This window comes from Chionomys nivalis, chromosome X (assembly GCF_950005125.1).
Source record: "Chionomys nivalis chromosome X, mChiNiv1.1, whole genome shotgun sequence".
Lineage (NCBI taxonomy): Eukaryota > Metazoa > Chordata > Mammalia > Rodentia > Cricetidae > Chionomys > Chionomys nivalis.
Genome location: NC_080112.1, coordinates 121,383,738 through 121,455,826, shown reverse-complemented (window position 1 = coordinate 121,455,826; position 72,089 = coordinate 121,383,738). Strand labels below are relative to the sequence as shown.

The 72,089-nt window shown below is 40.8% G+C and overlaps 1 protein-coding gene across 2 annotated transcripts; it reads right to left on the bottom strand.

The window, feature by feature from the left end:
- Positions 1-39,306: 39,306 nt before the first annotated feature.
- On the bottom strand, positions 39,307-64,119 carry Rbmx2 (RNA binding motif protein X-linked 2). Of its 2 annotated transcripts, XM_057759905.1 has the most exons (8): positions 64,043-64,119; positions 63,749-63,864; positions 61,737-61,788; positions 58,644-58,773; positions 55,123-55,306; positions 54,382-54,609; positions 50,150-50,299; positions 39,307-39,641 (listed from the first exon to the last, which is right to left on the bottom strand). In XM_057759905.1, exons 1-8 carry the CDS (start codon positions 64,045-64,047, stop codon positions 39,601-39,603), a joined length of 906 nt encoding a protein of 301 aa, XP_057615888.1. In that variant the 5' UTR covers positions 64,048-64,119; the 3' UTR covers positions 39,307-39,600. The 2 variants fall into 2 exon arrangements, with proteins under 2 accessions (XP_057615888.1, XP_057615887.1); XM_057759904.1 differs by lacking the exons at positions 39,307-39,641; positions 50,150-50,299 and having other exon boundaries at positions 53,460-54,609.
- Positions 64,120-72,089: the final 7,970 nt, after the last annotated feature.

The window sequence follows — 72,089 nt, the reverse complement described above, 5'->3', positions numbered from 1 at the left end:
CTAACACTATGACCCATTTAGAGGTCTTTTATGTCTGAATTTGTCCTATTGCATTGTCTTTAATTCTCTACTGTCTTGAAGAGCTTTTAAAATGCTAAGGGGGATGTTGCCAGCTAGGTCCTTGAGCAGCAGAGCAGAGGGTGCCTGAAGTGGCCTTGCTCCACTATCACACTGATGATTATCTCAAATATCACCATAGAATATTCATCTGGCAATGGATGGGAGATAGAGACAGAGACCCTCATCAGAGCAACGGACTGAGCCCCCAAGGTCCAGTTGAAGAGCAGAAGGAGGGAAAAGATGAGCAAGGAATACTGGACCGCATGGCCTCTGGTAGAGCAGGGACCTCTGCTAGAGGTGTGGGTATGATAGGGTATTAAGGAGGGAGGGGCTGTCGGGGTTTGACTGGGCAGTTTCTGGGGACCTGATGGTGGTCTACAAGCAGGGGGCTTTACCTGGGGATCTGGGTGCTGGCATGATCTCTGATGGAGCAGGGGGCATCTGCCCAGAGGAATGGGGCATGATAGGATGTCAAGGAGAAGCAAGGCTACTGGGGTTAGGCTGGGCAGGTTCTGAGGGAGTATTGGTGGTCCAGGAACAGAGGAGAGTAGGCTTACCTGGGGATTGGGTGCTGGAATGGCCTCTGGTGAAGCAGCGGGTATGGGTCATGGTATGATCAAAGAATCTATTTTCAAAAAAATGTTTTGAAGTACGAGGGGGGGGGAGACAATACATACACACAAATTCCTGCCCTTATGTTTGAATATATAGAAATTTCATAAGGGCAAATGATATTTTCTGTTTTGTTCCTATATCAACAATACCTAACAGAGCAGCTAACATACAGCCCTCAACAAATAGTTGTTGAATAGTTGTTGAATAAACTAATGCCTTGTCTTCAGATTAGCTCTAGATATCAAGAGTTCCCCAAACCTCCTGGGAATATGATGAACACATATTGGAGGGCTTCAACCCTGGCTGCACATCAGAACCATGCATCTTCTATCCCAGAAATGCCAGTTCAATTAGTTTTTAGGAGTTTTAAAATATCCCCAGGTAACTGCAATGTACAGTCATCACTGGAAGCCCCTGATTTGACCTAGTCAAGTCACGGATTTGGTGGCATCTTTCCTTGGACTTCTCAACCTAGATGCACATTAGAGTTACTTGCAGACTTTGAAAGAACATATCAACTCTTGCCCACCTCTCAGGGATTTCTATTTTGTTAGCAGGAGGCTAAATCCTGAGTGTTTCTAAGATTCCTCCAGAATGTTGAACAGTTGAAAATGGGTGTATTAAGTTATCTTAGGCTTAGTTTAGCACTGGAAATATCCTATTCTATGATTTCTTAACCCATAAACTGCCTCAGAGACTCTTGGAGAACTAGTTTTAAATGATTAAGATGATACTCTGCCCTGTACACTCACTCAGTAAAGGAAAGTCCCTCTCCCCTAGCATGTAAAGTATTCACCAATGTTCTATTCCAATTTGAATTGCCACTATCATGGAATGGCCTTATAGCCAAGGCACCTACTCCTGACTATTTTGTGGCTAAAACCACATTGCTTCTGAAACCAAGAGGTGGTATAGGCTCTATGGTAGTTTGAATGTAATTGGCCCCATAAGCTTATAGGTAGTAGCACTATTAGGAGGTGTGGCTTTGTTGGAGTAGGTGTTGTCTTGTTAGAGGAAGTGTGTCACTGTAGGGACAGGCTTTGAGATTTCCTATGTTCAGGATACCATCCAGTGTCGCAGTCAACTTCCTGTTGCCTGTAAGATGTAGCACTCTCAGCTACAGCACTATGTCTGAGTGCATGTCTCTATGTTCCCCACCATGATGATAATGGACTGAAACTCTAAAAATGTAAGAGAGCCACCCCAATTAAATATTTCCTTTATAAGAGTTCCCATGATCTTGGAGTCCCTTCACAACAACAACAACAACAAATTAATACAGGCCCATAGAGGAAATCCAGGGCCTAGGGACATCTCTGCGTCCTACCACTGCCATGCTCCTTACCACACCCATACTCCTTACCACTTCCATGTTCCTTACCACTGCCACACGCCTTATCATTTCCATGCTTGTCACCATGCCCACACCCTTTAACACTGCCATGCTCGTTACCACTACCACACCCCTTACCACTGTCACAATCCTTATCACTACCACACTCCTTACCACTGCCACAGTCCTTACCACTGCCACAGTCCTTATTACTGCCACACTCCTTACCACTACCACACTCCTTACCACTGCCACAATCTTTACCACTGCCACAGTCCTTACCACTGCCATGTTCCTTACCACTTCCATTCTCCTGACCACTGCCGTGTTCCTGACCACTGCCATATCAATCTGTCACTTCCTGGTTCCTGACCCTACAACTGCTAAGAAGTCCCTAAAGCAAACTAGGGTGACAAAATTAATACATTTTTACAACTCTCCTCTTAAGTGCTTCTCCAACTCTGTTACTATCTCACAGAAGAGCCACAATATTTATTTTATTCTTTATTTTTCAGAATAATTTATTTATTCCAAGCTAAATATGACTGATAGTTTCAGTTCAACCTGGGACACCTGAGTTCTTAAAATGGTTCTACAAGGGAGCTGGACAGTGGTGGTGCACACCTTTAATTCTAGCGCTTGGGAGGCAGAGACAAGTGAATCTCTGTGTTTGATGCCAGCTGATCTCCAGAAGAAGTTCCAGGACAACCTGAAACTGTCTTGAAAATGTACTACATTTTCTTTGTCTATTTTTCTGTTTTATGAGCATCTAAGTTGTTTCCAGGTTCTGGATATTATAAATAAAGTTGCTATGAACTTATTGATCAGTAATTTTAACAAAATTTACCAAAAGCAATCTACAAATTCAATGCATGATTAATAAAAGCCCAGAGACAGATATTGGGTCTCAACTTAAAGGTCAGTAAAGCAAAATAGCCAGCCACTGGCTCTTACCTCTACTTCAGTCTGAAATGGCGATCCTGCCTCCAGAAATCTCAGAATGAAACTGTGTCTGAGAGCTGTCTCCTCCTGTCTTATATTCCTCTCTAGAATTGGTATTAAAGCCGTGCACCACTACTATCAAGTTTCTAAGGCAACTGGTTGGCTACTGGAATTAAAGCTGTGTGTTACCACTGACTGGTATGAAAGACTGACCAACTGGGCTGTTTTATTCTCTGATCTTCAGCAAACCTTTATTTATTGAAATACAAATAAGATTTGCTACACAGTTTCCATCAAAATGCCAACACAATTCTTTATAGACCTTGAAAGAACAGTACTCAACTTCATATGGAAGAGCAAAAAAAAAAAAACCTAGGATAGTTAAAAACAAACTTGTATAATAAAAGAACTTCTGGAAGCATCATCATCCTTGATTTCAAGCTCTACTACAGAGCTATAGTAATAAAAACAGCATAGCATTGTCATAAAAACAGATGGGTGGATCAATGGAATCAAATTGAAGTCCCAGACATAAATTCACACACCTATGGACATCTGATTTTTGACAAAGAACCCAGTGGGTAAAAGAAAGCATCTTTAAACAATGGTGCTGGCTTAACTGGATGTCAGCATGTAGAAGAAGGCAAATAGATACATATCTATTACCTTGCACAAAACTCAAGTCTAACAAAGGCCTCTACATAAATCCAGTTACACTGATCCAGATAGAAGAGAAAATGGGAAATAGCACTGAACACATTGGCACAGGAGACAACTTGCTGAATCACCAGTAGCAGAGACACTAAACTCAACCATTAATATGTGGAACCTCATGAAATTGAAAAGATTCTGAAAGACAAAGGGTAATATCAATGAGACAAAATGGCAGCATTCAGAATGGGAAAAGATCTTCACCAACCCCATATCTGGCACAGGGTAGATCTCCAAAATATATAAAGAACTTAAGAGGGGCTGGAGAGATGGTTCAACAGTTAAGAGTAATGGTTGCTCTTCCAGAAGTCCCAAGTTCAATTCTCACCAACCAGATGGTGGCTCACAATCATCTATCATGAGATCTGGTGCCCTCTTCTGGCCTTCAGGCATACATGCAGGTAGAACACAGTATGCATAGTAAATGAATATTTTTTTAAAAAAAAAAAACAACTTAAGAAACTAGCCATCAAAAAATGAAATAATCCACTTTTAAAATGGGATACATATCTAAATAGAGAATTCTCAACATTAGAATCTCAAATGGCAGGGAAACAATTAAGTGTTCAATTTTCTTAGCCATCAGGGAAATGCAAATCCACCATATAAACAAACTGAAAAATAAAAACCACATGATCGGGGGGAGGGGGAGAGGGGCGGGAGGAGGGGGAGGGAAATGGGAGGCGGGAAGGAGGCGGAAAATTTTTTTTTCAATAAAAAAAAGAAAATAAAAAAAAAGAAAAAAAAACCACATGATCATCTAATTAGATGCCAAAGAATCTTTCAACAAAATACAACATCCCTTCATGAAAATGATCTTGGAGAGGGCAGGGATACAAGAAACATACCTAAATATAATAAAGGCAATATACATTAAGCCAAAAGCCAACATCAAAGTAAATGGAGGGAAACTCCCAGCTATTCCCCTTAAATCAATAACAAGACAAGGTTGTTCCCTCTCTCCATATCTATTTAATATAGTACTTGAGGCCCTAGCTAGAGCAATTAAGACACCAAAAGAAGATCAAGGGGATACAAATCAGAAAAGGAGAAGGCAAACTCTCACTGTTTGCTGATGATATGATAGTTTACATAAGCGACCCCAAAAATTCTACCAGGAACATCTACAACTCATAAACACATTCAGTAATGTAGCAGGATACAAGAGTAACTCAAAAAATCAGTAACCCTCCTGTACATGGATGATAAATGTGCCGAAAAAAATCAGAGAAACATCACCCTTCACAATAGGAACAAATAGCATAAAATATCTCTGAGTAACTCTAACCAAACAAGTGGAAGACGTGTTTGACAAGAACTTTAAATCTTTGAAGAAAGAGATTGAAGAAGACTCCAGAAAGTAGAAAGATCTCCCATGCTCTTGGTTAGGTAGAATTAACATAGTAAAAATGGCAATCTTACAAAAAAACCAATTTACAAATTTAATGCAATGCCCAGCAAATTTCACATACTTTGAAAGAACGGTACTCAACTTCATATGGGAAAGCAAAAATCCCAGGATAGCCAAAACAATCCTGTATAATAAAAGAACTTCTGGAGGCATCACAATCCCTGACTTCAAACTCTACTACAGAGCTACATACTGAAAACAGCCTGGTATTGGCATAAGAACAGACAGGAGAACCAATGGAACCAAATACAAGACTTGGATATTAATCCACACACCTTCGAACACCTGATTTTTGACAAAGAAGCAAAAATTATCAAAGGCGAAAAAAGAAAGCATAGAAGTCATGCTGGGATAACTGGATATCAACATGTAGAAGAATTAAATTAGATCCATTTCTATCACCATGAACAAACTCAAGTCCAAATAGTTCAAAGACCTCAACATAAAGCTTGCCACACCGAACCTTATAGAAGAGAAAGTGGCAAGTACACTTGAACACACATTGGCACAGGAAACCACTTCCTAAATATAACCCCAGTAGTACAGACACTGAGGAAAACAATAAATGAGACCTTCTGAAACTGAAAAGCTTCTGTAAAGCAAAGGACACAGTCAACAAGAGAAAATGACAGCCTACAGAATACGAAAAGATCTTCACCAACATTTCCTTAAGTGTCTTTCAGCCATTTTAGATTCCTCTGTTTGAGAGTTCTCTGTTTAGGTCTGTATTCCATTTTTTTTTTTTTTTGTAGTAATGAGGTGCGGACACATTGTTCCATCCCGTCTGGATAGCGTACACCTGAAATAATTACATGGAAACTGTATTCATTTAAACACTGCCTGGCCCATTTGTTCTAGCCTCTTCTTGGCTAACTCTCACATCTTGTTTTAACCCATATCTAGTAACCTGTGTATCACCACAGGTTCGTGGCTTACCAGAAAGATTCCAACCTATGTCCATCTAGGGCTGGAGCTTCATGGCATCTGCCTGTCTCTGCTTTCTTCCTCCCACAACCCTGTTTTGTCTTCCCTGCCTCCCTATGGATCTAATCTACATGGGAAGTAGAAAAGCCAAGATCTCATAAGTAAATTGGGTGCATGGGGACCTTGGGAGAGTGTTGAAGGGGAGGTGAGAGGCAGGGAGGAGAGCAGAGAAAAATGTAAAGCTCAATAAAATCAACTTTAGAAAGTAAACACTTATGTTAGAAGTAAAATTTTCATATCCAAGGCTGGAAAGATGGCTCACAACCAAAAATATAAAATTTTCATTTCCAAAATCATGAAATAAATTGAGTTTATGTCATCCTGAACATTATTTAATATAATATATTAAAACCATATTAATACACTTAGGTATTTTATTTATTTCAGTTACATCTATTGATAATGTAGCATATTTTATGGTCTAGCCCATACAGATAAGTATATTTTAAAGATAATATATATACTTAACAATATTCACATAAATTAAATTGAGTTACGTATTATAGCCTTTATCAATATCTATCATAATAGCATTATATGCTCAATATTTCTCTATTTGTAAGCTAAATGATGTTTGGAGTCAAGCACCCTGCCTTCAATTCTCAGGGATTTGGACTAGTAAAACTTACCTACTTAAATGTGCAACATGGCAATCTTGGGCCTAAGAACTACAGTGTATAGGTTCAGAGTATGAGGATTTTTCTGCTATCTGTGATTACACTGAAAGCATTTGAATAATATTAAAATTAGTTTAATTTTATATGCCATACTTTGTCTATCTTGAAAATATATCATCTTATGATTCATAATTTGTAGATTCACTTCGTTAAAATGATTTAATAATTGATAATGCACTATGTATTGTTAATTGAAAGGCATGAGCTTTTATTGTACTTGTTTTCCTTTTAATAAAACTTTTATTTCATAGTACATTGATTTCTCTTTTGTATTTTCATGATTTCCATAAATAAAACTAAAAAGAGAAAGTATGTGTTTTAATAATCTATCTTTTCATGTAGCACCATATCCAATCATGCTGCATCAGCAGTGTAGACTAATGCTCATTTCTGCCCTTAGAGATAAAATAATCATTCTGCTAATGCAAACCAGGATATGCTTTAAAAGCCCAATGTACCAAACAACTGATGCAGAAAAATGAGCCCAAATGGAGACTCTTATTGACCACATGTGTTATTTATAGCTCACACAACAAATCACTTGGGAGTCGATCAACTGAAAATTTGTCCAAAGTGATTGAGAAACAACTGTCACTGTTTAATGCACTACTGCTGCCACCTGAACATTCTGAAAGGGACACTTACACTGCAGGGTGGAAAGTTACCTGTTCAGCTAGGTTTGTGCCACAGCCAGTTTTTTTAGTTATCTGTTAGGATAAAGAAGTAACACTATATAAAGTTAGCTCAAGAAATATAAGGTAGGACCTGATAACTCATAAGAGCACTCACTACTCTTCCAGAGGACCCAAGTTTGGTCCCCAGGATCCACATTGCTGTTCACAACCATCTGGAACTCTAGTTCCATGGGGTCTGACACCCTCTTCTGGCTTCTGTGGGCATACATCATGCACAAACATACATGTTGCAGAAACACTCATACACATAATAAAATAAAATAATTAAAAGAAGCATAGGCAGAAATGAAGTCTCATGTTTGTTATCTCAGTACTCTGGGAATAGAAGCAAGATGACAAGTTTCAGGATGCATGGGTGATGGAATGAAACCATGTCTCCCTTTCTCAATAGGATGAGAGGGAAAAGGAGAAGAAAGGGCGGCAGGGATAAAAGAGTAAGGAAAGGAAATAAATAGAAAATGGAAGGAAAGGAGCATTAGGGTACAGAGCACACAGAAGTAGCCCTGTGCCAACTTGGCTACTGAAGTTTTACCCATGCGGTCTTATCTAAGTTATCTAACCTAACTGGCCTTTCCTGTTTCTTCATGGGCATATGAAGTGGAAATATACCATTTGTGGAAGCGCTTTTAAGACCACATATCATTCTTTAACTGCTGCTTTCAGAGTCTTAAGTTCTCAATCTCCTAGCATGACAGACTCACCAGGAAAACATAAATGCTTGCACATCTTTTAATATTTGTTCACAGAGTCTATTCCCAATACTTCCAAATGGGTGTCCGATGTGACAAAGAAGTCATCAGTTCCATCAAAGGTGCTCTCTGGATTCAATGTCAGTATTTTAAAACCTTTTTTACCCTTACCTCCACTCCCACCCCCTGAACACGGCAAAAGGAAAAGCTTCTATGTCTGACATTCCTTTAAAATTAAATATGGAGGGAGCTAAAAAGATGGTTCAGTGGTTAAGAGCATCGCCTGCTCTACCAGAAGACCCAGATTTGATTCGCAGAACTCACATGGATGTTCACAACCACATGTGACTTTAGTTCCAAGGGATCTGAGTCCCTTTTTTTGACCTCCGTGGGCACCAGAATGTAACTGGTGTATAGATGGCAAAATTGGAATCAGCCAGTCTTTAGCTCTGCCTGCAGCTTCCACTGACACCACCTGGTGGCCATCCGGACCACAAGTCACCAGCCTAAGAAGAGTGCTTTAAGAGCAACCAACTGCAAGACCAACAGCAGCGCAGTGAGAAGAAGAGGCATTTAGGTCTGGCCCTGAGCCCCCTCATATCGGGCCTGGCCCTGAGCCCCCTGGCATCATGCTGAGCCCCCTCATGCCGGCCTGGCCCTGAGCCCCCTCATGCCGGGCCCCAACGCCGGAACCACTAGACATACATGCAGGCGAAACGCTCAAACACATAAAAGAAAAAAAAAATAAATGTGTTTGGAAGATGATAAAGAGAGTTTTAGTGATGTTTTACTAAAGATTCTGACATGAGAAGAGAACTAGGCCCACATAGCGATACATCTTCTGTACTACATCTCCTATACTTGAGGGCCCTGTGGCCACAGAACCCAAGTTTAGTTCCTAGCACCCATGTCAGGTAGCTCACAGCTGCCTGTGATGCCAGCTTTGGCCTTTGAGGGCATCTGTACTGCCATGCTCACCTGCAGACACACACACACTCTAGACACAATTAAAAATAACAAACATAAATCATAAAAAAGACTGAAAATCAAAATGTTATGCCAAAGGCAGCATGTCATAAAGGATAGGGGCACTCTGAGGAGGATTCCAAAAATGAAGTCATTTTTGTAAAATAGAGTGGTCAACATTGAAGTTTTCAGGAAGAAATGAATCAAACTTTAAAGCATGGGTAGATTTAGGTGGGAGGGAAAAGCACCCAAGAGGTCTGTACTAGGAATCACAACCATATTCAATTCTACTGTGCCTGAAAAACTCAGTTCAGTGATATACAGAAAAGTGTTCTGTAATAGTGAGTGCCTTAGTTAGAATTTCTCTTGCTCTAAAAAGACACCATGACCACAGCAGCTGTTATAACGGAAACATTTAATTGGGGCTAGCTTACTCAGAGGATTCATCCATTATCAGCATGGCAGGAAACGTGGCACATGGCCCTGGAGAGGTAACTGAGAGAGTTCCACAACATTTTTCTTAAACAATTTCATTTTACATACCAATCCCAGTTCCCTCCCCTGTCTTTCCACTCCCCTCCTTCTTCACACCCCACCCTCCATCCACTACTCAGAGAGGGTGAGGCCTCCCATGGGGAGTCAACAAAGTCTGTCACTCACTTGAGGCAGAAGCAAAGCCCTCCCCCCTGTATCTAGGCTGAACAAGGTATCCCCCCATAGGGAATGGGCTCCAAAAAGCCAGTTCATGCACTAGGGACAAATGCTGGTCCCACTGCTAGTCGCCCCACAAACTGCCCATGCCACTCAATTGTCAGTCACATTCATTTGGTCTTAGGCTGGTTCCTCAGTGTCAGTCCAGGGTCAGTGAGCTCCCACTAGCTTGAGTCAGCTGTTTCTGTGGGTATCCCCATCATGATCTTGGCCCCTTTGCTCATAATATTGTTCCTCCCTCTCTTCAACTGGACTTCAGGAATTCAGCCCAGTGCTAAGCTGTGGATCTCTGCATCTGCTTCCATCAGTTGCTGGATGAAGGTTCTATGATGACAATTAAGGTAGTCATCAATATGATTACAGGGGAAGGACAGTTCAGGCACCCTCTCCACTATTGCTTAGATTCTTAGCTGGCATCATTCTTGGGGTTTCCTGGGAGTTTCCCTAGTGCCTGGTTTCTCACTAATCACACAATGGCTTCCTCTTTCAAGGTATCTCTTTCCTTGCTCTCCCTCTCTATCCTTTACCCAACTTGATCTTCCTGATCTCTCATGTTCTCCTCCCCACTCCCCTTCTCCCCTCCCCACTCCCTTACTACCCTTCCACTCTCCCACTACACTGTCCATTTACTAAGGAGATTTTGTCTACTTCCCCTTCTGGATAAAGAAAATGTGGTACACTTACATAATTGAATACACGGTGGTAACAAACAATGGAATCTTAAAATTCCTAGGCAAATGGATGGAACTAGAAGGAAAAATAATGAGAGTTCTACATCTTGATCCTCAGGCAACAGAAGGAGATTGCCACACTAGGCCTAGCTTCAGCTTATGAGACCTCAGAATCCACCCCTACAGTGACACACTTCCTCCAATAAGGCCATACCTACTCTAACAAGGCCATTAATGACACCCCCTGAGTCTATGGGAGATATTTTCTTCTTTTAATTGGAAATTATTTTTTTCTGTATTCCTTTGTTGTTATTTATTTATTTCCTCTATTCACTTTACATACCAATCACATTCCCCCCTCCCTCCTCTCCTCCTGTTCTCTCTCCCTTCCTCCCCCATCCCCATCTACTCCTCAGAGAGGGTAAGGCCTCCCATAGGGAGTCAACTAAACTGACATATTGAGTTGAGGTAGGACCAAGTTCCTCCCCACTGCATCAAGGCTGAGCAAAGTATCCCACCATAGGAATGGGCTCCAAAAATCCAGCTCATGTATCAGGGATAAATCCTGGCCTAAAGGAGCCATTTTCATTCAGACTACCACAGTGACCTTGTCCTACCTGTATCATCTAGTATGGTACTCATAAACCTCATGTAGCCATTGGCCCATTACTGTGAGGAAGAAACTGGAAATTACATTTTAGTTTATTTCACATGTAGGGGCTAGAGAGATATCTCCGCAGTCAAGAGTACCTATTGTGATTGCAGAAGACATTGCTGTGATTCCCAGCACCAACGTGGTGGCCACATCCATCTGTAACTCCAGTTCCAGAGGAACCAAGGCCCTCTTCTGACTCCCATGAGTACCCGGCATGCATGTGGTACATAGACATACACACAGGCAAAATATTCATACTTGTGAAAATAAAAAAATAGCTACATGTATTGAGTGACATTTATTTGGAAGTGCAGGTCTTATCAATGTATGGCCTTATGGAAATGAGCCAATTCATGTAAGGTGTGTTCTCTTGAAGTTCAGGTCCTAAATCTACCCAAGCAACTAAGGCAGTACAGAAATGTGATTCCTCAGAAGAATTTTGAAGCCTCTGGGTGCTGAGCTCTTTAAGACCTACGCACCACCAATGTGACCAGAAGCGAGCTCATACCTTTTAGTCACACAAGTCCCCGATATTTTTTAAAATCAGATTGATCAAATATAGGCCCATCTAGAATACTAACATCACACAATCACAAAAGACCATCTACAACCTGTGCTCCTCCCTCCCCCAACCCAGAGATTCAAGCACAACGCTTGCTTTGAAACTAGCTTTCACACCCAGAAACACTGCTTTGATACTAAAAACACCATTCTTATTCCCCCGCCCACACTAGCCACTCAGAAGACAAGAGAATGATCACTGTTTTCATACCCACACTTTATCCAAGAAGCTGCATCAGATAAAGGGGCCAGTTTTATGTACACCTCCCTGGGGAGTCAAGGCAAGGAAATTTCCTTTGTGTATTTGTGTTGCATAAATTTTAGTAAGTAGGATGGCAGGCAGGTATGCCCAGATATCACCTACATCCAAATTTAGCCGCTTTTGTCTCTTCAGTTATTACTGCCTGTGCTCAAATACCAAAGTTTATTGCATGCAGCACCATAAGTTTTAAAATCATTTCTTAAATGTCCACAATAATAACAAACACTGATCTCATATGTGGTTTTAAATCATCTTTATTGGTAACATACACCTGGAAAAGAATGCCAGCCTGGTCTACATGACCATATATCAAAAAAAAGATACAATAAAATTCTAAAGTACAAAATATCACATGGAAATTGAACTTTTCCCCTTCCTGTCCCCTCAGCCAACTAATTGGTTTTCCAGAAGCAATCTATACAGCTAATGAATTGAACATCCTTCCCAAACAGCCTGTGGAATAGAAAGTGTATTAACAGCTGTCTTTCTACTCTGAGCATCCTCCCTTCAAAAGAAGCAGAAAGCAGGGAGGGAGAGGAGAGGAGAGAAAGAGATAGAGAATATCAGTGTGCTTTTCTAGAGTCAATTTTCCCTCTTGGTGATATTTGGATCTTGTTTATATGTTCATAACTGTGGCTTCAAATAAAGTAAGCAGTCCCTCTAATACAAAAATGTTTTTGACCAATAAATGTCTAGTGCCAAAATATGAAAAAGATACTCAACATAGGTTTTTAAAGCCTGCTGGCAAAAATACATGAAAAAAACTATTAAGCCAATATCTGTAGCCTTTAGAGTTGGAGCGCCATTTACATATAAAGACTAATACTAAAGCACCATAGGAAATAATGCATATTAGTCCTCATCTGCAATTAAAAACATTCAAATTAGAGGACATAAAGGTGCCAAAATACACTTTCCAGAAAAGATAAAAAGAATCAAATGATAAAATCCAATGGAGTTCAGGATGTATGGAAGAATTACACTTGAAGTACTTGTGGGTGGTTCTACAAACTTTGGCCTTTCTGATTAAGTAACCTGAAAATAAGATGAGCTATGGTTTCATCTGCACTTTTGCAGCTGGCAGCTCCCCTTTGCAGAGTATGATCCAAGCAAAGACTTTGGATAATGTCAGCCCTGAAGACATACATAAAAGTAACTTTACACAGACTGAACAGATATAGCCATATATATATGCAGGAAATAACAGTAAGAAAAGAGGTCATGAATTGAATTTGAAGGAGAGCAGGAGAGAGGAGGTATATATGAGATAGTTGTGAAGTAGGAAAAGTGTTCTGGCTAGTTTTATATCAACCTGACACAAGCTAAAGTAATCTGAGAGGAGAGAGCCTCAATTAAGAAAATGCCTCCACAATATAGGGCTGTATGCAATCCTGTAGGGCATTTTCTTAATTAGTGCTTGATGGAGGAGGGCCCAGCCCACTGTGGGTGGTGCCATCCCTGGGCTTGTAGTCCTGGGTTCTATAAAAAAGCAGGCTGAGTAGGTCAAGAGGAGTAAGCCACTAAACACACCCCTCCATGGCCTCTGCATCAGCTTCTGCCTCCAGATTCCTGCACAGTTTGAGTTCCTGTCCTGACCTCCTTTGATGATAAACTGCTATGGAAGTTTAAGTCAAATAAACCCTTTCCTTTTTGGTCATGGTGTTTTATTACAACAATAGAAACCCTAACTAAGATAAAAAAGGGAAAGGATAAATGTTGTAATTAGATTATAATCTCAAAAACAAAACAAATAAATATTAATTTCAATTTTTTTAATGTTCATATACACTTTCTTCTTCAGAGTCTAGCCTGGTAAATGGATGGAACTAGGAAAGATGATATTGAGTAAGATAACCCAAATCCAGAAAGACAACTATCACATGTTTTCTCTCATTGGAGGCTCCTGAGATAAGAATCTTCAAAACTGAGTACATAGCCTAGACTAAGTACAGAAACCAGGAAAGTAAAAAGGGACCGTTGCCTGGGTCAGGAAGGTGTAGGAGCATTAGAGAGAGGGTTTCAGAGGACAATTGATCTGACTGGGAAAATAGGAATAAAGGAGCCTAACTATGGAGGGGAAGCAGATAAAGACAGAAGGAACTGGGTAAAATAAGAGTAAGGGTGTCTGGAAACATCATAAGGAATCTTACCATTAAGCATTCACCTAAAAAGCACTATAATATACATAAGTCTGTATATAAATAAACATATATAGTTTAAATGAAATTTTCACATCTGGGCTGGCAATGCTCCCTCCAATAGCCAAAGACCACCTATAACACAAACACGAACACCAGGTGTGGGAAGCCCTCTTTTGAGTTGTAAGAAAGAGTTTTCCAAACGACTCCCAAAATTTTACATGCTATTTGTATTGCCTTTGGCTGTCCATACTAAAGATATAATGCATTTCAGACACAGGGCCTCTTTTCTGAGGACTAGTTTTCATGGTACCAGAAAAAGCCATGGAAACTTCCAAAGAAAGGAAGCATCCAATAGTACTACGCAGATATGATGCCTATGAACCAACACAACCACCAACATGGTACGATAACCCAACAGTGCACTAGTGGCACACATACCTTGATCATAACCAACAGCTCTCTAATTGGACTTAAAACACATTCAATAAGAGAGAAATGGCTAGTATTGGAAACCTAGTCAATTTTCCAGGGCTAGTAAAGTCATGGCTCTTAGAGGGAAACTTACAACTGCCACTTTACTAAATCAACATGACTCCTAAGTACATTCTAGATATTTGTCCTAATACCAACAGATGAGTGTAGTCCTCACCCTTCTCATTAAGGAAACTTCTCATTGCAACAGAGACCATTACAGAAAACCACATCCAATAAAAACCCAGAATTGTGCAGCTCAGAACCAATGATATATCTACAAAACAACTCCTGCATCTAATGTTTAGAAAACACTGTAGAAGAGGGAGCAAAAAGATTATAACAGAGGATCAGGGATCTTTTTGTAAGAGTGTGCCTCCTAGTAATGTCAGAAGCTACACCCATGAAGCCTTGCCGACATGACTACTTATAATGAGTGAGCTGTACAATGACAACGCCAATGGGCATGCTAACATGGACAAGGGAAAGCCCATGGGGCTTCAATCCTAGACAGAGAACTACAGGCACCTATGGAATGCTGAGAGCAGGAGCAATAGTCATCCTCAGCGAAGAGTACACCAACTGGTTATCCAATACCAAACAATAGGAATTTAAAATACACATAAAAACAACATTATACAGACTGAACAGGTTGTATTTATGCATTTAGGAGTGTGTGTGTGTGTGTCTGTGTGTGTGTGACAACAATTAGTGAAAAAATGAGGCTATGAATTTGAAGGAGTGGGGAATGGTATATGAAAGAGTTTGGAGGGAGAAAAGGGAAGGGGACATGCTGTAATTATAATCTCAAAAAAGAAATGAATAATAAAAATTTATTATTGTTAAAAAATAAATAAGGGCCAGCAAGATGACTCAGCTTTGATACCCATAACCCATGCTATAAAGACAGAACTAAATCATGAAGATTGTTCTCTGAACTACACATGCACACTCTGGCACATATACATCTGGATTCAGAAGCATGCACGCACACAGGCACGCACACACATGTACACACATGAACTAAATTAAACATGTCTGGATAAATAAATAAAAATAGGAGTTTGGAAAATATGTCATCCAAGAAAGCACTTGAGGATCAGAACCATGTAAAAACTAGGCATCCTACTGCAGCTGATTTCTGGGGCTTGCAGGTCACCTAGCCTTGTCTAATTGATGAACTCAGGTCCCAGTAAGAGACTGTCTCAAAATTCAAGGTGAACAACTCCCAATGAATAACATCTGAGGTTGACCTCTGTTCTACACACACACACACACACACACACACACACACACTGCAGTGCATCTCTACACATATGAACAAGCAATAAATAAATAAATATAGACAGGGGGTGATGGTGGCACACACCTTTAATCTCAGCACTCTTGAGACAGAGGCAGGAGGGTCTCTGTGAGTTCAAGGCCAGCCTGGTCTACAGAGCTACTTCTAGGATAGCCAGGGATACACAGAGAAACATTGTCTCAAAACAGACAGACAGACAGACATATGTATAAATGAAACTTCTTCTTGAAGAAGAATCATCATATTTATCACCAACATCACACCTTAAGCAAGTTCTAATATTAATCTGAAGTAAAAAAGATTACAAAAAATGCTTAATCTGATCCTGAGGCAAGAGACAGAAGGAAACATTCGTTTAGACTGCATAAACGGCTTCTTCACAGAACTAGGTTACCTCACAAGATCTCCAAAGTATCCTTCTAAATTCTAAGGTATAAAAAGTAACCAGCTCTTACTGATATTCACACCAGAGGGTACTAAATATGCAACCTCCCTGCTTTTGTGACACAGCATTTTCATTAGAGTGACATTCATAATATACACCATTTGTTCCTTTACAGGACCTTGCACATAAAATGCCAAATGTTTATCTCAGATGTAATTGTGATTATTTCCTATTGAAAAGAAGACCTGCTCTTACCATCCATTTATGATGCAGTTTCCAGTAACACTTTCTTCGTAAAGGAAGAGCTCTAGGTTAAATCACTCATACTGCAAATAAGCACATCCCACATTATGGTCTTCTGGGTTTACATTATCAGATAAAATGAAGACAGCAGGAAGCGTCTGGCCTTATTCCTTGGTCATAACAGCACGGTGTGGAACATGTTACAATTTACTAGAATGCCATTTAGATGCTAGCCAGGTTATTCTTTTCCAAGAGCTTCACACATGTTTACAAAAAGGCTAACCTGCAGCAGATACAGATTATTTCCAATTTAAGATCCGATGAGCGTATAAACTGCCAAGACAGGTACATACTAGATACATGCCCCAAAAGGTTAGAGGAAGTGCAGCAGAGACAGACAGACTATGGTGATAATGAGGCCACATCAATAAAACAGATGTGTCAAAACCATTCTTTGTGAGCATTTGATTCAATGTGAATACTCTTGTCATCCCTAGGAAACTGTGCACCAATGAACTCCTGCTGCTGTCTGTGAGCCGAACCATGAAAGGAATGAGGAAGTATTCGGGATTCGCAAAGGTTAGCTAACCAGTAGCTGGTGGATTGCTTCAGGCTGTGCCAAGCATGGGATGAATCAGTACCTCTGCCCGAAGGGAACTTAAGTGACTGCTGGCCCCAGCCATTGAGCTCGGTAAAAAGGATGTTGCTAAGCTGAAGCTGAAAGTCCACACCGCTAAAGTTCAGCAGCCATGTCTTTGCCAAGCCCTAACTTTCCGCAGTTACTTCTCAGTGTGACTTACCATTCCTGCAATATATGACACTCCCCTGACAGGTCACTTATATCCAAAGAAACTATCAGAGAAGAGCCCCTAGTCTCATGGATAATGGCAAGAAATGAACTTGACATTTACATCCCAAGTATGGGAAGAAGTCTGTAGTGATATTTTGATAGTTTACCAAATAACGCTTACCTGAAGATCAGAGTGCAGAGCTAGCCACACTAGTCAGCCATACAGACCAGGGAGTGAGGGCGCACACCTTTAATCCCAGGAATCAGGAGACAGAGGCAGAGGGATCTCTGTGAGTCCAAGGCCACCCTGGGCTACACTAGATTAAATTTAACCAATAGAGAAACAGAGCTCACACAAAGGTGAACCCAGCACTTGGGATCCCATGCCTTTAATCGCAGCACTAGGGAAGTTGAGACAGGAGTGATATGCCTGGGCAGAGAGAGAAATATAAGGCAGGAGGAGACAAGAGCTCATTGAAGTCTGGAAATACAGTCAGAGGATTCGGTAGAAGTAAAAAGTCTCTCTAGTGGCTGGTCACTCTGCTTCTCTGATCTTCAGCATTATATCTGACTCTGGGTTCTTATTATTAATACCAATTAGAATTTATGCTACAGAAGTCAGTGAGCATTTATTGGTTAGGTCAGGGCTTGTTTCAACACAACAAATGGCATAAACATTCATGTAGATCAGCAGTTCTCAACCTGAGAATCTCAACCCCTTCAGGGGTCAGATAACCCTTTTACAGGGGTAGCCCAAGATCATCAGAAAGCACAGATATTTACATCACAATTCATAATAGTGCAAAATTACAGTTATGAAGTAGCAATGAAAATAATTTTATGTTTGGAGGTCACCGCAGCATGAGTATTAGGGTCATGGCATTAGAAGGCTGAGAACCAATGGTATAGATTATCCTGCTACCATGCCTTCAGATCCTACCACTACAACGCAAGGCTTAGATGTTACAAGTGTGGGGATGTTGCACTGTGGTTGTGGAAGAAAAGACTCCTTGGGCAATGACCAAACAAACCAGTGACCTTCTACCTGGGAAGTAAGCAGTTAATCAATAGCTACACTGTGATACTTGTGGGCCTACTTAGCTGCTCATGGGATGCTGTGCAATGGCATGATAATCCTTGGAGTCCTAGACACTAAGAATGTGACAGGTTGCTCAGGGTCCCAGTCGTATAATCTCTCCCAATAGATACACATGCACCCCAATTCTGCTTACCTCGTAGTTCTTCCATATCCTCCCCTTGCCTCTGTAGTGGCCCACCAAATGAAAGTTTTTAAAAAGCAAATCAAAACGGCAAACAAACAAAAAGTAAAAGAACCAAAATCACAACAAAACAAACCACTTCACTCTTCCATCTTTCTTGTCTCTCCAGCACCTCTTCATCATCCTGTTGGCACTGGGAGCAGGGGAGTGTCACACAGCATACCCTTTCATCCAATCAGCTTTACTTGCAAATGCTGATTAAAGGTCTCTGATTTCTGGTACACCATCATCACTGGATCCTCATCGGAACTCCTCTCGGATATCCTGTGGTTATCATTTCACAGTACCACTTCCTTCGCAATCTCCAGCAGGTCCTATATGGAGTAGATGTTAGGGTGGACCAACCCAAAACCTGGCTGTGGGCCTGGGTAGTAGTTAAGCTGGCCAGTCCAAGCCACTGAGGGCACCCACCTCAGGAGAGGGGCAGAGTCAGCTCCCTTGTACCCATGCCATTCAAGTCAGCTCTTCCTCCTCCCTTGCTGTGGTGAGGGGTGGGACAGCTCTCCTGATTGTGTGTGGGGGGGGGGCAGCTCTCTTGCTACAACATCCAGCAAGTGCTGGGGCCAGCTCTCCCAGGGCCAGTGAAGGGCAGGGCCGTCTCAGCATGGTCCTCCAAGATTTAAGGGGCGGGAAAATTAGCTTAGTTAATAAAGTATGTGTGACACAAGTTAGAGAACCTATGTGAAAATGTCAAATAATGGGTACCTGTAATCTCAGCACAGAGAAAGCAGAGAGGAGAGAATCCCTAGGGTTGGTGCCCAATGGCTTGTCCTAGTTAATTGCTTTATTGCTGTGAAGAGACCCATGACCAAGAAAACTTTAAAAGGAAGTATTTAATTTTGGGCTTGCTTATAGTTTCAGAGGGCTAATCTATGACTATCATAGTGGGGAGGATGAAGGCAGGCAGACATAGCACTGATACAGGAGCTAAGAGCTTTCATCCTCATATTCAAGCAGCAGGCAGAGGAAAAAAGCCTAGGCCTGTCATGGACTTTTAAATTCTCAAAGCCTACCTCTAGTGACACACCTCTTCCAACAAGGCCATATCCTGATTCTTGAGATATATGAGCACGGGGGGGGGGGGGCATTCCAATTCAAACCACAATACCACCATAGTCTTATCAACAAACTCAAAATTCAACAGTAGACTCAATCTCAAAAAAATCCAGTGGAGGGTGACTGAAGAAGGCACTTGTCATCTACTGTTGGACTCCACATATGAACACACACACACATGGGTATACAAACATGCACATGCATACAAATAAATAAAAGAAAGAGTTCAGAGTTAGAAGTCTTCTCTCAGGACACAGAATCTAGCCCCATGAAAAGGACCAGGAGTCAGATGTTCCTACTACTGTAGCTCACAGAGACCGGGTGCAGTAATAACCAACACTGAACAAAAAGGAGAGGCCTGAACAGCTCTGGAAAGCTACAGAAGGAGGAATGAAAATCCTGAGGGAAAGACTACATAAAGCCAAAATCACAACCAGTAGACAGTATCTGCAGAGAGCCAGAACCACAGGACATGAACAGAAGCCAACAGGAGGGCACAAGTGAGGACACAAGCTCTCCTAATGTTAGAAATGAACTCCTCTACAGTAAGGAAGATTATTAGAAGAGGGTTTATTAGCATCCACAAAGACAAAGGGGCCCATGAGCAAAGACATCAAGTAGAGGTGTTTAACCACAAGACTCCAGGAAGCCACATACTGAATAACCACGTGGTCTGAAGGGAAACCAGAGAGACTTTATTTTCAAAGAGTCTGGAGATGGCAAATTAGACACCGTGAACAGCTGAACAGCCAATAGATAATAAAGGTGCTGCTCAATATTTATAGACTGGAAAAGATCAAATAGAAGACTGAAAGAAGTTTTTCCCAATGAACTCTTCATTCATTGTTCAGTTCACCAACTTCAGTCGTTTTTCAGATGGGTTCCTGTGAAGAAGGGTAGTGGTGAGTATATAATGACTTTCACAGTACTTCCACAAACGGACCCATAGCCACTTACTTGGGTGTCTGTACAATGGAATAAGAATATCCTGTCCTTTCTTTCTTTCTTTCTTTCTTTCTTTCTTTCTTTCTTTCTTTCTTTCTTTCTTTCTTTCTTTCTTTTTTGTTGTTGTTGTTGTTTGAGACAGGGTGTCTCTGTAGCTTTTGGAGCCTGTCTGGAACTAGCTCTTGTAGTCCAGGCTGGCCTCGAATTCACAGAGATCTGCCTGCCTCTGCCTCCCGCCTGCTGGGATTAAAGGTGTGTGCCACCACCGCCGTGTCATTTCAAGGAGTATATAAAAGCCAAGTAACACCTTAAGGGCTGACTCCAAACAGAGCTCATAGGAGACCTGCTACCCTACCCAGGAGTAATTTTTCAGCTCCATAGATGTAACTTGAATTGGCTGGGCAATAATCTCCTGTAGATATGGCCCTGTTGCTGAAGACAGCACTTACATATCTCATTGAACATAGAGAAGTCAAGCTGGTGCCTAACTAGAACCTTCACCACTATTGACTAGTTTTCATGGTACTGGAAGGTACTTTGCATGCTGCCAAAGGATAAAGGTAATCACTATCCTGGCTCTAAATACTGTGATCTACAATGGTGATCTGCCTGCAATATACACTAGTACAATAGTAGCCCAAAATTTGGAGCAGCCAAGCAGTCTTTAATTGCATTTAAGACCAACTACAAGAGGATGAAACCCATGCCTAACACTGCTCAGGTGGCCAAGAACCTGAGACTTATTAGGCCATAGGACTAGGGAAAACCCAAATACTATTGTTCTACTAAAGGGACAAAAAAAATTAAACTTCTAACAACATTCTGCTATACCCATAAATCACTGACTCCTTCAACCAAGGTCTGCATCACAGAAGCTTCCTCATATAGTAGAAGAGAACTAATATAGAAACCCACAACTTGACAATGTGCAGAGAAAGAGACACCTTGGAGTATTCAGTACTAAATGTGATGTCTTCATGAAGTCCCTCCACTCAGGGTTCAGGGAACAATACAGATGAAGAGGTAGAAATACCGTAAGAGCCAGAGGAGCTGGATGACACCAAAGAAAGAGTCTTCCAGACACAACAGGACTGACACACATATTAACTCATAGTGTTGGTGGTAGCATGCACAATGCATGCAGAGGTCCAAACCAGACAGAGTTCCAGGACTAAGAGGGGAAGTAGACATGAGTTCCCATCTCTAATCAAGAAATTATGTCCAACTGATATCTACTTGCAAAGGAAAAATTAGTCTTTTTCAATTGAATCTCACATAAATAACAAGGCCCCCATGCCTGGCATTAGATGGTCAACACAAAAGTGAACTTGTCCACAAGATCTCCTGAGTAAATTGGGAGCATGGTAGGGTAGGGGAAGCACAGAAGGGGAGAGGAGAGGAGGGAAGAGGAGAGTTGACCCTGGCAACTCTTATTTTATTTTTTTTTTTAAAAAAGCATTTAATTGGGGATTGCTCAGTTTCAGAGGTCCAGTCATCATGGCAGGGAACATGGTGGCATGCAGGCAGACATTGTGCTGGAAAAGTAGCTGAGAGTTCTACATCTGGATCCACAGGCAGCAGGAAGAGAATCATTGGCCTGGCTTGGGCTTTTAAAACCTCAAAGATCACCTCTAGTGACACACTTCCTCCAAAAAATTCACACCTACCCCAACAAAGCCATATCTCTTAATCAAATACATGAGCTTATGAACGACTTTCTTATTCAAACCACTCTAGACCTCAATGATATTTTGTAGACTTTTTGTCTCATATGTTTTTGTTTGGGACTTTTTTGTTTTTATTAGCCTTTTGCTCATATATTATGGTTTCCAATTTTGTATTTTTGTGTTTTTAGTGTGTTTATGTGTGTGTGTGTTGTGGTTTTTTTAATTAATTCATATTTAGTATGTATACAATGTTCTGCCTGCATGTATGCCTGCCCGCCAGAAGAGGGCACCAGATCTCATAGATGGTTGTGAGCCACAATTTGGTTGCTGGGAATTGAATTCAGGACCTCTGAAAGAGCAGCCAGTGCTATTAACCTCTGAGCCATCTCTCCAGCCCCTTGTGTTTTTTTTAAATTGTGTTGCTTGTTTTTTTGCTGTTCTGTTCGCTAAAGAGATAGAGAAATAAAAGGGGTGGAGTTGGGTTGGTGAGTGTGTAGGTGGGGCATGTAGGTGAGGAAGATCTTGGAGGAGCTGAGAAAGGGGAAACTGTGATCAGAATATATTGTATGAAATTTATATATATATATATACATATATATATATATATATATATTTGTTTGGATGTAATTGACACACCTAATCTAATAAGGAATGGCACTATTTGGAGATGTAGCTTTGTTGAAGGAAGTATGGCCTTGTTGGAGGAAGGTGTGGATACTATCCAGTGTCTCAGCCATCTTCCTGTACCCTGTAAGCCAAGAGCCAGTACCACTTCTGCCTGCATGCTGCAAAGCTTCCCACCATGATGAAAGTGGACTGAACTTCTGTAATTATAATTGATCCACCCCAATTAAATGTTTTCTTTATAAGAGTTGGCCATGGTCATGATGTCTCTTCATAGCAATAGAAATCCAACTAAGAATATGTAAAAATAAATAAATTTTATTTTCTTTTTTTTCCTTTTTATTTATTTTTTATTCTTTTTTAATTAAAATTTCCACCTGCTCCCCGTTTCCCATTTCCCTCCCCTCCTCCCAAATATTGCCCCCTCCCCCCAGTCCCCTCCCCCTATCCCCACTCCTCTTCTCCTCCCCCCACACCATTCCCCCTCCCTCTCGATACTGAAGAGCAGTCCAAATTCTCTGCCCTGCGGGAAGACGAAGGTCTTCTATCTACGTCCAGGAAGGTGAGCGTCTAAACAGGCTAAGCTCCCACAAAGCCAGTTCATGTATTAGGATCGAAGCCTAGTGCCATTGTCCTTGGCTTCTCATCTGCCTTCATTGTCCGCCATGCTCAGAGAGTCCAGAATCAACCCATGCTTATTCAGTCCCAGACCAGCTGGCCTTGGTGGGCTCCCAATAGATCAGTTCCACTGTCACAGTGGGTGGGTGCATCCCTCGTGGTCCTGATTTCCTTGCTCATGTTCTCCCTCCTTCTGCTCCTTATTTGGACCTTAAGAGCTCAGACCGTTGCTCCAAATTGAGACTCTGTCTCTACCTCGATCCATCGCCAGATGAAGGTTCTAAGGTGATATGCAAGATATTCATCAGTATAGGATAGGGTCATTTCAGGTTCCCTCTCCTTAGTTGCCCAAGGTACCAGCTGGGAACATATTCCTGGACACCTGCGAACCCCTCAAGAGTCAAGTCTCTTGCCAACCCTAAGATGGCTCCCTTAGATAGGATATATACTTCGCTGCTCCCGTATCCTCTATTCCTATATCCCAACCATCCCAGTCCCCCGAGCTCCTCCCATCCTCCCCTTCTCATGTTTCTCATCCTATTTCCCCTTTGCCCCATGCCATCTCACCTGCAAGTTCCCAGTTTTTGCCCTGCAATCTTGTCTACTTCCCCTCTCCATGCGGATAACTATATGATTTTCTTTGGGTTCACTTTCTTATTTAACTTCTCTAGGATCACAAATTATATGCTTAATGTCTTTTATTTATGGCTAGAAACCGATTATGAGTGAGTACATCCCATGTTCCTCTTTTTGGGTCTGGGATACCTCACTCAGGATAGTGTTTTCTATTTCCATCCATTTGCACGCAAAATTCGAGAAGTCATTGTTTTTTACTGCTGAGTAGTACTCTAATATGTATATATTCCACAATTTCTTCATCCATTCCTCCATTGAAGGGCATCTAGGTTGTTTCCAGGTTTTGGCTATTACAAACAATGCTGCTATGAACATAGTTGAACAGATACTTTTGTCATTTGATGGGGTATCTCTTGGGTATATTCCCAATAGTGGTATTACTGGATCATGGGGTAGGTTGATCCCAAATTTCCTGAGAAATCGCCACACTGATTTCCAAAGTGGTTGCGCAAGTTTGCATTCCCACCAGCAATGAATGAGTGTGCCTCTTTCTCCACAACCTTGCCAGCAAAGGCTATCATTGGTGTTTTTGATTTTAGCCATTCTGACAGGTGTAAGATGGTATCTCAAAGTTGTTTTAATTTGCATTTCCCTTATTGCTAAGGAGGTTGAGCATGACCTTAAGTGTCTTTTGGCCATTTGAATTTCTTCTGTTGAGAATTCTCTGTTCAGATCAGTGCCCCATTTTTTTATTGGGTTCATTAGCATTTTAAAGTCTAGTTTCTTGAGTTCTTTATATATTTTGGAGATCAGATCTTTGTCTGTTGCAGGGTTGGTGAAAATCTTCTCCCAGTCAGTGGGTTGCCTTTTTGTCTTAGTGACAGTGTCCTTTGCTTTACAGAAGCTACTCAGTTTCAGGAGGTCCCAATTATTCAATGCTGTCCTTAATGTCTGTGCTGCTGGGGATAAACGTAGGAAGTGATCTCCTGTACCCATATGTTGTAGAGTACTTCCCACTTTTTCTTCTATCAGGTTCAGTGTGTTCAGACTAATATTGAGGTCTTTAATCCATTTGGACTTGAGTTTTGTGCATGGTGATAGATATGGATCTATTTTCATTCTTCTACACGTTGACAACCAGTTTTGCCAGCACCATTTGTTGAAGATGCTCTCTTTTTTCCATTGAATACTTTTAGCTCCTTTATCAAAAATTAGGTGTTCATAAGTTTGTGGGTTAAAATCAGGGTCTTCTACTCGGTTCCATTGATCGACTTCTCTGTTTTTATGCCAATACCAAGCTGTTTTCAATACTGAGGCTCTGTAATAGAGTTTGAGGTCAGGGATGGTAATGCCTCCAGACGATCCTTTATTATATAAGATTGTTTTGGCTATCCTGGGTTTTTTGTTTCTCCATATAAAGTTGATTATTGTCCTCTCAAGATCTGTGAAGAACTTTGATGGGATTTTAATGGGGATTGCATTGAATCTATAAATTGCCCTTGGTAGAATTGCCATTTTTACTATGTTGATCCTCCCAATCCAAGAGCAAGGGAGATCCTTCCATTTTCTGGTATCCTCCTCAATTTCTTTCTTCATTGACTTAAAGTTCTTGTCAAACAGATCCTTTACTTCCTTGGTTAGAGTTACCCCAAGATATTTTATGCTGTTTGTGGCTATCGTGAAGGGTGATGCTTCTCTGATTTCCATCTCTGCTTCCTTATCCTTTGTGTATAGGAGGGCAACTGATTTTTTGGAATTGATCTTGTATCCTGCAACGCTACTAAAGGTGTTTATCAGCTGAAGGAGTTCTTTGCTGGAGTTTTTGGGGTCGCTTATGTACACTATCATATCGTCTGCAAATAATGAAAGTTTAACTTCTTCCTTTCCAATTTGAATCCCTTTGATCCCCTTATGTTGTCTTATTGCTACTGCTAGAATTCCAAGAACTATATTAAAGAGGTATGGAGAGAGTGGACAACCTTGTCGTGCTCCTGATTTTAGTGGAATAGCTTTGAGTTTCTCTCCATTTAATTTGATGTTAGCTGACGGCTTGCTATAAATAGCTTTTATTATATTTAGGAACGACCCTTGTATTCCTAATCTCTCTAAGACCTTTATCATAAAGGGATGTTGAATTTTGTCAAATGCTTTTTCCGCATCTAATGAAATAATCATATGGTTTTTTTCTTTCAGATTATTTATATGATGGATTACATTGATAGATTTTCGTATGTTGAACCAGCCCTGCATCTCTGGAATGAAGCCTACTTGATCATAATGGATAATTTTTCTAATGTGTTCTTGGATTCGGTTTGCCAGTATTTTATTGAGTATTTTTGCGTCGATGTTCATGAGTGAGATTGGCCTGTAATTCTCTTTCTTGGTTGTGTCTTTGTGTGGTTTTGGTATCAGAGTAACTTCAGCTTCATAAAAGGAATTTGGCAATGACTTCTCTGTTTCAATATTGTGAAATACATTAAGGAGTATAGGTATTAGGTCTTCTTGGAAGTTCTGGTAGAATTCTGCATTAAAGCCATCTGGACCTGGGCTTTTTTTGGTGGGGAGGTTTTTTATAACAACTTCTAATTCTTCGCGACTAACAGGTCTATTTAGATTGTTCACCTGGTCCTGGTTTAACTTTGGTATATGGTACTTATCTAAAAAAGTGTCCATTTCTTTTACATTTTCCAATTTTGTGGCATACAAGTTTTTGTAGTAAGATCTAATGATTCTCTGAATTTCCTCTGTGTCTGTGGTTATGTCTCCCTTTTCGTTTCTGATTTTGTTAATTTGCGTATTCTCTCTCCGCCGTTTGATTAGTTTGGATAGGGGTTTATCAATCTTATTGATTTTCTCCAAGAACCAGCTTTTTGTTTCATTGATTCTTTGGATTGTTTTCTGTGTTTCTATTTTGTTGATTTCAGCCCTCAATTTGATTATTTCCAGTCTTCTACTTCTCCTAGGTGAGTCTGCTTCTTTTCTTTCTAAAGCTTTAAGGTGGGCTATTAAGTCTCCGATGTGTGCTTTCTCAGTTTTCTTTAAGTGGGCACTTAATGCTATGAACTTTCCTCTTAGCACTGCTTTCATAGTGTCCCATAGGTTTGAGTATGTTGAGTCTTCGTTCTCATTGAATTCAAGAAAGACTTTAATTTCTTTCTTTATTTCTTCCTTGATCCAGGTGTGGTTCAGTAGTTGACTGTCCAGTTTGCATGAGTTCATAGGCTTTTTGGGGATAGCATTGTTGTTGAATTCTAACTTTAATCCATGGTGATCTGATAAGACACAGGTGGTTACCGATATTTTTTTGTAACTGTGTAAGTTTGCTTTGTTACCGAGTATGTGGTCTATTTTCGAGAAGGTTCCATGAGCTGCAGAGAAGAAGGTATATTCTTTCTTATTTGAGTGGAATGTTCTATAGATGTCTGTTAAGTCCATTTGATTCATTACCTCCCTTAATCCTCTTATTTCTCTGTTAGGTTTCTGTCTGATTGACCTGTCCATTGGTGAGAGAGGAGTGTTGAAATCTCCTACTATTAGTGTGTGTGGTTTGATGACTGCCTTGAGTTTTAGTAACGTTTCTTTTACGTAAGTGGGTGCTTTTATATTAGGGGCATATATATTCAGGATTGAGACTTCATCCTGGTGAATTGTTCCTGTTATGAGTAAATAATGTCCATCTCCATCTCTTTTGATTGATTTTAGTTTGAAGTCAACTTTCTTAGAAATTAGTATGGCCACACCTGCTTGTTTCTTAGGTCCGTTTGCTTGATAAACCTTTTCCCAGCCCTTTACTCTGAGTAGATGTCTGTCTTTGTGGTTGAGGTGTGTTTCTTGTAAGCAGCAGAATGTTGGATCCTGTTCTCGTATCCAATCTCTTAGCCTGTGCCTCTTTATAGGTGAGTTGAGTCCATTGATATTAAGTGATATTAATGACCAGTGGTTGTTAACTCCGGTCATTTTTCCTTTCTTTCTTTCTTTTTTTTGGTAGTAGAGTTTGTGTGTTTCCCTTCTTCAAGGTGCTGGTGAAGGGTCATTAGATGTCTGAGTTATTGTGGGCATTGTTGGACTCCTTGGTTTGTGATTTTCCTTCAATTACTTTCTGAAGGGCTGGGTTTGTGGCTACGTATTGTTTAAATTTGTTTTTATGCTGGAAAATTTTGTTTTCTCCATTTATAGTGAACGAAAGCTTGGCTGGGTATAGTAGTCTGGGCTTGCATCCATGGTCTCGTAGTTTCTGCAGTATATCTATCCAGGACCTTCTGGCTTTCATGGTTTCCATAGAGAAATCAGGTGTAAGTCTGATAGGTTTACCTTTATAGGTAACTTGACCTTTTTCCTTTGCAGCTCTTAATATTCTTTCTTTGTTCTGTATGTTTTGTGTTTTGATTATTATATGACGAGGAGATGTTTTTTTTTGATCCAGTCGATTTGGTGTTCTGTATGCTTCTTGGACCTTCAAAGGAATATCTTTCTTAAGGTTGGGAAAGTTTTCTTCTATAATTTTATTAAATATATTTTCTGGACCATTGAGCTGTAGTCTTCTCCTTCTTCTATCCCTATTATTCTTAGGTTTGGTCTTTTTATTGTGTCCCAGATTTCCTGAATGTTTTGTGATGAGAATTTGTTGGTTATGCTGTTTTCTTTGATGAGAGTGTTTATTTTCTCTATGGTATCTTCAGTGTCTGAGATTCTTTCTTCTTTCTCTTGTAATCTGTTGGTGGTACTTGTCTCTGTAGTTCCTGTTCGTTTATTCAAATTTTCCATCTCCATCCTTCCCTCGGTTTGTGTTTTCTTTATTACTTCCACTTCATTCTTCAAGTCTTGAACCGTTTCCCTTACCTGTTTGATTACTTTTTCTTGTTTCTCTTGGTTTTCTTGGGTATCTTTGAGAGATTTATTCATTTCCTCTACCTTTTTGTTTGTAATCTCTAATTGGTTGTGGCAGTTTTTCACCTCCTGTTTAAGGTCCTCTATATAAATTTTATTTTCAAACATTGGGAGAAAATATTTTCACTGTGAGTTGAAGAAAGCCAAGAGGAAAGCTCTGTAAATGCCTCTCATACCTTAGACAAGAAGATAAACTTTGATGAATAGTTTTCTGTCAACTCAGTTAAAGGCTGTGTTTCCAAGTTACTCAATAAATACTAACCTATTTCCATAAAGACCTTTTGTATATGTGGTAAATAATAATCATCACTTTATTTTACATAAAAAATCACCTACCTGATAAGCTGGGTGGGCCTTAGTCAATCAACAGAAGTCCTTAAGGCCAAATGAACTTCCCATAACAAAAATTCTACCTGTGTACTAATCCTGGCTCCTGCCCTATAAATTTCAGGTATGTTTAAACATCCCTCAAAATTGTGCAATATAAAGGAACTCAGGACCGTGAGGGGTATACCCACACACTGAGACAATGGGGATGTTCTATCGGGAACTCACCAAGGCCAGCTGGCCTGGGTCTGAAAAAGCATGGGATAAAACCGGATTCGCTGAACATAGTGGACAATGAGGACTGCTGAGAAGTCAAGAACAATGGCACTGGGTTTTGATCCTACTGCACGTACTGGCTTTGTGGGAGCCTAGGCAGTTTGGATGCTCACCTTACTAGACCTGGATTGAAGTGGGTAGTCCTTGGACTTCCCACAGGGCAGGGAACCCTGATTGCTCTTAGGGCTGATGAGGGAGGGGGACTTGGATGGGGGAGGGGGAGGGAAATGGGAGGCAGTGGCGGGGAGGAGGCAGAAATCTTTAATAAAGAAAGAAATAAATAAATTTTAAAAAATTGTGCAATATAATTCTGTTATATAATTTAAACCAAAAAGACAAAAATGACTTAGCCAACTGAATGGGTCTTTGCCACTAATTATCATACCCTGGATACAATGGGCCTATGAACAGAAGAGCAACAATGGTTGAAATGGAGGCTAAGAGTAGACATTTACTTATCAAATGTGAGGATTAACATAATCATAAACTTAATAGAATCTAGAATCACCCACTGCTGGACATATCTGGAGGGAGTTTCTAAATTGGCCTAATTAGATGGAAAGACCCACGCTCAATGTGGGCAGCATCCATTTGATGGTCTAGAGTGCTTGAATTTTTTTAAAATGAATCCCAAGTTGCAATGGAGACCCAAGGGTGTTGGTTGGAAAGCTAGGATCATGGGGCATCTGACACAAAAGTTGCAGGTACAGCATGAAGCCAATTCACGAGAAAGGCTATGTGTATTGCAGGAGGTAGAACTGGAGGAGTAGCTCCCCAATTCCTTTGGATCCCAGTTGATTCCATCAAGAGCTCCAGATGTTGGACATGGAGCTGCAGGTTTTGGTGTTTTTTTTACCTTGGTTGTTTTTTGTCTGTCTTGGATCCAAACTTGTCTTGGTATGAACCTATCACTCCCTTTAGGAATGGAAATGTTTATTATGTACCATTGTTTACTAGAGACATGTAACTTATTTTTTTATATTATAGGAGCTCATGTTTAAGAGGTTGCCTGAGCCTCAAAAGAGCCTCTGCACTCCACATTTAAATGGTTATAGCACTATTAAAGATTACAGGGACCTTTTTTTTTGGTTTTTTTGAGACAAGGTTTCTCTGTACCTTTGGAGTCTGTCCTTGAACTAGCTCTTATAGAACAGGCTGGCCATGAACTCACAGAGATCTACCTGCCTCTGCCTCCCAAGTGCTAGGATTAAAGATGTGCAACACCACCACTCGGCTACAGGGACTTTTGAAGTTAGACTGAATACAACTGCCAGTATGAGATGGCCAGGAGCCTATGGAGATAAAGTGTGAAATGTTATAGCTTAAAAGTGGTATGCTTTGGTTATCAAGTTGACCAGGAGTCGACTTGTGATGGTTAATATTGATTGTCAACTCGAGAAGTTCTAGACCCACCCATGAAATGAATCTCTGGGCATGCATGTGAGAAAGCTTCTAAATTGGGTTAACTGAGGTAGGAAACCTATTACAATAGTTCAGAAATCATAGCCCTTGACCCTGGGAGTCTTTACAAGCTGGACTCAGCTACCCATCACAATAAAGTGGTATAGGACAATTCTATATTCTGTCAATTATATTTTAAATAAACACTGATTGGCTGGTAGCCAGGCAGAAAGTATAGGTGCAACAACCAGACAGGAAGTAGAGGTGGGGCAATGAGAACAGGAGTATTCTGGGAAGAAGGAAACTCTCCTCCGCAGTCCAATTTGTTGTTCAATGTCAAACTGTCAGTCCTGAAAACATAAAAACAACTAACATTACATAAATTCCATGGGTTATAGTTGGAGATATATATGTATATACAAAAACGTATATCTATGCAATAGAATTTGTGAAACATGAGAGCCTGAATTTGAAGCAGAGTGGAGAGAGGTATGTGGGGGTGTTGGAGGGAGGAAAGGGAAGGAGAAATGTTATAATTAAAATAACTCAAAAATAAACAACAAAAAGGGGGACGTGGCTAGCGAGATGGATCATTAGTTAAAAACACTTGCTGCTCTTCCAGAGGACCTAATTTTGGTTCCCAGCACCCATAGAAGGCAACTCACAACTGTCTATAACTCTAGCTTCAGAAGATCTGATGCCTCTCTCTTGTGCAAGCACCTACACTCAAGTGTTCATGCACACATGCAGACACATACACCTACACATAATTTAACATAAAAAATAAAATCTTTTTACATTAAGTACTATTATAAATAAATGTATGCTTTGTATATTGGTCAATACCCAACACCAATTAGTTTTTAAGAGGCACTACGAGGAGTATATAGAGTTATGGCATGTCTAATTATCTTTGCCTAAAGATAACAGTCACAGTACAATTAGGGAACATGGGAATACAGGTCTGAAAAGGACTAGCACCTCAAACAATTCTAGTCTGGAAGACATCAACTTGGTAAAGTGCTCTTTTAAGCTTTACTTTGTATAAGAAAGCTTATGTAAATATAATATACAAAGGAGCCAGCTGCAATGGCTATCATTATGCAGAGGATCTACATAGAAGTCCTTCATATATGAACTCAGCTTCTATTTGGAGAGCAAACTGTATATCTTTGGCTTGGTAGAGTAATAGGTTTACAGTCCTAGCAAAACTTAAAAGTTTAGACTTCTAACAAATTGAGAGAACAGTGCTAATGACCATCAACACACTTATTTTCTGACATATAGGAACACCTCATATGTACAGTTACAAAATGTTTAGTCATGGCAAGTAGACGTAGAGACAAGATCAAACAGCAGGATATCCCTAATAGCATTTTTTCATCTGAATGTAACTAAATAAAAATAACATAAATGTCAAAAGAATATCAATGTCATAATACATTTGCATAAGACTAAGCATTTGGAGCTGGAGAGATAGCTCAAAACTTAAGGGCACTTGTTGATCTTGCAGAATACCCAAGTTCAATTCCCAGAACGTACATGGTGGCTCACAATCATCTGTAATAACAGTTCTAAGGGATCCAATGCCCTCTTAACAGTTTTTGTGAGCACTAGGCACAAAAGTGGTATACATATATGTGAAGACAAGACACTTATACACATAAAAAATAAAATTTTGAAAAAGTAAGCACCTATTAGTCCATTTATATGTATTGAACTTACATGCCTTTAACTGAATAAATTTGTGCACAATACATAAAGTTTGACATAAATCTTTACACATTTCCAGCTGCAGATAAACAGGGTATTAAATGTGTTGAAATCACTTTTAAATCATTGTTAAATAAAGCAGCAACTTAAAATACTAATATGTAAGCCCTCAAGATGGCTCAGTGAATAAAAGCACCCGCCACCAACCCTAAAAATCTCATGTCAATCAACAAACCCCATGTGGTCAAGTTCTTCTCTAACCTTCTCTAGTGCACACACATACACACACACACACACACAAAGTGAAATAAAATGTAAGACTAACTAATGGAGGAAGGTCATTGGCTAATAAAGAAACTGCCTTGGCCCATTTGATTGGCCAGCCTTTAGGTGGGTGGAGTAAGCAGAACAGAGTGCTGGGAGGAAGAGCAAGTGAGCTCAGACGCCATTTCCTCTCCTCTCTGGGGCAGACGCCATGCCGCTGTGCTCCAGAGCAGATGCGATGAAGCAAGCCGCCAGGTCAGACATGCTGAATCTTTCCCGTTAAGACTGGTGCTACACAGATTATTAGAGATGGGTTGATTGGGATATGAGAATTAGCCAGTAAAGGCTAGAGCTAATAAGCCAAGCAGTGTTTAAAAGAATACAGTTTGTGTGTTGTTATTTTGGGGCATAAGCTAGCCAGATGACCAGGAGCTGGGGCGGCAGGAGCACAGCCAGCAGCCCCCACAACAACTAACAGAAACATATACTTGTTAAGTTTTCATTTTATTTTATGTTTTGTGTATGGATGTTTCGATTATATTTATGTCTGTGAACCACATGCATGCCTGGCACAAGCAGAGGCCAGGAGCAGGAATTGGATTCCCTGAAACTGGAGTTATGGACAGTTGAGAGGCTACTATATGGGTACTGGGAATTGAACCCAGGTCCTCTTGCAGAGCAGCCAGTGCTCTTAACCACTGAGACATCTCTCCAGCCCCGTAAACAGTTATTAAACGAATCTTGACTTTTAAAAAATATTTTCCTAAGTAGCTAAAAGCTTCACAAAATCATCAGAAAATATCTTAATAAAACAAAATTTTGATAGTTTTATAAGGGGAAGTAGACAAGATTGCCGGGCAAAAACTGGGAACTTGTGGGTGAGGTGACATGGGGCTAAGGGGAAATGGGGTGAGAAACGTGAGAAGGGGAGGATGGGAGGAGCTTGGGCGAATGGGATGGTTGGGATATAGGAAGGGTGGATACGGGAACAGCGAAATATATATCCTAACTAAGGGAGCCATCTTAGGGTTGGCAAGAGACTTGACTCTAGAGGGGTTAGCAGGTGTCCAGGGAGATGTCCCCAGCTGGTACCTTGGGCAACTGAGGAGAGGGAACCTGAAATGACCCTATCCTATACTGATGAATATCTTGCATATCACCTTAGAACCTCCATCTGGCGATGGATCAGATAGAGACAGAGACCCAATTTGGAGCACTGGACTGAGCTCTTAAGGTCCAAATAAGGAGCAGAAGGAGGGAGAACATGAGCAAGGAAGTCAGGACCACGAGGGGTGAACCCACCCACTGTGACAGTGGAACTGATCTATTGGGAGCCCACCAAGGCCAGCTGGTCTGGGACTGAATAAGCATGGATTGAAACTCGACTCTCTGACCATGGCGGACAATGAAGGCTGATGAGAAGCCAAGGACAATGGCACTAGGTTTTGATCCTAATACAGGAACTGGCTTTGTGGGAGCTTAGCCTGTTTGGATGCTCACCTTCCTGGACCTAGATAGAAGTGGGAGGACCTTGGTCTTCCAGCAGGGCAGGGAATTTGGACTGCTCTTCAGTATCGAGAGGGAGGGGGAATGGAGTGGGGGGAGGAGAAGAGGAGTGGGGATAGGGGGAGGGGAATGAGGGGGAGGGGGCAATATGTGGGAGGAGGGGGAGGGAAATGGGAAATGGGGAGGAGGCAGAAATTTTAATTAAAAAAGAATAAAATAAAAAAATGAAAAAAAAAACAAATTAGATATGAAAATATTCAATCTCATAACATTACTTACAACAAAAATGTATTATCTACTAGCATCCATCCAACAGCAAAATTAGCCCACCATTTCATATATATATATATATATATATATATATATATATATATATATATAGCCAATTTAAAACCTCATGCCTCCCATTGGCATATTAAGAATATTACTGTAGAACAAAACCATGGCAATAACCCAACAGCATTATTTAGAGTTATTTTGATCAATGTAAAGTATTTTTGTGTTTTCTCTTTTTCTGATACTGTTAACTATTAAAAAGTTAATAAAATTCTATTTCTTTCTAGAATGCATTTTGAAAGAAAATTTGTATCAAAATATATCTAGCAAATTAAAAATTTTATAACAATAAAGCTTTTATTTTATGATTAAATGAATGTTTTACATAAGCAAACTGGTTTTTAATAAAATACATATTTCATAAAATCAAAAAATATCTTCTAAATCCTGTAACAAGATTATTTTTAATCAGTCCCAGTTTCTAGAATTAACAGTTAGAAGTTCTGGACCCAAAACATTCCGCGCCTGGAAGGAAGCTCAAAACTAACAATTCAATTAGTTATCTTTTTGGTAGACCTGATTGAGGTTTAGAAAAAAGATGTCCTATATAGCCAGTTTTTTTTCCTTCAGTCCCAAATTCTACAATTAACTGTTAAATTCTTGTATATTAGCTAACAGCTTTTTTGTGGTTACACATTTTCAAATGTTTATAATGTTTTTATTGAGATATATATTTTTCTCTACTCCCTTTTCTTCCTCCCCCCTCCCCTTTTACCCTCTCCCATGATCCCCATGCTCCTAATTTGTTCAGGAGATCTTGTCTTTTTCTACTTCCCATGTAGATTAAATGCTAACAGTTTTATAAAAGAAATAAAATAAATGTCAGGAGCAATAACTCTTACACATTAATGTAGTCCAAAAAATCATCCCCAAAATATTTACATTCACATATACAGACCACAACACAGACAGATAAACAAACACACTGTAGTGGTTTGAAAGAAAATGGCCCGCATAGGTAGTGGCACTATTAGGAGGTATGGCCTTGTTGGAGTAGGTGTGACCTTGTTGGAAGAAGTGTGTCACTGTGAGGTCAGGCTTTGAGATCTTAGATGCTCAAGCTAGGCCTAGTGGGGCAGTCTCTTCCTGCTGTCTGAGAATAAAGATGTAGAAGTCTCACCTCCTCCAGCACCACGTTTGCCTGCATGTCACCATGCTTCCCGCCATGCCAATAATGGTACTAAAACTTCTGAACTGTAAGTCATCCCTAATTAAACATTTTTCTTAATGAGCTGCCATGGTTATGGTGTCTCTTCATAGCAATAGAAACCCTAAGACACACACACCTATAAATTAGGCAGGTCAATAATAATAATTTACTTCACAATAAGTTCCAAAAAGAAAGTGAACAATGAGGTGGCCAGAGGTTTGTTATTTAGTTATGTTCAGGACCTTTAGTGGGAGCTGACTAAAGTTTTATCCTCATGTTTTAGAAACCACATTAATTTAAAAAGTCTAGGCAGAGGACTGGAGAGATGGCTCAGCAGCTAAGAGCCCTGGGTGTTCTTCCAAATGACCTGGATTCAATTCCCAGCACCCACATGGTGGTTAACAACCATCTGAAACTCCAGAAAATGCCCTCTTCTGGTCTTTATGTGCACCAGGCAAAAGATCCATATACATAAAAACATAGGAAAATAAATATAAGTAAAATAAAATCTCAAAAGGATATTTTAAAAGATCAGTCTGGCCCAAACTGACAAGTTTCTTGATCAATGAGAGAATGTTTCAAGACAGGAGGAGCTAGATAGAAGCCACCCAAAGGCCTGCTCTGGCCTCCAAATGCACACACACAAATCTGTGGAATAAAATGATTCCAACTGCTGTGTGGTACTGTTCAATTTTTCCTCTCCACCCAAGGTCAATTTACTGGAAATGGCTGACACTAAAAATGTGCCTTTTTTTTTCCCTGCCCGTGGCTCACCAAAGTTGTTACCAGAGTTGTCAGACTCACAACCTGGATTCTACCTCAGTCACCCATCTCCAATAGATCAATTAAAGAAATAATAATGAAAACCAGAAAAAGCAGATTGCCCAGCCCTGATATGAGGGCTTGTGCCTATCCTTATTGTTACTTGTTATGCCATATTCCATTGATATCCCAGGGAGGCCTGCTCCTTTCTGAAGGGGAACAGAGAAGCAGTTAATCTGGGTGAAGGCATAAGTCACAAACAATCCCACACCAGTTTGGAATTATGATTAATAGAATGATTATTTATTTAAAAGGGAAAAACTTACAGATCACCGTCCCAGACAACAGCCCTTTGCGCAATCAGGAAGGGAGCCTAGTCGCCAGAAGTGGAGCCGACCAAGGGCAGTGGCCGCTTTTTTAAAGAGAGAGACCACGCCCCAATGGGCTGGCATCTCAGTGGCTATTAACTGAAGGAGCGGAAGGAGCTCTTGCAACATCTGGGGAAGAAGAAAGGTGGAGGAGGGATTGGAAAACTATGGTTGGTATATAATGTAAGAGAGAAGAATAAATAAAAACAATGCAATACTCAGGAAAGCAGGCCCTGAACCTCACCAAGTCAGCACAATAGAGCCAACCTCATTGGCAGAGGTGTGGGTGAGCCAGCCCTGAATTTTTGAGCATGGGAGAGCTGTCCCCATTACTCATCTGCCATGTGTTATCATCGGCAGAGTAGAGATATCCTCCCCTTACCCATCAACACCTGAGGCAGGTGGGAGAGCTGCCCTTGAGATCATAAGTGTGGGCGAGCTGACCCTGCCCCCACCAGCTGCAACACTCAGGAGAGCAGGCCCTGTACCACATCTGGACAGCACAGTAGAGCTGTCCCTGAAGGGGTAGGTATGGGAGAACAGATCCGCGGGAAGTGAAATCGGAACTGGCCTCACCCCTTGTCCATCGTTGCAAGGGTTGAACTAGCCAGGGCAATGCGGGAGAGCTCACTCTGGTGGTGAAGATGGGGGAGGGTTGGTGGACTGACCATCCAGGGTTATGAGTTAGCCCACCCTATCTATGATCTGCTGGAGCATGTTAAGGAGCTGGTCCTGCAGACCCCAAACTGCAAGATCTCTCTCCAGACACAGGGCAACATCAGAAAGAATATCCAAGAGGAGTCCCAGGGAAGGCCAAGCATTGATAGTACAGCAGAAACCAGAGGCCTCAAACCAGACCAATGACTCTTTGCAATGAACACTTGCAAGTAAGGCTATATTGATTAAAAAGGGTTTACTGCCTGACTTTCACACTGCAGCTTTCATGACAAAACTGATTTTTCTTTTTGTCTCTCTTCAATTTTATTTTGAGGGTGGAGGGTGGATATGAAGGGACAGGAAAATGAATGGGATGGAGATGCATGGTAAACAAAAAAAAGTTAAAAAAAATGGCCACTTTGAGAAAAGGAACAATCTAGTCAGGGATACACCAACTCTGCAAGTCCATCTTTGAGGGTTTGATATGAGGCTTAGGTTTAAATAGAGATCAGAAGGTATATAACTAAGCAGTGTGTTCAAGGTGTGGCTGTGCCCATTATCCTCTCTCCTTGAAGGTATTCTGACAATTTTGCATGATATCTTCTCCAGATTATCCCCTCTCTGCCTGACACCAGGGACCCAGGTTTTTCCTTCTTCCGGCATTAACCGCTGAGGGAATTCAAATGCATTTGAGTCTATTGTTTTGTAGTGTGACATATAAAGGGAGGGGTAGGTATATCTCTTTAGAATATCCTCATTCCCACGAGGATGGTTACTGATCCATCCAAATATGGACAGCATCATCCCATGGGCAGGTGTTCCCGATTAAAGAAATAGAGGAAAAGGAGAAAAAGAGTTATGGTAGTTGGAAGGAGAAATGTTCCCCCATAATCTGGGGCATAAACCCCACTTCCTTGTTTATCCATGTGTAATAACTCTGCCTCCGCGTTCAGCTTTATGTAATAACCCCACCTCTCTGTTCAGCTCTATATAATAAACTCACTGAGCTTCCCCTGTGCTGCAGCTTCTCCTAGCCCAGGGTGAGATCATCTGATCCCAGTTCTCTGTCTGTGAATCTGTCTGTGTCTGTCTTTTCCTTCATTCACTCACTGCCCCAGTCAGTCTGTCCCTGGAGCCAGGCTGGACACTTGAACTTGTCACAATAGAAAATTCCATTCTTTTTTAATATTTATTTGTGTATTATGTATACAGTGTTCTGCCTGTATCTATCCCTGCAAGCCAGTAAAGGGCACCAGATCTCATTACAAATGGTTGTGAGCCACCATGTGGCTGCTTGGAATTGAACTCAGGACCTTTGGAAGAGCACAGCCAATACTCTTAACCTCTGAGCCACATCTCCATTCCCCCACAATGGAAAATTCTTTTATTTATTTATTTATTTATTTATTTATTTATTTATTTATTAAAGATTTCTGCCTCCTCCCCACCACCGCCTCCCATTTCCCTCCCCCTCCCCCAATCAAGTTCCCCTCCATCATCAGCCCTAAGAGCAATCAGGGTTCCCTGCCCTGTGGGAAGTCCAAGGACCACCCACCTCCATCCAGGTCTAGTAAGGTGAGCATCCAAACTGCCTAGGCTCCCACAAAGCCAGTACGTGCAGTAGGATCAAAAACCCATTGCCATTGTTCTTGAGTTCTCAGTAGTCCTCATTGTCCGCTATGTTCAGTGAGTCCGGTTTTATTCCATGCTTTTTCAGACCCAGGCCAGCTGGCCTTGGTGAGTTCCCGATAGAACATCCCCATTGTCTCAGTGTGTGGGTGCACCCCTCGCGGTCCTGAGTTCCTTGCTCGTGCTCTCTCTCCTTCTGCTCCTGATTTGGACCTTGAGATTTCAGTCCGGTGCTCCAATGTGGGTCTCTGTCTCTGTCTCCTTTCATCGCCTGACTGTCCTTCATATCCTCCAATTCCAGTTCCCCAGTCTCATTCTCAGCCCTGTAACAGACAACATTCAAGGATCTGACTTTTTTCTCTGATGCCAATTTCTCAAATTATTTCACAAAATAGAAACAGAAGGGACATTGCCCAGTTTATTCTATGAGGCCACAGTTACCCAGATATGCAAAGCACACAAAGACACAACAAAGAAAGAAAAGTACAGACCAATTTCCCTTATTACCATAAAAGTAAAAACACTCAATAAAATACTTGCAAGCCAAATCCAAGAACACAACAGAAAATATCATTCAGTATGATCAAGTAGGCTTCATCCCAGAGATACAGGAATGGTTCAACACATGCAAATCAATAAATGTAATCCACCATATAAACAAACGGAAAGACAAAAACCACATGATCAGCCGGGCGGTGGTGGCGCACGCCTTTAATCCCAGCACTTGGGAGGCAGAGGCAGGCGGATCTCTGTGAGTTCGAGACCAGCCTGGTCTACAGAGCTAGTTCCAGGACAGGCTCCAAAACCACAGAGAAACCCTGTCTCGAAAAACCAAAAAAAAAAAAAAAAAAAACAAACAAACAAAAAAAAAAACCACATGATCATCTCATTAGATGCCAAAAGGGCCTTTGACAAAATTACAACATCTCTTCATGATAAAGTCCTAGAGCGATTAGGGATACAAGGGATATACCTAAACATAATAAAGGCAATTTACAGCAAACCTATATCAAAAATCAACTTAAATGGAGACAAACTCAAAGCAATTCCACTAAAATCAAAAACAAGATAAGGTTGTCTAGTCTCTCCACATTTATTCAATATACTACTTAAAGTCTAAGCTAGAGAAATAAGAGAATCCGAAGGAGAACAAGGGGATGCAAATTAGAAAGGAATAAGTCTAAGTATCTTTATTTGCAGATAATATGACAGTATATGTAAGTGACCCTAAAAATTCTGCTTGGAAACTCCCATGGATGATAAACACCTTGAGTAAAGTAGCTAGATACAAGATTAACTTAAAAAAAAAATCAGTAGCCCTCCTATATACAAATGGTAAACAACATCCTTTACAATAACCTCAAATAATATAAAATATCTTGGAGTAACTCTAATCAAGCAAGTAAAAGACTTGTATGATTAAAAAAACACATTAAGACATTGAAGAAGATAATCAGAAGAAGGAAAGGTCTCCCATGCCCATAGATCAGTGGGATTAATATAGTAACATGGCCATCCTACCAAAAGAAATGTACAGATTCAATGCAATCCCCATCAAAACTCCAACACAATTCTCCACAAAGCTAGAAAGAACAATTTTGTGTTTCAGATGGAAATAGATAAAAACTTAGGACAACTAAAATGGTCCTAAGTAAGTAAGGAACTGCTGATGGCATCCTCTGCCCTGATTCTAAGTAGTGCTACAGAGTTAGAGAACTAAAAATCACATGGTTGGCACAAAAACAGACATGTTGGTCAATGGAATAGAATTGAAGACCCAGAATACACCAATGTCCATACACCTATGGACACCTGTTTTTATATAAAGAAGCCAGAAATATACAATGGAAAAAAAGGCAGACTCTTTAGCAAATGGTGTTGGCTGCATGTAAAAGAATCTAAACAGATCCACACATATCACCCTGCATAAAACTTAACTCCAAATGGATCAAAGACCGCAATATAAAACCAGATACACCTGATAGAAGAGAAAGTGGAGACTAGCCTTGGCACAGGAGAAGATGTCTTGAACAGAACACCAGTAGCACGGGCAATAAGATCATCATTAATAAATGGAACCTCGTTAAACTGAAAATTTTCTGTAAGGCAAAAAAAAAAAAAACACCATCATTCAGACAAAGCAGCAACCTTGAGAATGGGAAAAGATTTTTACCAACTACACATTTAATAAAGGGTTAAAAATATATAAAGAACTAAAAATCCTAGGTATCAAGAAAACAAATAACCCAATTAAAAATGGAGTACAGATCTAAACAGAGAATTCTCAATAAAGGAAACTCAAATGACTGAGAAACACTTAAAGAAAGGTTGATCAGTCTTAGTCATCAGGGAAATGCAAATCAAAACTACTTTAAGATTTCTTCTTACACTTGTCAGAATAGCTAAGACCAATAAAACAAGTAACAACTTGTTGAGGTCACAAAGGTCCTTGTACTGGCAGAGGCACACTAAGAGAACCAGAATGTTAATCAGGCTTGGGTTTCTCCTCGAGGGAGGAGATAAAAATCAAATACCTGAATTCCATCCAGAAAGCTGAGAGTGGATTTTGTTAATGGCAGGGTGACCTGTTGCTATCTTTGAGGAAGACCCCACCCATCTTTTGCTATAGAGGCAGACGTCACTCAGATTCCCCAGAAGGATTATCCCAAACTCTTTCCTCCTTAGACTATTCCCCATTCTTAGTGGAGGTGTCACGCGTACTCTATGGTCTGCTGACCTCTATGCTATCAGTCGGAGGCTAGATTCTAGGCCTTTTAGCTATAGAACCCACCCTCACTGTCACATGTACTTTGTAAAGGAATTTCTATGTAGTCACACCTTACGCTTAATGTGTACCTAGCATTGGACTGACTGGACTGATTGTTTCCTGGAAACCTTTTCTAAAATTGTACTGCCTTAAATATGCTGACTATGAACTGCCTGGCATTAGACTCTCTGAAGTCTGACCCAGGTTGACAAAGTCAGTCTGTACCAGGTTTTCATTCTTAATGTCTTCACGAATCACTGCCTGCATTGACACCTGCTGGGACCTCCACACCTGCTTATGCTGGTGAGGATGTAAAGGGAACATTCATCCTTTGCTGGTGGGAGTGCAAATTCATACAACCATTACGGAATCTACTAGTCTGTTTGTTCCTCAAGAAGATGGGAATCCATCTACCTCAAGATCCAGCTATACCACTCTTGGCAAGGGAATATGGGGAAAGACAATTAAAATTAAGGACCATTAAGTAGTATGAAAATCTAATATAGTAGAAGCTTCCTAAAATATAAATATTGTGAAAGTGATCTAAATGAAATTGCTAAATAATAGGAAAGACAGAATCCCAACTTGACATCTCATTAATAAATGAAGCTTCCAGGACCTAGATTGGGTCACACTTTATTGAGTTGCTAGCCTAAGGGGACCCATGGGAATCTACAAACAATCCAGGCTGTTGCCAAGACTATAGGTTGCTTTCCACAACCTGGAACCAAAACCCCACTACTGAGAACAATGCCTACACAACTCATTGAACATGGAGAAGTCGAGCTTGTGCCTACATAGCGCCTTCACCCTTAGGTTCTCGTGTCTTTCATACAAGAAGGTAGTCAGCATGCCACCAAAAGAAAAACATTATCCCAAATCCTTTGATCCACAGTAGAGGCTTGCCTGTAAGGTATACTAGTGCAATGGTGGCACAAAGTTTGTAGGAGTAACCAACCATATCTCATTTGACTTAAGACCCACTCTTCGAGATGGAACCCATACAAAACACTGCTGCAGTGACCAAAAACCTAAGACTAGATAACTTAGGGACCTAAGGGGAAATCAAATACTACTATTCTTTAAAAAAAGTATATAGTGATCAAATGACTACTAATGACATTTTGTTATGCTCATGAATCAGGGCCTTGCTCAGCCATCATCAGGGAAGCTTCTTCCTGTATCAGATGGGAACAAATACAGAGACCTACAACCAGACATTATACAGAGTGAGAGACTTTGGAACACTCATCCCTAAATGTGATAGCCCCATAAAATCCCTCCCCTTCTTTTTAAAAATATTTTATTTATTTATTATGTATACAGTGTTCTGCCTGCGTGTCTGCTTTCACATCAAAAGGAAACACTAGATCTCACTACAGATGGTTTTGAACCACCATATAGTTGCTGGGAATTGAACTCAGGGCCTCTGTAAAAACAGCTGGGACCAGGTGGGACAGGATCTTCTGTTTACAAATGGAGCCAATGTGGAGCAACTATATCCACATAAAACCTGAGAGAGCTTGGGAAGAAATTCTAGACACAAAAGAACAGAATTAAGGACTGCTTCTTGGTAGCAGCATTTTCTCAGGTGGGCTCTGTTCACTAGAGGCAAGCTCATCTCCTTTAAGAGAGGTTTCCTGACTCAGTGTTAGCAGCAAACACCTCGCAGCTCTTTTAAGGGGCCCTGCCACAAAACCCTTAAATGGTGTTTATGAGCAGCTGGCATCAGGCTTCTTGGTGGTGGCATGGACCTAGAAACTCCAGCGAGATGTGATAAAAAAAAAAACAAAAAAAACAAAAAAAAACACAGCTCCTGCCAGTTTCTCTACCATGAAGCTAATTCTAAGGAAGCCAAGTTGTTCAGCAAATTAAAGACTCATGTGGTCAAAAAAGGAGATATACAGTAAAAACCTCTAAATGGTTTGCAGTGTTTTTAAAATTATACGTAGGCTTGGGAGAGAAAAGAAAAAGTATAGAGAAACTCCTTTAAAAAAGAAAGAGAATAGTTGGGTGTGGTGGCACACATCTTTAATCCCAGCACTTGGGAGGCAGAGACAGACAGATCTGCTGTGGAATAATGCTCTTGTACCTTGTAAAGATTTGTCACTCATATTGGTTTAATAAAACGCTGACTGGCCAGTAGCCAGGCAGGAAGTATAGGTAGGGTGACTAGGCTAGGAGAATTCTGGGAAGAGGAAAAGCTCAGTTGGCAGTCACCAGCCAGATGCAGAGGAAGCAAGACAAGAATGCCTCACTGATAAAAGGTACCAAGCTACATAGCTATCATGGACAAGAATTATGGGTTAATTTAAGTTGTAAGAAGCCAACCAATTTATAATTAATATAAGCCTCTGTGTTTCTTTGGAACTGAACGGCTGTGGGGCCAGGCCATTTACAAAAAAAAAAAAAAAAAAAAAAAAAAGGACAGAAACTTCATTTACAAGCAGCTAGTGCTCTTAACCTCTGAGCCATCTCTCCAGCCCTTACCAAGACTTTCTATTGACTAAAAGCATGTCTAAGAAGTCTTCTCTGGTAGATGACCCAAAACATTTCTGGAGGTTCCACTGAGATCCCCAGAGACAACCAGACCTTGAGACACCAGAGGTCTTAGAGTCCCTCAGATCAAGGAAGAGTGTGGTGGTTTGGGGACTCCTACGGGGTACACAACCTGAGATGTTCTAGCGCCCTAGGATTCCATTTTATCAATTGTTGCCTAATGCTTTGGAAGAGCCTGGTACCTCTGCCCCCAAAGGAAACAAATTACAAAGTCATACCAGGCTGTGGTGGCCCATGCCTTTAATCCCAGCACTCAGGAGGCAGAGACCAGCCTGGTGTATAAGAGCTAGTTCCAGAACAAGCTCCAAAGCTACAGAGAAACCCTGTCTCAAAAAAAAAAAAAAAATAGAAAGTCACCTGGTCTCTCACTTCTGGAGGTAAATCTGATTAAGGCACTTTCTGATTGGACACATAGAGGTTGGATGCTGCTACTGATCCTATATCCAGGATCTATGTGAAATACTACTAGATTTTCCCGTATTTGTTCAGGTGTATGAATGTATAGTGGTCACCCCTGATTGTTTTTATTGTGTGTCTCTCTGTTCATGTGTGTCTCTGTGTGTCTTTCTATGTGTTTTTGCCAGTTTTGTTTCCCTTTATTGACCAATGGTTTATTCTCTGGTGACACACAAACACACACAACTTAAGACTTGTTCTCTATAGTTTGGAATCCAGATACTTTTGGTGCTGCCAGGTTGTCCAGAGAAACCAAAAACAAATAAACAAAAAGCAAAAAAAAACCCAAAAAACTCCACCTTTCACATTCCTGGAGTGTTTACTGGTTTCATCCCTTGACTCCTGCTCACAGTCCTGGGTCATCCAGGGTCCTGGTCCCTCTATAAAGCCAGGGAGGGGTTAAACCTCTCATCCAGGGCTTCCTGATATCTAAGCAGAATGAACACAGGAAGGGGGAAAATAGTTCCCCGAGGTGAGCGTTACCTCCTACACTAACCTGCCTGCTCTAAGCAATCCCTGGGAAGGTGAAAGAGGAAGACCTACCTCTTACTCTTTCATGAGTTATGTCTCCATTTCAACCAATATCCATATAATTACAAAACTCAAAACCAACCATTCTCTGAAAAGATGTAAAAATAAATGCCCTTAGGGCAAGAGGCCTGCCTCAGAGTAGGACTGCTGCCATCATTCAGATCCCAACTCCAAAGACTAAGAGACAGGTGTAAGAAGAGTTTCTAGATGCTACTAGGTATTGCTGCCTCGGATACTGGAGTTTGAGAAACAGCAAGGCCTCAGTAGAGAGGTGCAATCTAGACTGAAACAAAAAGGCACTTGAAATTTTAAAAACAGCTCTGACTTTGGCTCCAACCCTAGCACTTCCAGATGTCTCAAAACCTTTTCATCTGTTTGTCCATGAAACAAAAGACATTAGAAATGGAGTTTTAACCCAAACCTTGGGGCCATAGAAATGCTCTGTGACATACCTGTCTAAACCATTAGACCCTGGAGCCACGGGAGGGTCCACCTGTCTAAGAAATGTGCAGCTACTAATTTGTCTTTTTGGTTTGTTTGTTTCAAGACAGGGTCTCACTATATAGCCCTGGCTGTCCTGGAACTCACTATGTAGACCAGCCTGGCCTTGAACTCACAGAGAACCTCCTGCCTCTGCCTTCCAAAGGCTGGGATTAAAGGCATTCACCACTATGCCTGGCTTACTGCTAGTCGAATAAAAATACACAAAAATCAAAGTTAACTCTGAGTCAGGGATCAGGATCTTATAACTCACAGTACCTTAAGCCACTGAGGCCCTCCTCCAGAACACCAGAACAGTGGCAGTCATGTGACCCATGTGACCCAATACCAGGCCCCATTTCTGAACCACCCTCAAGTCTGGCTTGAGAAACCCACTACTAGCAATCCTGCTACGACACTCTTGTCTGATGACAACCCACAGGTGCTCATCCATGACTATCACATGACAACAGATGAAACCAGGAACGTGGGAGCTGCAATAGTTACTTTAACCAAAACGATTTGGGCCCAAGCCAGGTACTTCAGCCCAGAAAGCAGAACTGATAGATCTGACACAGGCTCTCAGATGGAGAAAAGGAAAGTCTACCACCATATACTGGACAGTTACTGTGCTTTCACTGCCAAGCATGTCCACAGTCTGAGAGAAAGAGGGCTCTTCCCTGTTGGGGAAAAGGACATTAAAAACAAAAGAAAATCTTGACCCTACTAGAGGCTATCTGGCTTCTACTACGAATTACTATCTTCCACTGCTCTACTGCCAAGAACATCAAAAAGATGACTCCCCTGAGGTAAAAGGTAATGGACAACTGACTTAGCTGCCCTATGACCCCTGGGGCCTATTGAAATTCTGATAGCATACCCCAACCCAGTGCTTCCTGAGACTCCATGGTACAACTAAGAGGAAATGGTGATGCAAATGGAAAAAAGTGGAGAGCTCAAACACACCTTGCTGGAGGATACCAGAGGGAAAGATCATTCTCTGAGAAACAACTGGCAGAACTCTGGTAACTGACTCCTAGCAGGCTACTCATCTGGGATCTACAAAACTTTCTGAGTTGTTCAGACCAAGGCAGGCTATGCCTAGACTGAACAGCCTAGCACAGTATGTCTCAGCCAGATGTCAGGTTTGTGCTCACTTAAATCCAAAACAGAGAGCCCTTACCCAGGGAGGGTCTAAATGGGAGGCCAGCCCTCCAGAGAACTCTGGGAAAACTTATTTCACCAAGATCCAGCCTGCCAGGGGAGAATAGAAGTACTTGCTGGTTTTTATAGATACCTGTTTTGAGAGGGTAGAGGCGTTCTGCCCACAGACTGAAACTGCTCAAATAGTAGCTACAAAGCTCCTCCAAAAACTGGTTCCCTCATTTGGCCTCCTCTTAGCAATGGGGTCCAACATTGGCTTGGCTTTCATAGCTAAAACCTCCTCTTAGTTAGGGTTTCTATTGCTGTGAAGAGACACCATGACCATGGCAACTCTTATAAAGGAAAACATTTAACTTGGGCTGCCTTACAATTCAGAAATTTAGTCCATTATCATCATGGCAGGAAGCATGGAGGCATGTAGACAGACATGGTGCTGGAGAGGTAGCTTAGAGTTCTACATCTGGATCCAAGGGCAGCAGGAAGAGACAGTGAGCCACTAGGCCTGGATTGAGCTTCTGAAACCTCAAAGCCTACCCCCAGTGACATATTTCCTCAAACAAGGCCACACCTTCTCTAGCAAGGCTACACCTCCACAAATGCCACTCCCTATGAGTCTATGAGGGTCATTTTCAATCAGATCACCACAACTCTCAACTAATAGCTAAAGCTTTAGACATAGATTGAGAACTTTATTGTGCATACAGACCTCGGAATTCTAGGTAGGTTAAAAAACAAAACAAACAAACAAACAAAAAAAAAACAAAAAAAAACCCCAGCACATTAACCCTAACAAAACTATCATCAGAGTTCAGTAAAAGATGAATAGACCTCCTTCCTTAGTTTTGGGCCTGCTGAGTCCCAGAGAAGGTGGAATTTGCCCACTATGTGATTATGTTTAGAAGACCTCCCCCACTGTTTCCCAGGCTCCGAGACAAGCAGTTGTCAGAACTCTATATTCCTTTCTCAAGTCACTACAGCCCCTCCAGTTCTTGAATAAAAGATATTCATGAGACTATCCAAAAGGCCAAACTGACCTGAGTTCACCATCAGTTTCCCCTTGTTCAGTCTGGTGATACTGTCTGAGTCAAGCAGGTACCCAAAGGGGCACTTGAAACCAACTTGAGAAGAACCCTACATGGTGATTCTCTCCATTCCTACAGCTGTGAAGAGAGTTGGCATTACACCATAGATCCACTACACCCAGGTCAAAATAAGTCACGGATGCAGCCAAATGGAATGTCTCCAGACTATGAACCCATGAAAATTAAGGCTTCATTGGACATAAGGCCCTTCCTCTCTCTGCCCTCTACGTCCTCCTGGATCTTATGTTTGGTATAAATACAGGGTCAGGTCTAATTCCTACTGACCTCAGGGGCGGTGATAGCTAATGTGTCTGCAGACCAGCAACCCATATTCTGTCTTGAACTTTAATGTCTGGTTACATTGGAAAAAAAGGAAAGATATGGAAGTTTATCTTTTGAGATAGGAATACAGAGCTTACAATTCTATGCATGCACTGAGGCTGGGCCCCTTAGTTGCCAGGAACAAGGAAGCTTCCATTGCAAAAATTAGGGCTATAAAACAGAGGCTTCCTTAAAACATACAGATGAATATACAGAAAAAAACCCCCTCCCAAGAAATGCACAATAGAAAAATGTAATCCAATGGCCATAAAATTAAAAATCTGGAGATTCCATAACAAAGATTCTGGACTTTAAAAAACAGGAAAAAACTGGGGAGTCAGACTCTATGCCACAGGAAGCGACCCTGGGGAAGAGTTAATCATTCCCAGTCTGAAATCAGCAAGGATTGCTGGTTACTTAGACTGCACACACACACACACACACACACACACACACACACACACACACAGGCCACCAGACTACATAGGGAGAAGAACTAACCAGCCTGTCAGTCCACTGACAAAACTCACTAGGACTAGGGCCACCCCAAATTAACATTAGAGGATTTACAAGAGGCTGAAACCTGTCTACTATCCAAAACCTTTAATCTAGGCACTTCCCCTTCTTCTGATGCCTGCTATTCTGCCTTAAGGGTTAATTCTTCTGGACAACAACCATATTACCTAGCCCCTGAGACTACTTGGTGGGCATGTCCTAATGGTTTGATTAAATATGCCTTTTTGATGCTTGCCAAAGTAAGTAGACAGGCTGATCTGGACCTAGAGGTATTAAAAGATTTCATTTCTGAATGAAAGCAACAGTTAGATTCCCTTACAGAAATGGTCCTACAAAATTGGAGAGGCTTAGACTTATCTCTCATGAGATAAAGGAAACTATGAATGACTTTGGGAAAAGCTTGTATTTTTAAGCCAATTGATCAGGAGTAATTAGAGAAAATCTTGCCATGGTTGGGGAAAATCTTAAAAAGCAAAAGAAGCAAAGATATAAATGAGATAATTGATACCAGTTTCTGTTCTCTTGGTCCCCCTGGCTAACTACTCTGCCATCAGCACTGACTGGGCCTTTAATTCTCATTCCGATTGGATTAATGCTAGGACCCTGCATGTTAAACTATATGGCCAATTACATATTAGTTCAGTAAAATTAATGTTTCTTAGGACCAACTACACGATTTAGAGCAGAATAAGTCCATGATTTGACTCATTCACTAAGACCATTGGGGAATGTAACAGGGTCCTAGACCTTAGCAATACTGACACCATGATAGAAGTATCATTCAGACTGTAAAATTCAGCACATAGATAGCCCACCTACAAAAATGAAAACAAAGGCCTTTGGGGAAAGGCTCTAAATGTACTAGCCTTGCTTTTTGGCTTCTGTAGTTCTGCTTCAGGCTTGTTAACTGAAGTATATTAACCCAGAATATGTTTTTTTTGTACTTGACGCTCACCCTGAGAAAGGTGGATGCTACACTGGGATCCCGAACAGCCAGTGTAGTCACTGGCCAGCAAATAAAGACTTTCTATTGGCTTAAACTCAGTTTTCTCTTCTTGGCAGTCCTCTCTGGTGGATACCCATGACACTCTAGGGCTCAGGGAACCTGTGGAAAAAGTCAGAAAGAGCGTAAGAGTCAGAGGTGATGGAGGACACCAAGAAAACAAGGCCCTCTAAATCAACATGAGCAAAGCTCATATGAACTCAGAAATTGAGACAGCATGCACAGGACCTGCATGGGTCTACACCAGTTCATTTGTGTATATATTATGGCTTCCAGTTTAGCATTTTTATGGGAATCCTGAGTGTGCAAATGAGTGGGTCTTTGTTTCTTGTGCCTTCTCATGAACTCTTCCTTCTGGTTGTTTTGTACAATTCCAATGTGTTATTTTTGTTGTATCTTATATTTCATCTTATTATTATTGTCCCTTAAATGCCTGTTTGTTTTCTAATGAGAGACAGAAAGGAAGTGGATCCAGATGGGAGGCAGAGGTGGGCAGGAACTTGGAGGAGTAGAGGGAGCAGAGACTGTAATCAGGATATTTTCAATAAAAGGAAAGAATTTTAAAAAGAGCCCTAGGCTATCTAATAAAAATCCCAGTACCAGGCATGAGAAATCTGTTACAGTTGTTAGTCAGAGGAGTCCAAGAGACTCCCCCAAACAATATAGTTTATTGCTGTGGCCCTTGGTTGCCTCCCTGAAGTTTAAAGTCAGTCTCTATTGTCAGAGGCACCACCCACTTTGGACACTGGACTCAGAGGATTTGAGTTTGATCTGACCTGAAAGCCTCCTCCCCCAAGACTAGCTTCAGTAGCACCAAAAGCTATTAGCAAGCTGCCAAGGGAGGAAGCAATCAATAATCCCATGCAGCTGTGACACCTACAACGCACGATGAAGATCTGTGTAGTGAGTTACCCCTAAAGGTTCACTAGTGGCACTTACATATTGGGGGTAACCAACAGCTGTCTAACTGGACTTAGGTCCACTCCACAGAAGGGAAATCATGCTAGTACTATAATCCTAGTCAGCCATCCATGGCTAATGAGGTCGTGGATCTTAAAGAACCTACAATTACCACTTTCCTAACCCAATGTAATTCCTAACTGTTCTAAATACTTCATAGACATATTAGTATAGCTCTTACCCCTCATCCAAGAAGCTTCTTTTCACAGCAAAGATAATTACACAAAGTAGGAACTGGTCAAAATGCAGAGAACTGACCATAGGGTACCCAGCTCCAATTGAAACATCTACATCATAACCCCCACATCTAAGGCTCAGGGAGCATCTCAGAGGAAGGGGTGGAAAGATTCCAAGAGCCAGAGGATTAGGAAGTCTGCTGCAAGACTATCTTCTACATATGACAGGCAAGATACATTCATGAAATATCAGAGAAATGGCTGCTAAAGGGAGACCTGAATGATGACATCAGTTGACTTGCCAATGTGCCTGGGAGAAATCTCAAAGGCCCAACCCTAGATGAAGAGATACAGGCAATTAAAGACTGATGAGAGGGAAAATTAGTCTTCCCCGAGGATGAGTCCTTTAAGCATTTATCTCAAACCAAGTGGTCAGCCCAAAAACATATACATACAAGCCAACACTAAACAGACTCAATGGGTGGCACTTATATAATCATTCATACCTTTATATGTAACAGTAATAATTCAAGAATAAGAGGCTAGGAATTTGAGTGGACATGGGAGGTCATGGACAGAGGAGTGGAACAGGGGAAATGATGCAATTAAATTTTCCATCTTAAAACCTTTTTAAAGAAGAAAGTTAAGAAGGAACCGCTAATTAGACTAGACAGACAATGGAGATGACAACTTCCCATCTTAGCAGAGTTGAAGGAAGCCTGGCATGTCTGGAACACAAAAAGGCACAATGATTAGCCAAACAGTAAAAATTCGAAATGTCCATCCATGAACAAAAACCATAATCTCTTCATTATTATGCGGACATGAAAAGGAAAGCACTACAAACATGCTACAATATCAGGTTTGGAAACCTACTAGGTTAAAAAGGAGATACAAAGGACCACTCCCGTATAATTTCACTGAAACACGCAAAACACAACTTATATTTAATCATCACTGTCAACCTAGTAGATATACCTCTGTGTGTGTCTGTGATGATAATTCCTGAATGTGACTGGAATCCTGAACTGGATGAAAAGAAAGAATGAGAACGTGAGCTGAGCACCAATATTCATCTCTCTCTGCTTCCTGAGTACACAATGTGACCTTGTATCACTCGGACACCTGCTACACGTCTTCCTCACCATGCTGTGCAGTATCCCCTAAAACTGTAAGATAAAATAAAGGTTGGGAAAAAGGCTCAGTAGGTAAAGTGTGTTGTGGGAATTCATTCTGCCAATAGCTTGGGGGTACATGCCTTAGGCTGTGGCTTCTGTGTACAGATGTCTGATGTGATCTCATATGAGGAAGGGGGGGTCTCTCTTGCCCCTTTAGGGGGTTGGAGCAGAAGCAAGCCAAACAGATGACAGCTGGATCCATGGGGGCTTCCACTTTGTCCTTTGAGGTTTATTTCCCATTGAATCCCCATAATAATACTTTTGTAAATTCTTGCATCACCTGGTGCCCAACATGGAGCTTGAACCCGCAACCCTGAGATTAAGAGTCTCATGCTCTATCAACTGAGCTAGCTCAGGCCTCAGGGTGGGGGAGGCAGTGGTTGCAATTTGGAATCTCCGCCTTGGCAGTGGCCACCCTCACAGTTGCATGGGGGACAAGGATGGCTAGTGGGGAGCAGGGGCCTTCTGGGTTGAAACTGCAGCGGTCATGGCTGCTGCCAAGGTGGGGACTCTGGCTCGCCACTGCCACCTCCTCCACCAAAAGTGCTTGCTGAACAGCACCTAGATACCTGCAACCCTAGTGCTGGGTGAGGAAACGTGGGGTGAACCCAAGGATATGCCAGTCGGACAAGCTGGTCTACCCCAAACATCTCTCAGGGCAGGAAGAGATACTGTCTCAAAGGAAAGGAGGAAAGTGACAGACACAAGTTGTCAGTAGTCTCCACAAGCATACAAACATAAGAAAACAAACCCTTCCTTAAACTGCTTTCATCAGGGATTCTGAAATTGGTCACAGAAATGAGAACAGTAAGCAATAGGTGAATCCATAGAAACAAAAGCCCATTTATGATTTTTAGAGACGATAGAGAAACAATTTAGAACTACATGAAAATGGTTTTAGTCCAACACTGAATTACTAAATGCCACTGAATTGCTTAAAATGGTTACTTTTATTTTATATGTATTTATCTCAATACAAATAAATAAGTTACAAAGAAAAAAATGCATAAAGAGATAGTGTGCCCATCAAAAACCACAAACAAAATAAAGAGAACTGGGATATAGCTGACTCTAATAGAGCACTTCCCTAGCATGTACCAAACCCTGGGTTCCATCCCTGCAAACAGAAAAGAGATGTAATGGGGAGGAACTGGCTGGTCTTAAGAATCCTATCACATCCACATTAAGCTGTCCAAACCTCAGAAGCTGCAGCTCTCTGCAACTGTGCCTGCCATCTGTAAGGTCCTACAGTGCTGGGCTCTAAATGTCTAACATGAAGACTAGAACTCAGCATTGCCTTCTTTGCCTTTGCTAGTAATCACAAATCAGAGGTCTATGGGTTTAAGGGCCAAGTCTATAAACCAAATTTTAGCCACACACTCTGGCCAGTGCCAACTATTTTCCAGGGACAGTGGATGGTGTTGGTGTAGTTTTTCAAATCCAAGGTATCTAGCTATTGAAACTAAAGCCTTCTGAGCAAGTCTGCCATGTAAGGGATTGAAAAAATTCAGTCCCCAAAACTTTATATAGAGAAATATCAACAACAAAGAGAATTTGATATTTATACAACAAAATTCATAATTTTGTTGGCACAGGCTTCAGTAATGTCTACGGTCACTGGCATGGAAGGACTCCCGCTCCCTGGAGTGCCTATGCTTTTTATGCCTATGGGACTTATCCGGACTCCTACTTCTGCTTCTATGACTCCGCCCTTCAGAATGCCCACCATGCCTGCTGGAATAAGCAGCACCTGAGCTCCTCCCTCTATCCTTATCTCTGCTCTTTTCTTCTCCCTCCCTCCTGCTCGAGGACTTATGCTCATGCTTGGGTTTCTCTTTCTTCGGCTCCCACTCAGGATCCTCTGCTCTACCATGGAAGGAACTCCTGACATCAGGGGAGTCTGGTTGGTTCTTCTTTCCCTCTCTGGATTCAGACTTCTGGGCTTTCTCTGAGTTCTTGCTGCTGTGCTTCTTTGGGCCATGGTCATCCTTTTCCTTTGCTGTCCTGCTGCTGGAGGACAAAGAGTAGGACGGTGGTTCTGCTAGTTCCCTGCGTTCAGTCTTCTCTTTTTCTTTCTTTTTCTTTTTCTCTTTTTTGTCTGCGCAGGGAAATCAATAAGTAAAAGAAAACAAAGAAAGCTCTTTAAAATGTGCCTTTCTTCTCTCAGTATATCACATAAAACTGAGACATTCCAAAATGTTCCCATGCTAGCAGATGGGAATACGCATGTGAAAAACATCCCAGGCAGCAGCAGGAAGCAGTCACAGGTTATGCCTCCAGGGAAAATGTCTCCCAGAATCAAACTGGATATCTGTTAGTCCTGATAGGTCAAGTTGTACAAAACAACCCCACACAAAAGGGCTGTATCTCCAAATACAATCTCATTTTGAGATACAGAAGAGTTAGGATGGCAATATATCAACTTAGGGAGACATAATTCAGCCCCTACAAGTAGCCTTCCTTCCTCAGAAACATCTGCTTTCTCAATTAAAATAAGGATTCTCACATCTTCCCTTTTTCCACTTAAGAGTGAATTACTGACTATCTATGCATGCCGGAAAAGAAGACACTAAGACTACCCAGAATCTTCTCCTGAGTTTGAACACTCCACCTTTTTTGTGCTTCTTTGTGGGTTTGCCATCGTCATCTTCAGAGACCTCAGGAGAACTTGATGAAGGTGTATTAGCCCCACAGCCCTTCTCCTGCAGCTCTCTGGTCACATCATCCACATCTTCTGATTCCTGAGGAGCCCGGTAGTTTGACACATGGTCCACGCGGATAGTCCTTCCTTTGATCTAAGCAAGACCAGAAATGTTTTAGCAAAGACAGCCCCAACATCCAACTCTCTGAACCAAACTACAGAGAATCAGGTTTGAATCATATCCATTACCTTAAATAGGAAAACCATAAAAGAAAACATGCTCAACTGGTATGTTATAGCATATAGATATAATATATATTATAGCTAATAATACACAGCATTCAGGGCAGCTGAATGGGGCCTAGGGCAGGTGAGATCTCTGGGGAAATTGTGACCAGAGTTTCCCTTGATATACTACGGGGACTATGCAAATTCTTTCATGTCCTGCATGTATCATGAAGTTCAAAAACGCTCAGAAGTACTACCCTAAAGCACATCATCAAGAAAGTCTATGAGAATTTAGGATTAAAAGCACAGTTGATTATCTATAAGGATAGGGAAATAATACAGTTGTTAAAGCACTTGCCTTGTAAGAATAAGAACCTGAGGTTAATCCTAAAAGCACACACAATCTGGGTGTGGTAGCACACACTTGTAATTCCAGCATTGGGAGGCAGAGAAAGGAAGACTGCTGGAGCTCACAGTCAAAAGCAACCCTGCCTACTTGACAAGTTCCAGACAAGTGAAAGATCTTGTCTCAAAAAAAGGAGGAAGAGGAAAAGGTAGACAGATCTTGAGAAATGATGCTGATGCTGTCCACAGATATGTGCTCATGCATGAATACACATATACACAAAGTTATACACAACATTTAACAAGAAAACAACATGCCCTAGAAGAGCATGAGGACTAGAACATGAAATCTGATGTTACAGCTGCTTTTTCTTTTTTTATTGATTTTTATTGAACTCTACATTTTTCTCTGCTCCCCTCTCCGCCTCTCTCCTCCCCCCTTTAATTCTCCCCCAGGTCTCCATGCTCCCAATTTACTCAGGAGATCTTGTCGTTTCCTACTTCCCATGTAAATTAGATCTATGAAAGTCTTTCTTAGTTTCGTCATGGTTGTCTAAGTTCTTTGGGGTTGTGATTTGTAACAGCTGCTTTTTCAACAAAGTAATCAGGAGGCAAACTCAGACCAAGGGAACAAAGTTCTTTTGCTGAAGGGGTGGTACTGAATTAAGGGTCTCATATATACTGGAGAAGACTCCAGCACTGAGTATCACTGAACTATATTCCTACCTTTACTTCCTTTTTTCTTTTTAGTGTAAATAAACTGTAGTTTATTTGCAAGGTTGATTATTCTTCCTTAAAACTAATTAGGCCATCTTTTAATAAAGTATAAATCATTACAGATGATTTTTACACAAGATTTTACATATTGAAATCTTTACTTGATTTTTAAAAGCCCAAATGGAGAATATGGTAAAATTTCATTTTATCACCATTTGTACATATAAATAGGAGCACATGAATCCCATTTAGTGAAAGTAAGTACATAGCTGAACAGGTATTAACTACAGTTAACTATTTCTCACAAGCCTCAAGCTCAGGAAAAATTCCTAGCCTCACTTGACCATAGTGAAATACATTGTCCTGTAGGCACAGAAAAACACAGACGGTACTATTCCATCAAGATAACCCCAAGAAGGGAGAGTGAGTTGCTTAAACAAATATTGTCAAGGATGATATTTACTGGTTTAGAGAAACTGACGAATTTTCATTACATTTTATAAGGCCAGCTAACCTTACATTTAACTTTAGACATCTACACAGTACAATCAACTTACAAATACTACCAGGTTTCATAATCAAAATGGCTCCTATTTCCCCTAAAACCAAAACAGAGTAAAGCACAAGTCTTTGGCGCTCCTTAAAGAAATAGCAGGTTATCATTCTTTACCAGACCTTTGCTTGCCTGCCAATAAGGCAAATGCCACATCTGTGCACCACTGAGTAATAATGCCATTAGAAAAGGCAACTACACAGAAGTCATTGGCTAAGTGAATTCATTTGAATGCTCTGTTTAGAGGCAGCAAACTGTCACTGTTACAGTAAGTCAAGGGGAAAATGCAGAATGGCAAGGGGTCAGGAAGAAAAGAAAATGGGCTCATTCTGTTTTTAGTGAGTCTTTGGAAAATGATAAAATTGAGAATAAAAAAAAATTGAGAATAAAATATCTAGATTCACTTTCCTAATTTATAGTCACAAGATAAATCTAATAGCTACCCTCTCCGGGATAACTTACAGAGTCTGATGTGAACAAAGAGTCATTCCTTACTACTTTTCTAATTAAACAGAACCTGTCACCTAAGTTTCTAGTATTAATGTTCAAATGACAAGACATTATTAATGTCAACTACAAATGTTCAACTACTCCGAAAGTATAAGAACTCATTTGGTACGTCATTAATGTGTGTTACTACTCCCTTCCCTTCTGGTTTTTTTTCCCATGTATTTATTTTTTTTGCCTAAAGGCAGAAGATTGATGTGATTCTCACTTGCTACTCAGATACATGGTCCCATCAGACTCCCATGAGCTTCACTGTGGGAGCTTGAAATTTAGTTCCATGATTATCTTTTTACTTCCTTTTTTTCTTAAGCTCTCATATCTTTTTCTACTCCTGCCACACAGGACCTTTCAGTTTCCACTGATTATTGAACTACAGACTATAGTTGTGCAGGTGAACAACAATAAAATGTACCCTTTGCTTTATAAACAGTCTATTTTCAAGTAGATACACTTCTATACAGGTAACAGCATCTGAGCGCAGAATTTCAGTTTTACTCTTCCATTCCAAGACTACATTTTTACGTGTGCCTTTAAACCTGAGAAGCTTCTGTCATCCATTCTTTTCTCATTTTGATACTTTTATTTTTTAAAAAAGCAATTTTCCTTTGATGACAACTTCTTCTGAAGGTCACGCCCTTAAAATTCCAGAATGGCCTATTTTTATAGAATTGGTCAGCAGATTTAAGTAAAGAGTTTCCAAGAGCCAATAAGTTAAGTCACTAGAATCATATACTAAATACAGATGTTTGTCTTAGCTCCTAAAGCCCTGATGAAGCCCCCGGTTCTCTAGCACAGCACAATATCCAAGAGCAGGGTTTCCAGTCTCTAACGCATTGGAACAGATGGAAAATGTATATAAGAAAAACATCCTCCAGATAAGGGGGCATAGTACCCATGTTTCTGGAATGACAATTTGCTAACACATAGGGAAAAAGAATAAGTTCCAGCAGATGCATGAGCCAGAAAATGGTTTCTTGGAATCATTCCCTATCCAGTGTGTCTAGGCACCTCTACAATCCCCACAATACATCCAGCTGACCAGGACTTTTTCTGCACCTGTAAACAGCAAGCAAAAAAAGAATGAAGCCTACCTTGTACACAGAAGAAGTCCAGCCAAATCCTACACAGTAAGCACATTTACCTTAATTCCATTAAAATTGTCAACAGCCAGAACTGTGCTCCTCTGATCTTCATAGCACAGGAAACAGAATCCTTTGGATTTCCCAGTTTTCTTGTCTCTCACGAGATTAATGTTGACAATCTCCCCATATCTGTTGAGTTTATAAAATGTATTATTCATTTAAAATGTAAAAATTTTTTATACTGAAACAAAATTCAAATACTCAGTACAGAAGAAATCAATTAAGATGACACAGTAGGTTGAAAATAAAAAGTTAAATAAGAATATAACAAGGCCAAAATGAATGCATTAAATGAAACTAAGTTATTTCGCACTAAAAAAAAAACATAACTCATGAATCAAAACTTTTGGTCAGGTGTGGGTGAAGGCAGAGGTAAGCAGATCTCCATAAGTTTGAGGCCAGCCAGCCTAATTTATATTTCGATTTTCAGGTCAGCCAGGGCTACACAAAAGAAACAGACACTTATCAGAGACTTTTACGTTTAAAACAAAGTTGACAAAAATAAGACTAGATGAATATCAAATAAAAAAAATGGAAATAAAAATAATTACCAATAATCCACTAATGTCAGACTAGGAAACATATAGGTATTTTTGAAGTATATAATGATATAAATTATTTTCAAGAATTCATGAAACAAATTAAATTCACTATTTGTAAGGTCCCAAAATAAATATCAGTAAGCACTAAAGTTTCTGAAAAAACAAAAAACAAAAAAGACAGCTCAGCAGTTAAGAGCACCTACTGCTCTTGCAGAAAACCCAAATCTAGTTCCCATTATCCAAGCCAGGTGTCTCACAACCTCTGTACTTCCAGGGGACTCTGATGCCTATGGATTGATTCTACAGTGCGTACTTACACTCACTAACTCACTCACACACACACACAAACATATGCGCACACAAGCACATAACTATATATATATATATATATATAATTTAGTTAAAAATAGCTAGGCAGTGGTAGTGCACACCTTTAATCCCAGCACTCTGGAGGCAGAGGCAGGTGGATCTCTGTGAGTTCGAGGTGAGTGAGCCTGGACTACAGCGCAAGTTACAGGACAGACTCCAAAGCTATACAGAGAAACCCTACCTCGAAAAACAAAACAAAACAAAACAAAAAATCTAGTTAAAAATAAACTCTAAAAATCTACAGTATATACTTACCAATTAGTGTGATAAAACTAGAAATAATATTTTAAACAAAACCTGCTACTGCAGCTAAAGAGATGACTCAATGGCTAAGAGCACTGGTTGCTCTTCCTAGAGGACCCAGGTTCACTTCCTAAGCGCCCACTTGGAGGCTCATGACCATCAGTAAGAGTCTGGTATCCGCTTCTGTGCCTGGGCACTTACGTAGTACAGACATACATGCAAGCAAAATACCCATACACATAAAATTTTAAAAAAATTAAAAAGAAAACTTCCCACTAACCTGAACTTGAAATCTATTCTCTTAGGTAATAACTGGATGAAAGAAAAATTAAACAAAATTTAAAATGTCAAGGGTAGGCCGGGCGGTGGTGGCGCACGCCTTTAATCCCAGCACTCGGGAGGCAGAGGCAGGCAGATCTCTGGGAGTTCGAGGCCAGCCTGGTCTACAAGAGCTAGTTCCGGGACGGGCACCAAAGCTACAGAGAAACTCTGTCTCGAAAAACAAAACAAAACAAAAAAAAACAAAAACAAAACAACAAAAAAATGTCAAGGGTATATTACTTAAAAACTAACAAAAAATTTAAAATACATGAAAATTTCTAGAAGCTACACTCAGGAAAATCTGTAACCTTGAAGAATTTGATTCCTTAAAAAGAATGAATATAAAATAAAACTAACCCAGCCGGGCAGTGGTAGCGCATGCCTTTAATCCCAGCACTCAGGAGGCAGAGGCAGGTGGATCTCTGTGATCAAGAACTAGTTCCAGGACAGGAACCAAAAGCTACGGAGAAACCCTGTCTTGAAAAATCCAATAATAATAATAATAATAATAACAATAATAATAAAACTAACCTAATAAAGACAGGCTTTAATAAAGATCAAAGCAAAAATTAATTGAATACAAAAATAGCCTACCTTACTTCTTCTAAAACAAATTCTAAATAAGCTTTATAAATAAAAAAAAAATCAGAAAATAAAATGGGAACTGATATATGTTACATGATTTTATACACACACACACACACACAAACATACACACACCCCAATCCAAAATTTAGAATCTTAGTGCAAAATAGTAAATGTGATTCAACAAAGGTTGAGAACTATTTGACAATATAATGGAGCTATAGCCAATACAATTAGATAAATAGATACAAGAAATGGGAAAGTAAAAGTATTTGCTTGCAGAATATATACAATAGCTTATATAGAAAATTAAACAGCATCGATGATAAACAATGACAAAAATAAACAGTAAAGTAACAGGATAGGGAGTTCCAGCAGAGCCAGGGCTACACTGAGAAACCCTTTATCAAAAGGGAAAAAAAGGATTTGGATAAATAGGCATTTCAGTGAGAGCAGAAATTAGTAAAACCATTTCAGACAGCAATGCAGCAATGCTGATAAAACAAACCAGGCTAAAACTGTCTGTTTTGCCCAATTTTTCAGTGCTTTGCCCTAATTCTACAATGCCACACAGATAAGGTCAAGGGGCCCTGACACTGCACCCTCCTGGGAATCCCATTTTGTTCCAATGCAAGGCCATGCTGAACAAGGTTCAGTAAAAACTTGACAGAAGTGGACTAGAGTCCCCCAGACAGCCTCTAAAAGTTCCAAGCTCTGGGATCTCCCACATGCTAAAGTTCTGGAACCTTATCTATCCTGAAACTGATCAAAGCTCTAGTCTTCCTCATGCAGGGATGTCATTCAGCCTAGAATGAAAATTGGTGGCTTTTTGAGACAAGGTCTCACTCTGTAGTGCAGGCTGACCTAGAATGTATTATGTAGCCTAGGCCGGCCTCAAACTCATGGTGATCCTCCTACCTCAGCCTCTTCTACCAGCGTCAGAGGTGTAATACCTTTTTGGCATTACAAAAATAAACTACGGAAGCAAAGTGCTCTGTGCACCCAGATCGTAGGGAATGAAAGAGGACTTACTGTGAGAACACACAAATGATGTCTCCTTCTGTCAGTTCATAAGGAAGCCCTCCTAGGAAAGAAAAAAAAGCACAGTCCAGTTCAGCAAGCATTAATCAAATGTTTACTGCATACTACGCACTAACAGACACCAGAGTTGCAGAGTCAGTAAGCCTTGAGCTCACAAAAATCAGCCTCATACCATGACAGAGTGGTGAAGGTAACAATAGTCCAGAGGAAAAGTAACTTTCGGATCAAGCCTGATCTACATAGTGTGTTCCCAAACAGAGAGCTACATAATGAGACTATTTTTAAAAAAAAAAAAAAGGAATAAAAGTGATTAATTCTGAGTGGAAAGGAGTCACCACTTACCAAATGAATCTTATCATTCAGTCCTTACAACCAAAATCCTATAAAGCAGATCATTTCCTGCACAAGACTCAGATCTCACAAACACTGAGTTAAAATATGCCGTTATGCACAGCTACATGCAAACTAGGAATTATAGACATATAAATACTGTTATGCATTTCAGAGGACATCAATTCCCCTCCGAACTTCCCCTCATGTGTAGACAGGGGTCATCAGTATACTTGCCTCACGGGAATGTCACAGATACAAAACTGTGCATAGAAAGTGCTTAACACAATATCTAGTGGAACAGACTCTTTCAAAAGTCATAAAGTGAACACAGAATAGTAATACTGTTACCAGAGAAGTAACAGTTTCCCTTTGCAGGTTCTTAGTCTCCCTAGTAATTTTAAAACAGATTAAGGATGGACTAAGGATGGACTGGAGAGGGAGGGAGAGAGGGTTGGGGGGAGGGGGAGGGAAATGGGAGGAGGGGAGGAGGTAGAAAATTTTAAGTAAAAATAAATAAATTTAAAAAAAAAGGTTAAGGAAGAAGCTTAAGGTCCAGCAAGTTGTCAGTTACACCAGCTACTGGGAGGAGGGAAATAAGAAATATGTTGCCGTGCCTACTGAATTAGAGGGTCAGGCAGGCAGGTATGCTCAGAAATGGAGGCTGAGAAGCGGCTGCAAGGGAACAGCAGAGCCTTTAGATTTGAAATAAGGAAGTCTAGTGTGTTGGGGCAAGCATGCTCAGGATTTCAGTCAGTATCCAAAGAAGGGATATAAGGGAAGGGGGTGGATAAGTTAGAAGTCAGAACAGCAGGTAGATTTAACAGCAATTGGCAAACACCTGCACTGAGAACCTCCTCGGGTGTATAAGGACACTATTTCATTAATGGGATCGTTTTCTTCCAATGTCTTCAGGTGAATGAACTTTCCTGGCAGGCGACTCCTAGCCAGATGATCTTAAACCCAGTTGGATTAAGTCTTAAGGAAGGGACACACTAGTATGTAGTACTTAGGTTTGCTTAAAATGTCCCATAGCCACCCAGGGCCAAGGGTGTAATACAGACGGTATTCTTTTCATCAGGAGAAGTAGCTTTCCCTTAAAGAACAAACCGAGATACCGCCACCTTTTTCAGGTGGCATTTTAAATCTTAAGCAGGAGTGGAGCTGATTTTGAGTGGGGAGTCCACCCTCAGTGTCTTCCACGCCGGCTAATGTTTGTCCTGATGCCTAACAATACAGCAAAGGACTAGAAGCAAAAGTCAACCAGAGAAGAAAATAATTTTGAGCAAAGACGGATAGTAAACATGAAATAATAAGCACTAATCTTAGTTTTCAGTGCAGCAGTGTGTGACCTTAAAGAACTCTATTAACCTGTCTGCACCTCAGTTTCTTTGATATCATAATGGGTTCATTGTGGAGTTAACTGTGTCTCAGCAGCCAAGTGGCAAGATTTTAAGTACAAGATTTTAAGTAAATAACAATCCTTAAAAGCACTGGTTTTTAAGACCACTTAAAATGGACGAGTAAAAAAAATAAAAATAAAAAACGGACCTGTGGGCAGACAAGCTACATGACTGTGGGTGACTAGATTGGTCAGAACTGATGAACAAAGGCGCAAAATACCCGGAGTGGCGACTTTGAACAGCACTGTTAGAGAAAACTGTGAACCTCACCAAGAAAAATCCAGGCACTGTCCTTGTATTCCGAGTGCCAAGACACCTTTTCTGCCACCCCGAGCTGAACCTCTCGCTCGTTCAGTTCGTTGATCAGCTTCACCTTGGTTAAAGGACTGCGCGGGAAAAATATAAGACATTAAGTAGCTTTCCTCATAGCTTACCTTCTAGATACCGATCTTCTCCCGCCCCGAGGCTATGAAGGCCCTATCACCCCGGCGACGACCGGTCACCGTCTTTGTGGGCGACCATCCGCACCCCACTCCCCCTTCCACAGAGAAACTAAAGCCTTACTTCATATTCGCGTCTTCGCGCTCCCCGCTCAAGCCATCAGCTTCCGGGTGAAGCTAAGAAGAGCGCACGCAACCCGATCACCCAGCTCAGATTGGAGCCGGCAGAACCTGAGGCGGAACTTCCGCCGGAAGTTCCCTGGTAATGGCACCTGCACAGTAGCGCGGAAGCGCTTTCTCACGCTTAGTAGTCTTTGCTCCTGTGGCAAATAGTTCCCGAGTTATTCGCTGCTTCCTTTTGTGACGTAGAGCAGGGGCGGGATCCTTGGCTTTCTGGATAAGGCATTATTTGATTTAACTTTAAACGTTTTCTGAATGAAGTAGTGTGTCTGCTCCGGGGTCTGAAAGTCCCAGTTCTATCTCTTAATCTAAAGCCCTGTTCTTTTACTCTCGGGTAGCTGCTCAGAAACAGTCCCTCAAAGCGTCCCTTTTCAGTACGAAAACAGTGGAAAAGTAAAGATAGCTATGAGATGCTAAATATTGTTTCCTGCCCCAATAGTAAGGATGGACCGGTGTTGCTCTACAAACTGAATTAAATACCCACAGATTTATGTAAGAAATGTGGCCTCTTTCCACCAGCAAGCAGAAATTAATATTGTCAAATTAGTATCTATCAATTGAGAAGATAGTGAACAAGCGCTGAATGATGGGGTAGACAACTTATACAGGCTATCTCTGTTAGGTCTCACTCAGTACCTGTGACTCCCACCAGCACTCCTTACTCCGTGCCTACCCTAAACCTCTCCCTCCCAGGGGCTGGGCTTCTGCTTCCCTTTCCCTAGCCGGATCCCTGTAGAATTGAACCATTTTCATTTTTTCATTCAATCTCTACCCTCCCAACAACCCCAAGAACTCAAACTCCTAACAGTTATTATCCCCATTTTACAGAGGGAGAAACTGCACTCCAAAGCAATTAGCTAGCTTGAAGGTCTGGAGATACTGCTCAGTGGTTACAACTATTTGGTAATCTGCCAGAGGACCTATAGTCAGCTCCCAGCAAGCACAACAGGCAACCCACAACTCCAGTTTCAAAAGACCCATCCTTCTCCTCCAGCCTCTGTAGGTACCTGCACGCATATAACATGCACAGACATACACATACACATGAATAAAACGAATTAATCTTTCACATTTTGAGTAGTTTGAAGTGCTCTGCTTGTCCCAATCAGGTCAGGCCAATTTAAGCAGCCCTTATTGAGCATCTAGGTGTGTCCTGTACAGTTGCTCTGTAGAAAGGAATCTGAAGGGGCAATACATATTTACTTGGATAGTTCATGTCATAAATATTCAGAACTCCATATGCCAACAGAGAATAGGGGTGCCATTTTGTGAATTCTTAGTCTCTTTAATAATAGAATTTTTAAATGGACTCAGAAGAAAACTTAAAGGCCAGTTTATTAAATTTTGAATGACAACAGTGCTAGGAAACTACAAATCTTGGCAGCTGGTGGAAGGAAGGAGATGTTTAAAAGGAAACAAGAAAGCGATGCCTTTTGATTTAGGGTCTACAGGCGAAGCAGCTTTGCTGAGGGATAATCTCACGAGTAGGTGATCAACAGACCCTACTGGGTTAACTCATGTTAATTGTTTTATTTCAAACTTTATTATTTCAAAAAAGAAGATTGCAAGTTAAACACTGAAACTAACCAGACCCAAAGACAATACAACTCAATGAACTTCTACACAGTTTGAGTAGCATTCAGAACAGAAGCTGTGCAACTTCACTTTGGACTTTATACTATCACTAATAAATATATTTTTATTCACTCGTCCACCACATTAGAACTAAAAGAAGAGGGAAGTAGAAAAAGATCTCCTGAGTAAATTGGGAACTGGGGACCTTGGGAGAGGGTTAAAGGGGAGGGGAGAAGCAGGGAGGGGAGCAGAGAAAAATGTAGAGCTCAATAAAAATCAATAAAAAAGAACTAGTAGAAGAATTTGATTTATATCCTCTTTCACTCATGTCCATTATTTGCATTCAGTCCATCCTTATCACCTAATATTGAGCCTTTCTTGTTCTCTTTTCTACACAATGTACTGCACTGGCATGTACATGTATAGCTAGCTAGATTATAAATATATATATATATATATATATATATATATATATATATATAGCTAGATTATGCATATGAGGGATGCAGAGACTTTTTCTGAGACTGTGACCTCACTTAATGTTATACATCCTAATTCCATTCATTTTCTACAAATTTTGTGGTTTCATATTTTTTCTTATAGTTAAATAGTATTCCACCTTTTACATATACCAAATTTTAATTATCTATTCTCTTGTTGCTGAGTAGTAAGGCTGATTATAGTGAATGAAGAAGTAATAAACGTAGGGATGAAAATACGTCTATGACATATGGAATTCGCTGGGTATATGCCAGGAGTAAAATATAAGGGTCATATGGTAGTTCTAGTTTTAATTTTTTTGAAAACTCTGAAAGTTGATTTCCACAATGGTTGTATTAATTTGCACCCACCACCACCACCAGTGAATGAAGTTTCTTTTCTCTCCACATCCTCTCCAACATTTGTTGTTAGATTCATTGACTATAGCCACTCTGACAGGTGACACCTTGTGGTGGTATCTCTAAGTAATAATTTTTATTTCCTATTTAAATTTTATTTTATTATTTGTAATTTTTATTTTCCTGACAGCTTTGGATAGTAAACCTATTTGTTGACTGACAAATTTCTTTAAATCCTTGGTGTTTAATTACAATTTTTTATAAGTTTTCAATAGTAGCCCTCTGAAGTATAGCTGGTAATTATTTTCTCCCATCCTGTGGGCTGTCTGTTAGCTCTGCTGAGCATTTCCTATAACATGAGGGCCGACTTGCTGGGGTTTCTGTCCCGCCCAGTACCCCACAGCCGGCAAGTCCCAAAGAAAAATCACACAGAGATCTCCATAAGTTATAAAACTGATTGACCCATTAGCTCAGTCTTCTTATTAGCTCTTGTAGCTTATATTAACCCATTATTCTTATCTATGCTAGCCACACAGCTCTGTACCTTTATCAGCTGGGCAGGTCACATGTTGCCTCTTCAGTGGTCTGGGCTGGACTGGCGGGAATGGGCTTCCTCCTTCCTAGAATTCTCCTGTTCTCATCGCCCTGCCTCTACTTCCTGTCTGGTTGACCTGCCTATACTTCCTGCCTGGCCTATTAGCATTTATTTAAAACATGATTGACAGAATACAGACAATTCTCCCGTACCACTTCCCCCTCTTTTTTTTTTTTTACTTATTTATTTATTTTTATTCTTTTTTAATTAAAATTTCCACCTGCTCCCCATTTCCCATTTCCCTCCCCTCCTCCCAAATATTGCCCTCCCCCCACTTCCCTCCCCCTATCCCCACTCCTCTTCTCCTCCCCCCACTCCATTCCCCCTCCCTCTCGATACTGAAGAGCAGTCCAAATTCCCTGCCCTGCGGGAAGACCAAGGTCCTTCTATCTACGTCCAGAAAGGTGAGCGTCCAAACAGGCTAAGCTCCCACAAAGCCAGTTCATGTATTAGGATCGAAACCTAGTGCCATTGTCCTTGGCTTCTCATCAGTCTTCATTGACCGCCATGCTCAGAGAGTCCGGAATCAACCCATGCTTATTCAGTCCCAGACCAGCTGGCCTTGGTGGGCTCCCAATAAATCCCCTCTTTTTTTTTAAACAAAGAAAAATATCCATAGTCCAATTTTGGGAATGTGGGCATAGTTTTTCAGGCTACTTCCAGCTGGTTGGGGGTGCTGATAATCATGGGAACCTAAAGAAAATTTAGAGTTATAATCAAGTCCTGACTGGAGTATCCTGTGAGTCTTGATCATCTCAGGCAGCAGTCTTGAACCTGTTCTGGATGAAGAACTCAGATATCTGGGCCATCTATTCCTACTGAAGATTTCTCAGGTGGTCTTCCTTGATCAAACTGGATTTTCCTTAACTCAGAATGAATCCACAGCCTCTCATTTCCTGTGGAAACAAAAGCAAAATCTCTTCTGCAAAGTAATATACCTTTTGACTTCAATTTTGAAGCCAAGGTATTCTAAGAATGCCTACCTTGGATTAATTCAGCAGCATTTATAAGCAAATATCTTTTAGCAGCTGTTGCTCCTACCTCAGCATTCAAACAATTCAAAGAGAGCATAATAGCATACAGTATCAAGATTCTCTGTGTATTTTCCATCTTTATGTGGCTTTACTTTAACCTCTATTTCTTTTATTTTTACTTTTTGATACAGGTTCTATTTATATCTTTGTCCTGGAATAACTCTGTAGACCAGGCTGTCCTTGAACTCAAAGAGACCCACTGTCTCTGCCTCCCCGCCCCATGCTGGGATTAAAGGTGTGTGATACAACACCTTGAACTCACAGAGATCTGTCTGGCTCTGCAACCCAGGCATGGGGATTAAAGGTGTGTGCTACCACACCCTGAAGTCACAGAGGTCAATCTACCTCTGCTCCTTGAAGTCACAGAGGTCAATCTACCTCTGCTCCTTGAAGTCACAGAGGTCAATCTAAATCTGCCTCCCTAGTGTTGGGATTAAAGGTGTGTACTACCACAACCAACTACTCTCTTTTTTTTTTACTTTAAGAACTTTAACTTTTAGCATGCATATATTTTTAACACACTGTAAAACATTTAGAGGTTTTCTTTGTCTTTGAATCTCTCTTTACTGTACTCTTTTTTGACCACATGAGTCTTTATGGAGAGAATTAAAGCTGTGGCTTTGACGGCTGGATCCACCATTCCTTAGCTTTCCAGCGTCATGGCGGAGGTGCCCACTGTAGCCATTTTTATTGCCACAACTCTGTGGTGTTTCAAGGTCCTTGACAGCAAGCAAGCTGCAACAATCAAATGCTCTCTCTGGAGCTGACCTCCTGCCTCAAAGAGTCAGAGTTTGTACTGGCAGGATGGCCCAGAGAGCCAGCATTTTAAAACAGCACAGCTTTTTTCCTGCTGTGGCTGAAAACTGAAAAGCATGCGTTCAGCTTTTCATCAACACCATTTAAGTGTTTTGTGGCAGGACCTCTTAAAGAGCTGCAGGGTTTTGCAGCTAAAGCTGAGCCAGGAAGCCTCTCTTAGATGAGAGTGCTTGCTTGCCTCTAGCAAGAAGAGCAGACCTGAGAAATTGCTGCTACCAAGAAAACATGCTTTACTCTATTCTTTCCCAAGCTTTCTCAGGCTTTCTGTGAATGCAGTTATCCATGTGGGCGCCATCTGTAACATAAGGGCCAGCTTGTTGGGGTTTCTGTCCCACCCGGTACCCCACAGCCGGCAAGTCCCAAAGAAAAATCACACAGAGATCTCCATAAGTTATAAAACTGATTGACCCATTAGCTCAGTCTTCTTATTAGCTCTTGTAACTTATATTAACCCATTATTCTTATCTATGCTAGCCACATGACTCTGTACCTTTCTCAGCTGGGCAGGTCACATGTTGCCTCTTCAGTGGTCTGGGCTGAACTGGCGGGAATGGGCTTTCTCTTTCCTAGAATTCTCCTGTTCTCATCGCCCTGCCTCTACTTCCTGTCTGGTTGACCTGCCCATACTTCCTGCTTGGCCAATCAACATTTATTTAAAACATGATTGACAGAATTCAGACAATTCTCCCACACTAATTTCCTTTGCCATAAAGAGACTTTTTATTTCCATGTAGTCCCATCTGTGAAAACATAGGGTTAGTTCCTGTGCTATTGGTGTTCGATTCAAAAAATTCTTGCCTATCTCAATATCTTGAAGAGTCCCTCATGTTTTCTTCTAGAAGTGTCCGTATTTCAGGTTTTTAATTAAGGTTCTTGATCTATTTCTGAACTGATTTTTTTAAATATTTATTTATTATGTATACAATATTCTGTCTGTGTGTATGTCTGCAGGCCAGAAGAGGGCACCAGACCTCAATACAGATGGCTATGAGCCACTGTATGGTTGCCGGGAATTGAACTCAGGACTGAACTGATTTTGTACAAGGTGAAAGATAAGAATCTAATTTCTGACTTCTGCAGGGAGAAATTCAGTTTGTCAGCTGTTTGCTGAGTAGGCTTTCTTTTCCCCAGTGTATGTTTTTAACCTCTTTGTCAAAAATTAAGTGGGCATAGATTTGTCATTTTATTTCTGGTTCCTCTCATTTTATTCCACTGGTGTTAATGTCTATTTTTATGCCAGTACCAGGCTGTCTTTATGACTATAACCCTATAGGAAACTTTAAGGCCAAGTATCGTAATACTTCCAGCACTGCTCTTACTCCTTGGGATTTCTTTGGCTTTCTGTAGTCTTTTGGGGTTCCATATGAAGTCTTGTTTTTCTCCTAAACCTGTGAAATGTATCAGAAGTTTGAAAGGTGTTGCATTAAATCTACAAAGTAATTTTGATAGTATAGTCATATTCACAATATTTGTTCTACCAATCCAGAAGCACGGGACTCTTTTCTTTTTTTTCTTTTCTTTTTTTTTTTTTTTTTGAGCCAGGGTCTCACTGTATAGCTCTGTGCTTCCTGGAATTCACCATGTAAGCTAAGCTGGTCTCAGATTCACAGAGATCTGCCTCCCTTTGCCTTCCAAGTGCTGTGACTAAAGGCAGTATGGACCTTTTACAGTATGAGACAATATGTAATATTCTCATTTGAGACAGCTCAAAATGTCTTGTCTTTACCTAAAGCCAGAGGTAGAACTCAGAATACAATCCTTTATCAAGAGGAAGTAGCTTTCCATTAATGGACCTTAACAAAGCTCTGATACCTCCACCTTTACATATGGTATTTTAAACTTTAAAGAAAGGCAAAGCTGGTTATGATGGAGGGGCCCATCTTCAATGGCTTCCAAGTTTACCAATGTCTGTCTAGCTACTTAGCAAATAGAAGAAATAATAACACATAATATGTGACACGAGCCATACAGAATATATGTATGTCATATGTATGCTATCCTGTCTATAGCATATATGTATGTCTATATCAATATCTGGTCATGAAACATAATATTCTAAAAGTGAAGGTCCAGGGGTATAGTTAGTAGTCTTAGTGGGCCTTATTCAGAGCACCAGATGTAAGGCCATTCACAAAAGTATTTTGCTGATGATAATTGTACTATCAACTGTCTCAACCTACATCCAAGTTCCTGCAAGAAGCAAAGGCTGCCTACCAAGGACAGTTTCTCCTCATGTGTTCACCTGTGAATTAGGGGCCTGCCTTTGACTTCCTCACTTCAAGCCAGCTACACCCTCTTCTCCCTTCCTACCCTGCTATTCATTAACTTTGCCGAATAATATTGCCGTTGAAAACTAAACAGTGACAGATTGCATATTAGATTTTATCTGTTCCTAGAAATCTCCACTTGCTTTGTTGGTAGGGCTACAGTAGCCACTTGCAAAGTGATAAGCTTGCAGGCAGTATTATCTTGCTGGTGTCTTCTGGTAACTGTGAAATAAGCGAGTTGGGGATATACCTGGGGCTCAGTCATCTGAATTCAGAAGGAAAGTGGAGCATAAGAGAAAGCAGGGTCAACCAAATGGAAGGATAATTTATGTTGAGAATATGAGGAATATTTCTATCGAACTTTTGGGTTCCACAGAAATGCTCATTGGTTTAGTTTGGTTTTCTTTCTTTCTTTCTTTCTTTCTTTCTTTCTTTCTTTCTTTCTTTCTTTCTTCCTTCCTTCCTTCCTTCCTTCCTTCCTTCCTTTCTTCCTTCTTTTCCTTCCTTCCTCCTCCTCCTCCTCCTCCTCCTCCTCCTCCTCCTCCTCCTCCTCCTCCTCCTCCTCCTCCTCCTCCTCCTCTTCTTCTTCTTCTTCTTCTTCTTCTTCTTCTTCTTCTTCTTCTTCTTCTTCTTCTTCTTCTTCTTCTTCTTCTGTTGTCTGAGACAGAGTCTCATATAGCATGAACTCCCAATCCTCCTGCCTTTCCCTGCTACCATACCCAATCAGCAGAGGTGTTCTGGAACTGAGGGAGCTGAACGCTATCCCAATGTGCTAGTATTAAGGACTTCCTGAGACCTTAGATTTCACTGTTCTAAAAGGCAAGCCAGGCATAAATCTGGAAATTTGATCACCCAGAGGAGCCAG

Coding starts and splice junctions, on each gene's coding strand:
- Rbmx2 (XM_057759904.1), bottom strand. Junction 61,789..63,748: donor CAGTGCCTGGATTTTTCTTG/GTGAGGTTCACA, acceptor TTTCTTTCCTAG/GAGGGCTTCCTTATGAACTG. Junction 55,307..58,643: donor ACAATTTTAATGGAATTAAG/GTAAATGTGCTT, acceptor GGTCTTGCTTAG/ATCAAAGGAAGGACTATCCG.